At 40.1% G+C, this 72,089-nt stretch overlaps 1 pseudogene across 1 annotated transcript; it reads left to right on the top strand.

Moving 5' to 3' along the window:
- The first annotated feature begins 7,619 nt into the window (after positions 1-7,619).
- LOC149227237 (heat shock 70 kDa protein 17-like) lies at positions 7,620-53,262 on the top strand (annotated as a pseudogene). The gene is made up of 14 exons (XR_016247771.1): positions 7,620-8,882; positions 9,357-9,589; positions 25,094-25,253; positions 25,662-25,907; positions 26,051-26,187; positions 26,365-26,707; positions 26,876-27,037; positions 28,458-28,532; positions 28,737-28,837; positions 28,948-29,017; positions 51,372-51,428; positions 51,567-51,628; positions 52,492-52,564; positions 52,660-53,262. The product of XR_016247771.1 is annotated as a heat shock 70 kDa protein 17-like (transcript).
- Positions 53,263-72,089: the final 18,827 nt, after the last annotated feature.

Here is a 72,089-nt window from a genome sequence, read left to right on the forward strand (position 1 = left end):
TTTATAAACATCATTATACTTAACAATGCCTTTAACCTACTTTATGATCATTAATTAGACATAAATATAATTATCTTATCTTATTTTATTACAATCCATTTTATTATTATTATTAATTTGTTCATCTCACACAACAAAAACCCATAGAATTCACGCATAGTTCACGTGGTTGGAACGGTTGACTTTCCCGCTCCCCACCCATGTTCGAATATGCACTGCTCAGCAGCATATTCGGCCATTACACATCTGTACATATTGTTTTTTTTTCCCGTAGAAAAAGTCGTAACTTCTATTAGATAAAAGAAATTACATTTTGTAGATGCCTGGGCATATACATGATGAGGCTGGTCGCCTCCACCAGATAGTAGCAAAAAAAAGAAAACAGTTTTCCTCCACGCAGGGAGTTCAGTTTTGTGTCTTTTACCAAAATTAGTTCTGAAAAAACAAAAAGTACTCCACGCAGGGAGACATGCTGTTTGAAAAGCACAATAAGAAATTTATCATCTGCATTTCCTCAAAAAAGTCTGATGTACTGTAGTGAGATCAAAATATTTCCACTGATTACAGCAGCCGCTGTCTTCTAGTTTTGTCTGTGTGCCAAAAGAGTATCATAAACAAAAATAGTCTGTGTATAGTTCTGTAATTACATAGAAAAGAAAAAGAGCGTCCTCATGACTATGTCCTCCGGAGGGTGCGCTGGTCGACAAAAGGTCTGTGATAGTGTTGATGGAAAAGTCCATCCACCTCTTCCTGTATCAGCCAGTCTTCTTCTTGCCTTTGCGCTGCCTGTTTGGATAAGAGGTCCGCCCTTGAGTTGCGCTCCCTGTAAATATGGTGACAAGCAAAAAGTTCAAATAAGTCTGTGAGCCTGAGAGTCTCATCCAGAATGTGTCTCAACGAAAAAGCAGAGCATTGAGATGTTCTATTTATCCAGTTGCAGGCAAGTTTTGAGTCTCCAAATAGTTGTAGCTTTGTGCAGCCTTTCTCAAGAGCAAATTGTATAAGATGTTTGGCGGTGGTCAATTCGGCATAATTATTTGTGCCCCTTCCCAGGTGCATCTGAATATGGAAGCAGTGGCCCTCCCTGAGGTAGAGGAGGGCTCCTCCTCCGCAGCCTTCAGCTTGGGCCGAGCCATCAAAGTAGGCCCATGGATAGGATTTATCAATGAGCTCAGGGATAATGGTTCTGTGTGGGGGCTGAGAGAGGTCTTCCGGGAGCAATTCGTAATCGGCTAGGACCTGGGATCTGATGGTAGGCCAGATGGGGTCTCTGAGGTCAAATATAGCACGGTTCCTAGCCATCCAGATGGCCCAGCACATGAGGAGAGGTAGGTTCCTTTCTCTGCCCTTATGTTTCTCTAGCCAAGACAACCAGGCTTCTGATGTGTTCTGACCTTGCCAATTGTTGAAGGATGGAGAGGATGAGGTTATGAGGGACCATTGAGCAGAGACAACAGGGCAGGTTAGGAATAGGTGATCTGTGTCTTCCTCATTGCACCTGCATAGATGACACCAGAAGGGTCCGTGGAAAGATCTTTTCATAAGGTTAGCGCCCGTGGGAATTTTGTTGAACAGGATGGTCCACATTAGCATGCGCGTTCTGGGGGCCGCTTTGAGTTTCCACAGCGCATTCCACCAGGGCTGGATGATAGCAGGCTGTACAGAAAGTATGAGCTTTACGTAACCTTCCTTGGGGGTATAGGTTCCTTTTTTTGAGAGAGCCCATACAATCTCATCTTCTCCCTCGGTTATTCTTATGTGGGCTTGAGTAAGAGCGTCGATGTATATCTCCCAGTCATGCCTCCACTGATCCAGAATGTGAAGCTCGTCGGCTGTCTTCCAGGCTTGCTGGAAAGGGGTGGTGCTTGCTTGGTCTGCAATGTGGCCTATGTGGGTGACACCCATATCCTAGAGATAGGCAATTAATGGTGCAGGGAGGCGATGGGCGTTCCCACATCCGATCCAGGGATCCGATCCTAAGCGTACAGCTTGTCCCTGGTGGATTCTCCATGTTAGACCTTCCCGGATGAGTGGGAGTGAATTTAGGACCGCTTTCCAAATATTGGAATGCCTTCCGCTCCCTCTGTGTTCCCTGCGAAACCAGCTGAAAATGTTTTCCGGAGCAATGTATTTTTCATATACCACCTTTGTCCAGAGGCTGTGTGAGGTGATGAGCAGCCATCCCAATTTTGCTGCCAGAGCTTTTGCAAAGGACTCTAGTCTTTTGATTCCCCAACCTCCCCATTTCTTTGGTCTGGCAATAGTATCCCATTTAACCCATGCAAAGAGGTTTCCCTGTTTTTTCCCTTTCCATAAGAATCTGCAGCAGATCTTTTGTAGTCTATCAAGGATCCCTCTTGGAATCCAGGCCAAGGACATCCAGTAAACAGGGGTTGCTTCCAGAACAGCTTTGATGAGGGTGAGTCTTCCAGCCCTGGATAGGTATCTATTATACCAGATATTTAATCGCTTTTCCACCTTTGCAATAATCCAAGTCCAGTCAGCAATCTTGTATCCTCCATGTTTTATTCTGAATCCTAGGTATTTCAGCCCTTCCTCCATCAGGTGTGGTGGGAAGGGGAAACGATGTCGGATATAATGAACCTCATGTTGTGTGCAGCCTGTCTCTGTGAGGGAGGATTTGTGGATATTGATGATCATACCTGTAGCTTTCTGAAATAGATCAAAAACATACTGCATGGCAGAGGAGTCGGCCAGGCTGCCGTTTAAGAAGATGAGCACATCATCTACAAACAGTAGGTGGGTGAGAGCGCAATTATCCGCTATCTTTATGCCAGAGATCCTGCCTCTCCTGTGTTCTGTCCCGATCAGTCGACTTAGGCCTTCCATGATGAGTAGGAAGAGTAGGGGAGATAAAGGGCATCCCTGCCTGAGACCTCTTTCTGCAGTGAAGAAAGGCGTGGGGGAGCCATTTAGGAGGATGTTGTACGGCACATCGGTAATACAACTCATTATCCTTTTGATGTACAAGTAGGGAAATCCCAGGTGTGTGAGAAGCATTCGTATGTAGAGCAGGCTTGCCCTGTCGAAGGCTTTGGAGAGATCCACTTTTAGTATCATGCCCTTTAGTCTACAGCTGTGCATTGAGTGAAGGAGTTCTTGTGCCGTGCCTATAGCTTCATGGATCTGGCGATGCTGGAGGAATGCAAACTGTTCAGGGGAGATATGAGCCGAGAGGATGGGCTTTAGCCTATTCGCGAGAATTTTGGCCATGATCTTATAAAGGCAGTTACAGAGAGAGATGGGCCTGAAGTCATTGTAGGAGGCAGGCTTATCGGACTTGGGGATGAGGGCTATGAAAGTGGCTTTGATGGCTGAGGGGATCTTTCCTGATCGGCTGCAATGATTGATAACTCTGAGGAGGTCCTGACCTAGAAGATCAAAGAAGGCGAGGTAGAATTCAATGGTCCAACCGTCGGGTCCCGGGCTCTTCTCTTTTTGGAAACCTCGCATGGTGGCTTCTAGCTCCCCTAATGTGACCTCCTTGATGAGATCTTCAGCATCCTCTTCGTTCACAAACCTGGGAAAGAGCTCGGCAACCCGCATTATCTCTAACAGGTTGGCTTCCCTCGGGGCCTCATAGATGCTTCTGAAGTGTGAGGTGGCCATTGAGGCTAGTTCTCTGGAGTTGTTCACTAGGTGTCCCTGGTCATTTTGCAGTTCCCAGATAGTGTTGATCATTTTCCGTCCATTTGCAAAGCGGTGGAAGAATTTTGTGTTTTCATCTCCTTCCTTAATCCAGATTGCTCTGCTTCTTAATCTCCAGCTTGCCTCTCTGTCTCTGAGGATTTGGGTTCTCTGGTTGATCAGGGATCCATACCTGGCTTTCTGTTCTTGAGAGTTAAAAGTGCCATCCGACAACAATTCAAGGTCAGCAATTGCTTGTTCTGCCTGGGAGATAATTAAGTCTTCTTGTTCCCTTTTTTTGTGAGCCCAGTCTTTAGATAGTCCTTTAAGTTCAGAGAGATTTTTTATAAAGCATATTGTTGGATCCTCCTCCTCAGAGATAGGGTGAGTTCTCCAGTAATCGGATATTAGCTTGATGTAGGAGGGGTCCCGGAGCCATGTGGAGTTGAACTTGAAGGGAGCTTTTTGCTTCAGGAGTTTTTCCCCAATTTCCAGAAAGATAGGCCTGTGGTCCGACAATCCTCCGCTGCCAACCCATTGTCTTGATCTTGGGTGGCTGATGTGAAATGCCTCCTTGATGATGAAACGATCCAGTCTTCTGGCCAAGCTTTGATCGCCTGTCCGATTGTTCCTCCAGGTGTGTTGGATCTTAGCCGAGGGAATGTCGATCCATTGATGGGTCTCGAGCAGCTGCTCAAAGAAATCAGAGAGTGGGTCAATCTGAGCCATATGGCCCCAGGATTCTGAGAAGCCCATGGAAAAATTTAAGTCTCCCCCAAGAATTAAATTCCCATGTTGGAGAAGATGGGAGCTGAGGAGCTTTCTCCAGAAAAGTTCCCGATTTTGACATGGTCCATAAACGTTAAGGATTCTTAGCTCTTCCTCTAGTTCCTTGGAGTATATGTCCGCTCCCAGGAAGCCCTCACCACCCCAAATATTCTTCAGATTTATCGAACGGTTCTTGATGCCAATTGCAATGCCTCCAGATCGGCCCAAGACATCGATAGCATGGAAAGACCAGTTATGCAGCCAAGAGCTTAAGGTTGAAATGGCTGATACCGCATTACAGAGGGTTTCTTGCAGGAAGATGATATCAACCGTCTCGGAAAGGAGGAGTCGCTTCAGAGCCAGCTTTTTCTCGGGACTGGCCATCCCTCTACAGTTGAAGGACAAGAGCTTCATGGGGGGGATGGGGGAAGGGTGTCCTTTGCTCTAAGAACCCTTTCAATGGTATGTTGTTTACCCTGGATCACTTCGTCCCCAGCTTGATTTTTAGCCTTGTGAATATTGGAGGGTCTGCCTCTACCCTGCTTGGGCGAGAGTATGGAGGGGGCAGAATCCAAGCCAATGGCGTCCGACTCTTTCTGTTTAGCAGTGGAGCGGGTGGAGTATCTCGGAGTGGAATTTACCGAGGGGGAGGGCGAGGGGAGGGGACGGGATTGGATGGAGGAAAGGGGGCAGGAGGAGAGGAAAGTCGTCGGCTGCGGGAGAGGGCAGGTCACATAGAGGTGGGGAGGTTTGGTGGGGGGAAAGGGCGGGCGAGAGCCCATCACCAGGTCAAGTGCCGAAGGGGATGATGGGCCGGGGATCCAGACAGGAGGGGGCATATGGGAAGATAGCGATAAACAAGAAGAAACAAGATGCGAAGCAGAATTAACAGGGGGAAAAGACATACCCGATGAGAAAACGACGCCCTTTGCAGCCCTTGAGCGCGTCAGAGGAGGAGAAGGTGGCCTGATCGGGATTTTGCCCTGCTTTTTTGCCAAAGGGGCAAGCGGCGCCTCCACTGTGTCTGAGGTCCTGATGAGTTCCGCCCGAGGTGCTGCCGCGGCCTGAGGAGCTTGGGGTTCTGCTGAAGTCGGATGTTCCTGCAATATGGATTCCTGTTGGGCCTTTTTGAGGAGGGGGCAATCCTTGTAGAGGTGACCCACTTGATGACATCTTCTACATCGATAAGGAATCCCTTCATAGTCAAGTTTATGCTTCCTCGAAAAAGTTTTCCACTGGTGTCAAGGTGGACTAGAATTCTGGCATATGCCATCATCCCTGTCGCAATGTAGGATTTGTCTGATTCCATGTAGGCGCCCAACGAGTTTCCAATTCTCCGGAAAATGTCCTCGGACCAGTACTGAAGAGGTAAGCCCGGGAGTCTAACCCATACAGGCCCGACCCCAATTTGTTCTGTTTCCGGGTCGAAGAGGGGCGTCCATCTTTTAAGAAGTACTGGAGCTTTTTCAAAGTGCCAGAAGGATGACAGTACCCAGCTCGTGTGGTCAGCCCTCGCGAACCTCAACGCGAACCAGCCTCGCACGAACGTTTGGACCGTAGGGATTTCCGCCAGGTATTGTCCCCATATTTCTGATGCCCAGGTCTTCAGTTTCTCTGCTGAATAGTTCCTGCCCCTGATGCGTCCCACTAGAACTCTGTCCGCTAGGTCCATCGCGTCTCCCCACTGTATGTCTTCTTCGAGCCTCAGTATTATGTCTTCTGGTCTGGATTTAAAGCAGCGAAGTTTCTTCTTCGGGCGGGAGGACATACGGCTAGGGTTTGCTGGTGCCCTAGGTTCAGTAGGAGCATCCACCGGAGGAGGGGGGAGGGGGATCGAAAGGGGGGGGGGGAAGCCTCCGGGAGGGGGGGGATGGGGTTGTAGCTGCCCGATGTGGCAGGGGGCGCGGAGAGGGGGAGGGGAGCTGTAGGGGGAGGGGCAACCAGGGGAACGTCAGGATGCGGGGGGAGGGGATGAGGAGCCTGCAAATTCGAGGGACCAGCTTCAAAGGGGGAGGAGTGGAGGCACTCCGCTAGAAACCCTAGGGAGGCCGGCGAAGGAACAGAGAAAGGAGCCCAAGTGGAGGGATCGACAGACTGGAAAGCGGCAGTAAGAGTCGGATCCGACGACTGTGCAGGGTCTTCAAAACTAGCGGACAGGCTTTCACTGTACATACCTCCAGAAGCCGAGAACGTGGAGCGCCAGATGGAACCGTCTGCCAGCGGAGAGTCCGAGTAGTCCACCTCGTCAAGATCCATTGCCAGCTGCTTGAAACAGATAGTGTCCTCGGAACCAGGAAACCGTCGGGGACCGTCGCCGACAGTCAGGAAACCGTTGCCGATCAGGTGCGGGAATAGTGGACAACGGGTAACCGTCCGGGTGGAAAACGACAGGGGAAAACGACCTGCAGCTGTAGCAAAGGGTTTAGGCGCGGCGACGGAGAACTCTCTTCGAGCAGCAAAGAGGGGTGGCGGATCGGGGCAAAGGGAAACCCGAGCGGATGGGGAGTGCTTGCGGAGGTGGGAGGAGGGTAAAAACCAGAAGGAGAGATGTGAGGTAATTTTTTTTTTTTTTAAATCACCCTGGCTCAAAACTCGAAGGGAGGGGTACGGGGCAGGGCTGGCTGCAGGACCGATGTCGGCCTGCAGCCCCGAAACGCCAAAGAAAGAATCCCGTTTAGGCCATGTTACGACCTGGTTGTACCAGAGCCGGCGACCCTCGATCGAATCTCATCCAGTCGATTTAATGATCTGTTTCATCTCATGGGTATTGACATTTATCCTCTACATATTGTATATAATAAAAATTGTGAATTTTGGACTATATATAGCATCTAAATAAGGAACTCGCACCCCCTTATTTTTTGGACTATATATAGCATCTAAATAAGGAACTCGCACCCCCTTATTTTAAAAAAAACCCATAGAATTATATAATTTATATATAACAACGCAATCTTTCAATTTGTTAACAAATACATTGTTTCATACACAAATGTTAACAAATACATTGTTTCATACACAAAATCACACGTTACCACTCGTAGGTGTGGACCTAAAATCCCATTCGTCCATTTCACTTGCCTCGACGAACCATAGGTTTCCAGCGCTGTTGACATATCTCTTTTTGGCACGTGTAATTTTCGATGACGTGGCATAGCCTTATTGGTTTCTCAATTCACATGACGAGTCAAGAATCCTCCGCGCTCCTCTGCCAGCAGTCCAGGTCCCGGGGACCGATAAATCCTCGTCTTCGTAGTTTGTTCTCGCCTGTTCGATACGCAGATCGGCCGTTCTGCATTATATATAGTAAAATCCGTCATCTTCTGCCAGAAAGACCCAGATCCAAACGGTACCGAAACAATATTCATGAAATTGGGTTTAGGGTTTCCGGATCAGGCATTGAAGGCGCAAGCTTTGTTTTCGTGAAGTCCTTCAATTCCTTTTTTCATGGCTTTATTAAACCACGGACTTGCATTCTGCTGAAGAGATTGTTCAAACGGTCCCGATCGATCCAGAATTTGTAAATTAGGTTTTCGTATGAAGTTCTGGAATCCTCATCTTTCATTCTAAAAAGCATTCTTTTTTTTGTTATGTTTTGGCATCGTAATTGTTTGCTCTGCGTTAGCGGTTTAAATCGGTTCTGGATCGGTCAAAATCTCGAGTTTATCAAGATTCATGTCCTGAGCTTACTCAATCTCTGAAGATGGGGTCTAGCACGAGAATTCTTTTGGTGATATTTACATTGTTTATCGCCATATGCCCTGCATTGTGCTTCGGTGTGCAGCATAGATCTGGGGTCTGAATGGATGAAAGTTGCAGTGGTGCATCTAAAGCCCGGGCAGAGCCCAATTTCCATAGCAATAAATGAAATGTCGAAGCGGAAAAGCCCTGCCCTCGTGGCATTCAATGGAGGAGACCGCCTGGTCGCCGAAGAAGCCGCCGGGATCTCTGCCCGCTACCCTGATAAGGTCATCGTGCAGGTCAGAGACATGGTTGGTAAATCTTACAACCAGGTTAAAGCTCTTATAGATTCACTATATCTTCCATATGACATAGTTGAAGATTCTAGAGGTGCTGCTGGCATTAGGGTAGATAATGACGGTAAATCAGTTTATACTGTAGAGGAGTTGGTTTCCATGATTTTGAGTTATGGTAGGCATTTGGCGGAGTACCATACCAAAGTCCCTATCAAGGATGCTGTGATTAGCGTGCCACCTTTCTTCGGCCAAGCTGAGAGGAGTGGTATCATTCAAGCAGCTCAGCTTGCTGGCCTCAATGTATTATCTTTGATCAACGAGCATTCTGGTGCAGCTATTCAGTATGGGATTGATAAGGATTTCACAAATGCATCCTGACATGTTGTGTTTTATGACATGGGATCTAACAACACTTATGCCACTCTTGTTTATTTCTCTACATATACCACAAAGGAGTATGGGAAGAGTATTTCGGCTAACCAATTCCAGGTACACCGCAATTTTGACCACAAATGTTTTAGCAGTAATACAGGCAAATCCATACCGATTTATGAATATTAGGCGTGCATTTCAATTTGAGTTGCTTGTAGCTGGATCTTGGGATTGTCTGATTCTTCCATATTTACTATAAATTTTGATGTCGTGGGGATTATTTCCAAATTTGTATTTAAATACTATAACACGGCAAAAGGCTTCAGTGTGTTGTTTGTTTAGCTAAATGATTTCAGGGTGGCAGAGAGTAAATAGGTTATGGTACTATCTGTTAGGTATGTAAGTTGCAATTGCAACTGAATTTAGCTGTAGGCTCCTCAGATTTCCACTTTGAAACTGCCTATGAAATATACAATTTCATGTTTCATTGTAATGCTTTCATATTTGTATTGTTTTTTTACTAGTTGCCTCTGTTTTCATTTCATATCTGTTTTAGATGACGATGGCTGATTATTTGTTAGCCTGATGTAGGTCAAAGATGTAAGATGGAAGGCAAATCTTGGCGGGCAAACTATGGAAATGCGTCTTGTTGAGCATTTTGCAGATGAATTTAATAGGCAAGTTGGGAATGGTATAGATGTGCGGAAATCTCCTAAAGCAATGGCGAAGTTGAAGAAACAAATTAAGCGCACCAAAGAAATCCTTAGTGCTAATAATGAGGCCCCTCTATCAGTTGAATCAATTTATGAGGATCGTGATTTCAGGTTGGTTCTTGTTATAAGCTCTTGCATTTGTTATGTCTCACTTATATGCTTAGCTTTTGGATAAAATTGGTTCAAAGGAGCATGATTAATTAATATGAACCTCCCATTGGCTTAACCTGTTTCTATTTCTCAATCTTCTCATAAATCTGAAGATGTGTGTCACTCCACAATCTGACATAAGTTTTCAGTAGACACCACAATTGATATAAGTTTTAGTACATGCATGTTTTGTATTGAATCTATCGTAACTTTCAAGAGGAGTTGTACTACACCATTAGGAATAATTTTTCTTTTTTATATGGTAATACACGTTGTATGCATAGAAAGTATATGAACATTTTGTTGCATACCCATAACTATCTTAGTATTAGCATAGATTGGTTTTAACCTTGGTTTATTAAGCATTGAAAGCTAAGGTGCGTGAAATGTGGAAAGGGATATCAGTTTCTGAAATGGGTACACTTTGCCAATGTGAACCACACCACCCCACTCCCCACTCCCAAATGAAAATTGTTGCAGGTTCTAGAGATAGTAAAGAATTTCTATATGAATAAATGCTATGAATTCTTGAAATCAATCATCCAAGATGTTTTTTACGAGGATGAGAACCTTTCAAGTGAAATGAACTGGGGATAAATGGATAGAGAAAGTCTTGGCCTACTTTTAAGTCGCTTTAGCTTTCTGTAATATCATATAAGTTGTTTAAGCAATTGCAGGTTGCTTTGACAGTGTCTTCATGTAACTAGGGGAGTACGTGATGAGATGCGGATGGCTTGTGGTCCCTTAGCCTTTTTGTTGTATTTTGGCCGATTGGTGTTTGGAGAGCTTAGTGGGTGTATGCCTACTTTGGGATCAATGCCAGGGAGGCACATTTCTTGAGATGGTAGTTGGCGCACACAGTGGTGTGAAATCTTCAACAAGGGTGCACTTGTTGAAGAGGATTGGCTCATGAGACATGTGTAGTGTCCACCCCAGAGGAGGGCATTATGCATTTAGAGGTTGGGCATGGAACCTTCGGATCATTTGAGCGACCTTGTACATATGTTGAGGAGGAATGATTGAGTTGAAGAACAATCTTGCTTAGAAGAGCATTTGACATGTGGACACCTAGGCTTAGAGCGTGCACCACCTTGGGGCTTGTAGCCTTGTACAAACCTTATTGTGTGTTCATGTGGTATTCATTTTTTAGTGTAGTTCTTCACTTGGGGCTTTGTTGTTGACTTGTTTAGGGTTTACTCTTAGACTTGACCCATGAATTATTGTTGGCCTTTTTCACCTAATTAGATATCAAGAGAGGAGAGTGTCTTTGTTATGACTTGTATTGTGTTATTGAGATGTGATAGTCACCTTGGGGCTTGTAGCCTTGTACAAACCTTATTGTGTGTTCATGTGGTATTCATTTTTTAGTGTAGTTCTTCACTTGTGGCTTTGTTGTTGTGTTTAGGGTTTACTCTTAGACTTGACCCATGAATTATTGTTGGCCTTCTTCACCTAATTAGGTATGAAGAGAGGAGAGTGTCTTTGTATGACTTGTATTGTGTCATTGAGATGTGATAGTTGGTGTGATGCAAGCTATTGGATGATCTTGGAAGAACAATTATTTACTCTTTTAACAATGATAGTGCTTGTGAGAGGCATAGTGATGCCAGGTCTTGCCTAACCTGCAATACGATTAATGGCTGCAGTGCCCAAACAACATTAACTCATTTACACTTTCAAATTACATTTCCCATTCACAGAATCTCCAACAAATTTCTAACATATATTTTTTATTTTCTTCTGAATTGCAAAAACTGAGTACATACATTCATAGATAATCATATATCTAATTCCTCTTCTATCATTACTAAAATTTGGATGAGTTGGATTTTCCAAAAAGGAATCCAAGCTCCCTGTTTTTTCCACAAAGTCTTAGCTTTCTTCATATTTTTCCTCCTACAAATCTAGTCTATTTTACTAAACTTAATAAAAAAAACTACTTCCATCTATATCCACAAAATTGGATAAGATTTCTAATTTTTTTTTTCTAACATCATTCCCATCCAAATTTTCTGTTCTTTAAACTAAAACAAAACTAATTTACTAATAGAATAAAGGAATCTAATTGCTTCCACTTTTCATTTGTTTCTTTCCATTTTCAAGAGTAAGATGCTCCTGCATCACATAGGCTAGGGTTTGTTGGCTTCTGTCATGGTAGTTTGTTGTTGAGCTCTTGGAGGCTAGTATAGCTTGGTGGGATGCCTTGATAGGCTTTGTTATTGCTGGTTAGGATTTGTGGTAAATGTGGATGCCCTACTTAGGGTTTGGGAAACTTTAAAGAAGTCTATACTTGGGACAAAGCAGGACTTGATGTACCGCCTTTGGCAAAGCTGAGAGATGTTTACTTTATCTTCATCTTTTGATAATGAGTTGTACCATGGCTGTCTTAAACTTTTTAATTGCAGATCTGATTTTCGGATTTGTTTTTCATTTGTTTTGAGGAAGTTTCATGGCTGTTTTGATATGCTGATTATTGGGATAGGAAGGCTGAAATGCTGAGTGATTTGGCATGCCTTGTATGAAAATTTAGATTTAAAATGTGCTGTTATATTTCTGTTGTCAATGAACGTAATTTTCAGGTTTGAATATTTGATTAGTTCCATGACCTAAGGATTGATGCATTGATCTAGTTGAGTTGTTTATCTATTTGAACTTGCTTAAAGCAGTGGTGGGTAGATTTGAGGTCTTTGCAAGCGTATTTCTGGATATTATTTCAATTCAGCCCCAATGCTGAAAGTTCTATGTGATAACTCTATGTCCTCATTGAAGCGAGGTGGAAATTTCAGATTGGGCAGATTTCTGGAATTTTTACATGGTTTTACAGCTTGTAATGTTGAAATTGCTCTTTGTTGAAAGAGGGCGTTGGATATTTCTGCATGCTTGAAACCTTAGCTTCATGAATTGAAGTCAATTCGTGCTCAGGATAAGCACTTGTACCTCGGAAGGATTTGTAGGGTTGATGGCCTATTTTATCCAGGCATTGGAGTTATGATTTCACCTGGGATATTAGCTTCATAATTGAAGTTGATCTGTGTTTGGGATAAATTGTTGGGTTGATGGCCTATTTTATCCAGGCATTGGAGTTATGATTTCACCTGGGATATTAGCTTCATAATTGAAGTTGATCTGTGTTTGGGATAAACACTTGCACCCGGAAAGGATTTGTTGGGTTGATGCCCCATTTGCTCCAAGGATTGCAGTTGTTATCTCACCTGGGATAGGTGATTGATCTACCTGATTTTTTTTTGTTTGAGGTGTGCTTTATGATTTGTATGGATGACTACTCTCAGTCTTGACAGAGTGTCATAGGTTAGAAGGTGCTTTCAATGTTACACCTTAGAATTGTATACTGTAGACGTTGTCGGAGGAGGTTGAGCTTTGGGAGTTTGATGGGAGCAAGGTTATTGATCCTACCATTCTTGCTCAGTCAGTTAATTACGAGAAGAAAGAGGCCAAGACAAGGCAAATCTTCTTGATTTGGTGAAGGATTATATGATCTCTCACATTGCAAAGAATAAGACAGCTGAGGATATGTAGGATGCTTTGATAGAGTTGTACTAGAGTGTCAATATTTCTTGCAATACACAGTTGGGAAATAAGCTCTTTGCCATCCACCTAAATGATGTGGATTCCATGGCTAGTACTCGATGAAGATCACAAAGTTAAGAGATCAGTTGGCTACCATAAGGGCTATGGTTGAAGATAAGGAGTTGGTGCCCATTGTTTTGAATGGGATTTCTCCATCTTGAAAACCCTTTGTCCATGGAATTTGTGCTTGTGATAATTTGCCTTCATTTGGAAATCTGTGGGATGATTTTGGAATCTGTGTAGGGGCCTATGTCTCAGCACCACTTATGTATCCATTGATGATGTAGATTTTGAGTTAGGAAGTCATTTCTATATCTAGGCTGTGCTCTCTTTTTCTTCATTAGTAATTTTTCTGCGCTAGTTTTCTGTCTAACCTTTTTCAATAGCTAGTTAGTTTAATTTATGCTTTTGAAGTAGCTTTGGACTCCTGTTGGTGCATATTGTTGAATGTACTTTTGTTTCAATGACATTGACCTGTTTTCATCATTTATTGGACATTAATGTACTTGAATTATCTTGTCTTGTTTGTTTTTCTATAAGAAAGAAATTGTAACGGATCGGCAACCTGCCAACCTATCATAGTTCCACAATGCTATTCCCAAGCACAGGTCTCAGATATCTCATTCCTGAAACCCCTAGATGACTCCCTGTCACAGGTAGCGGCCCTACCATCCATGCATGGGTTTGCATAATGTTTCATCAAATAAGTTCTGATACCATGTCAAAAATCAGATGATGGTGAACAGATTCGGTACTCAGGAGTACTTAAGTTACAAACATGTACTGCTGATAAATAAAACAACAAACACTCTAATTGGACTAGTCAATACATAATCTGTAGTTTTATCCAATTTGAAACAGCTCCAGACACTGCTGTATGAACTGCTCTACTGAAGGAAAAAGTGCTGTAGCTGGAACAATGTCTAAGAAATTCAGGTAAGCTAACACCAATATGCACACTGAAATGTATGCTAAAGAGTGCCAGTACACATGGGTCTGAGAAAAATTCAACGAATTTTTACTTATTTATTATGTTAAACAATTTTTGTTTCCTTTGATTTGATTTGATTTGCAAGTTCATTTTTCTTGTAATGATAAAGCCTGTTATCATTTATGTCTCTAATCTTAGTCTTAGCTTTAACTTTTTTGGTGAATGAGTTGATTCAGAAACAATTTTCATCAATTTCACCTTGAAATGTACATGGGATCCACCAAGTCAAAACCAAACCTTTGCTCAGTCTAGTCCATTCAATGAAACTGAAGGAGGCATTTGATTTAGTTTGGACTCTGGAGTGATGAAAAGTGGAGAAACAGAAATGAACAATGGAATAAAGTTCCCATGTACATTTCTTGTGACATTTTGCTTCCTGGACCATCTGTCTTTTGTGTCTCCTTACTATCCATTGTTTATAATTCTTAATCTTCTGCAGCTCTGCATCTTCTGTGACTTGCCAAATCGTTAGGTTTAGTCAAATAGCTTGTGATGGGTATATGGTTAGATCCTTTGTAATTCTCTGAAAACAAACCCTAGATATTGGTGATGGAACAAGCATGCTAACCCTTTAGGCCTTCAGCCAAATAGCTATACGGCTTGAAGGGGTTGGAGATTTACTGTATACAGTAGAAATCTTGCTTCTTGTTGGGCAATTTGCAATGCATCGATTGTATATCTTGGTTCAAGTTTTCCAGACTTTTTCAGTTCCAAGATTATGCTTGCTGATATTTTCCAATATTTTCCCTGATGTTTGAATGTTTTTGAGAAGTTATATTTTTCCGAAACAATATTTGTAACATTGTAAGTATATTCCTAGGTTGGAGGCTTTTGGGGGATCTTTAGTATGTTGCTTTGTGTAGGGTGTGGCATTTTCAAATGCAAAAAGCTTCATCTCCAAAATGTTAAATATCCAGATTTTTTTCAGTTGTTGGAAGGATTCTTGGTATGATGGTCTATCATATTCATTAAAAGTACTTTCCCAATAGTGGCGATCATAAGTCTAGCATTCATATCTTTCCATGTTTATGCATTTATCAAAACTTGCAATTGGTGAAAACAACATCTATGTTCTAGATTAACTTGTGAGGTATATATTCAATAACTAGTGCAGGTCTTGCACGATTGCATTCCAGCATCCATGTTGCAAATGCATTTAGACTCTAATGAAGTTAGCATATTGTTTCAACTCATTGGGTCTAACATATTGAAGATTGGATGCTTTTTATTTTTATATTTTTTGACTCCTCTTACCTATAAGCTTGTAGCGACTGTTTCTACATGTAGGATCATTATATCTCCTATGGATAGCACAACACATCATTTTCTGAAATGTCCTCAATAGATTACCATGACCAAGAAATCCTTGGACTCAATAGATACATTACAATTCAGATTCGGTGCAATTTTGACTTACAACTGATATTTGGTGCAATTAAATCCTTAGTCACATGGTTTAAGTTCGTGTGTAGGTTTTTCTACATTTAGGTTCAACACGAATTCTAATTTTTCGATGAGGTTGAGATGAGGGTCACAATTAGGTTTGCCTATATACATTTTGTGTGTGTGTGTATCCACATCCTTGGCCATGGGGAAACCCTCTGAGCACTTCCTCTTATTTTGAGTATGGCACCGAGGTAAATCAGCTAGTTGTAGTTTCTGGCAGTGCTACGGCACATCGAGTGAGGCCTAATAATATTCACAGAGGAAGCCAACTTGGGGATTTGACCTTGTGACCTGCTTCTTGTAATTCACAACACTCAGTCGCTTGAGCTAACCAATTAGGCGACACTTGCAACAATTGATTATTGACTTCTCCACATTCCAAACAAAGATCTTAGACATCAAAAATATGTAGATTAGATGAGACCACAATAGGCCTTCCTTAAATAGGAGACGTAAATCCAATAGTAGAAACATAATTCTCGAGTTGAAGTGGTCCACAAAAGTGTGCAGCCCCCCTTGCACCCACTTACCATAGTTGAAGTGTGATGCAAGCAAAATTACATGAGGAATGCCTTCGTGGAGCCTGAGAGCTTAAGCTTAGAGTATGTGGGATCCCTCTTCTAGTAGCTCCTTTTGACCCCCTATAGATAGGCACCTCTTTCCTTCATGACACTCTGGATTTGAAGGACATCACTCTTGACTGGGCATATGGATGGGCCTTGATTCCACTTTCTTCCTTTGTTTTCGGTCACTAGAGGATCGACTTAGAGCCCTTTGAGCCAAGAGAAGACCAACCTCGCTCCCATCCTCGTAGAAGATCTCCCTCGATGTGGACCTCATCAAATCTCAAAAGGCGGAACTCAAGTTATCTAAGGACCATGTCATAGCTGCATGAAAGGAAGGGACATGGGTAGTAATATGAGATCTCAAAGCCATCATTTGCGATTCGACTCCTCTAGGATTCTCTCTCCATTGGAACAAATGATTGACTCTTATAGCTAGGGGACAAGAGACAAGATCCTCTAGGATACTCTCTCCCTTGGACCAAATGACAATATCTTTTAGTTAGCAGATAGGTTAGGGGGAGTTGGCCCACCATATCCATTGGTTGTTGGAATTGTAATGATGCACTTTGGTCTTCATCGGGTATGTTTTGTAATGCGATTGGGTCTCATGACCTCCTTTTCCTCACAGAGACATATCCGATTCCCATGTGCACACCACCCAATATCCATGGGTATCATTAGGTGTGGTCTTGTCGACATGAGGCAAGATTTGATAGCGCCAGAGGATCTAGGGGTGTTGCTTGTCTTGTATGGGATTCTATTTGGAAAAGGGTCACTTTGTTGTCATTGGATGAGTATGCTAGGTTTTTGTGGGTCCGGTTTCATCGGCACAACTCCCTTCTTCGTGACAACTACATTCTAGTTAGTTAATTTCCCCTAGCCTCATCACACTTTACATTTCACATGGATTCCAAGGGTGGCCCCTTTCCTTGACCTTTATAAAGATATCTCCCACCACACTCTTGGCGATGTTATTCTCCTAGATGACTTCATTGCTCATACCATTAACCTCCAGGTTGCCCTACATAACAAAGTAGAAGATGCCCTTTGTTTCCAAGATTTGGAACTAGAATCTGTGGGTTTGCATAGGAATTTGCAAGATAGTTATGGGCCTGTCACAAGCAATGAGAGACATATCTTACAGCTAGGTGAATCCCATGGCTTATTGATCCTGAATCGATTTCTTGGCTTTTGAGGACATTACTTGTACCCCTGTAGGGGGGGGGGGGGGGGGGTAGCGTTGTTGACTACGTCTTAGCCAACCAAGATCTTCTCCCACTCGTGCAACACTTCTCAGTCTCTTGGTTTTAAGTTTTTTGTTATTCATCTAAGTAGTTGTAAAGTTTCATGGGAATTTAACATGGTATCAAAGTAGAGATCAGTATAAAGACCAACACCAGATTGACTAGTTAGTGAACAACGTAGATTAAGCGGGAGGCTTGCACTAGTTTGAAGAGCAATATCTTTGGATAGCAGTATGGCGTTCCAAGGACTAAGGTTAGATCATAGTTTAGAGGGAGCCTCAAACTTATGCTCATGGAAGGAGTGGATTTCAATAGTGTTGGAAGATAATGGAGTGCTCAAGTATGTGAAGTAGGAAATAGCTCCACCTCAAGATGCCCAACAATTGATCCAACATAACGAGAATGACACCAAAGTGACGAGGATCATTCTTGAGGGGATCAGAGATCATATTATCCCTCATCTCCATTGAAGAAGACAATGTATGAGATGTTTAAAGCAATCTTAGATCTGTATCAGGGTTCTAGTGATGCCAGGAAGCTTGCTCTCAAGGAGAAGTTAAGGAGCATTTAGGTGAGAAAAGGAGAGCCCATCATCACGTATCTTTCAAAGTTCACTTAAGTTTGAGATGAGCCTAGGTTGTGTGGTCGTGACTGTAGTAGACAGTGACCTTGTGAGTCTTGCACTTCTGGAACTTCACAAGTCTTGGGAGACTTTTCAGGGTGTAGTAAGTGACAGAGAGAATATTCCCAGTTGGGAAAGACTATGGAGTGACTGTGTTCAAGAAGAGATTCAGAGAGGGACAAGAGCTGGGAGATCAACTTCGTAGGAGGACGATGAGAACTTTGCCCAGGCAGACAAAGGTAGCAAAGCCAAGGTCAAGAGGGGCCAAGGAGAGGTTGAGTCCAATCAGAAGGGCGAGAAGAAGAAGAAGGATCTGAGCAAGGTCAAGTGCTTCCATTGCCATGAGTTTTGACACTACACCACTAAGTGTCCTAATCAGGATTCGAAAGGAGTCGTAAGATTCATGTAGCTGCATCAGCTTGAGCTAGATGTGTTTTTTGCTCATTTCGAGAAAAATTCTCATTGATAGCTTGCATGGCAAGCTTGACAGACAATAGTGTATGGTATATTGATTTAGGAGCATCCTTCCACATGACCGTGAACAAGGAGTATTTCAGCCGCTTGAAGGAGAAAGACATGTAGTTTTAGATTGAGCTAGGATATGATGGCATGTACTCAACTAAGGGAGTTAGTACTGTCAGTTTTGAGAGGTAGTCAGGTAGCTCTCTCCATCTCAGAGATGTCCTCTATGTTCCAAGCTTGAAGCAAAACCTTGTTTTAGTAGCTAACCTTAAGCACAAGGGATATGCTGTCATCTTCAACAGAGGTAAGGCTTACTTCTATTTCTTAGCTTTTGGATGTAAGATGCAAATAGGTTTAAGGAAGAAGAATTTGTACCTGCTATAGGTTGAGTCAGGCACAACCTTGAGCAACAAGGCAGGAAGTGCACAAAGTAGAGACATGACGGTGGAGGAGAGTAGAGCTCTGGGGGAGTCCTTAGGGCGAGAGTAGGATAGAGCTTCCAAGAAGGAATCTCAACCAGTATGATAGTTTGAGTCTTGGCTAGTTGGCAAGTGGGTTGACCAGTAGGATGATGAGGATAAGAGACTAGGGCGAGTGGAGGCAGCCACTTAGTCAGTGACTCCCAGTACAAGGAGAGTTTGAGCCAGGTGGGCAGACTAGTTTAGGGGGATTAGGAGAGAGTTGGATCTTCCAGTACCATATTCAGGCAGAGTAAGTAGCCACAAAGATACACGAAGTACATGGCACTTACAATTGAGGTGATACACTTGGATAATAAGAGTATGGTTGGAAGGAATAAGTCTTCAGATCAGATTCCTCAACAGGGAAGTCTTCTAGTTCAGAGGGGGTAACAACGACAACGTATCACGTGGTGGTGTTGAAGGCATATATAGGTGGATGAGGTCTTCACTCGCTAAGAGGGAGTGTTGAAAATGTAGCAAGCAATGCCTTTTGGCTTGTGCCTTAGCTAGTGAAGACCTCGAATTGCCCTCATGAGTTAGACTTTAGTTAGGATGAGTTATTTTCAGTTTATTGGAATAATCATCAAGTTAGCATGCGTAATGTTGGAGCTTCAATTAAAGAGGAGTCTTCATTAGTTTGACTATAGAATGAGGTGGCAGTTAGCAGTTCAGTTAGAGCGAGTTAGTCTCCAATGTTGATTGGAGAGCGAACGAGTTAAGAGCTCCAATGTTGATTGGAAAAAGGACGAGAAGAACTCTAAGTTAACTCGTCAATTAAGAACTCGAGTTCTAAATTTGAACTGGGTCTCCTTGCATGTTCGAATTGGGCCTATAAAGAGGAGGACAAAGGCACAAAAAATCATAAGTTTTGTGCACAAAGGTTTGTGAGACAAGACAACTCACGAGTTTGTGAGAGGATCCTTGATTTGTGGAGAGTGCAAGAATTGTGTCCTAAGAAATAGGAGCAACTAGTGCGCAAGGGTTTAGGAGGTGATTGTGCACAGTGAAAAGGAGTTGGGTCTTAAAGAATATGAAGCAGAAAGTGCACTAAGAAATAGGGCACAAGTGTGCTAGAAAATAGGACCTGAAGTGTGCAAGAAAGTAGTAGAATTGAGCAAGGAAGTAGAGTTTGCAGAGCAACTCAAGAAGGCAACAGAGGATTGATTGCGAGCTAGAGGGCTGAGATCAACTAGTGATCAAGGCAAGTCAAGATTAACTATATCAACTGAGATTTGTGAGAGAAGCAAAACACTTTCTCAGAGAGACAAATTGCTTTGTAATAGATTCAATTGCTCCAAGACAATCAATAAAATTCCACATCAAGGAAGCAAGTTTTCCCTGTTGGGTTTCCTGAGAAAACAAGTGTGTCAATTTGTGTTTTTATACCGCTACTTATGAATTGTTAAGAAACTCTGTATCTTGGTGAAAGTAAACTAGTTTTTAGTTTTCAATTATTCATCTTAGTAGTTGCAGAGTTTCATGGAAATTTAACTGTTGTCTTCTACACCTTGTGTTGATTTTGTTCCTCCCTTTTGCCAATGACTTGATCTTGTTGGCTTCCACCCCTTATGCTTGTAGAGATAGATTGATGCACTATCTAGCTTTGTGACCTTTGCAGTTGATGGTCAACTCGAGTAAGACCGAGGTTTTGGGTATTAAAGAGATCTCTTATACACTTACATTTCTATTAACGAGGTGTTGAGATTGAGATCAATGTTTTAAAACTCCGACTCCGACTCTGAATCGGCTGAGGGTCGACTCCGACTCCGACTCCGTATCGACTTGGTTGGCTCGATTTCAATGACTCGGTGGTTGTAAAAAATACATTAACTATTTATTTTTTATTAAAAACATAATTTTAAAGATTTTCATTCATGTTTCGAAACGCACAAATTAGAATGTAGATAAAAGACAACATATGATCAAAGTAGGCTCATGAATATATCCATTATATCAAAATGGCACCTAGTGCACTGTCCAATACATACATGATGATGATATAGAGATCAAAACAAAAACACATAACCAAGGAGGCTAGAAATGGCATTATCCAAAATAGATTATAAGTCATCAAGGAACTAATACAAGGGTCCAAGAGTGTTCCTCACTCCAAGAAAGTCCCAAAGTGCATGTGTACATCTTCAAAAAGTGCATCCTCCACCATGATGTCATCTAGGAGAGACCCTATGTCACCTTTTTCAAGCATGTGAGTGACATGGCACCCCTAAGGGTAAGCATTGGCATCAAAGGGGGATGTGCTAGCCCTCCTAAGTCATCTCAATGATAACCATCCTCATCTGTGCTTTGGAAGAAGGCACCATCCACCAAAACAGGGCCAAGGCCAGCCAGGGGGCATCTTCAGTCCATTTGGGCATATCATCAAATAGTCCAACGTCCAAGCTTTTAAGTTTAGTGTTTTAACATTTGGAGGCTCATTAAGGGGTGTAGCATCACATGGAATCAACTCAAGGCTCGATGCTTATCTTTGGAGGGCCAAGGTTGGGGCCACAAAGTTAGGTTTGCTTTAAGAAAGGGGCAAAGAACCTATTGGAAGGTTTTGAAGAAGAATGAAACTATCCTTTTAAGGAATCTCTACTACATATGTGATACCACCTAAACAAACCTCTCAATATCAAGCGAGATAAACTTATTAAGGGACAAAAAACCATTAAAGTATCATAGTGAAAACTTTGGAGTCCCCCAAAAGAAAAAAAAAAAAAAAATCGATGTTTTTTAGTTCACTGGTTGCTGTCATCCAACCCGGCCGAGTAGGCTTGGACTCGGCTGGGTTATTACCGAGCCGGTTGAGTTGTTAGACAACTTGACCGGCTCGGTAATAACCCGATCGGTCAAACCGGTTCACTGGCCGAGTTGACCTAGTGAGGCCTTGACTCGGACCAACTTGGCAGAGTCTGTTCCGAGCCGGTCGAATCTTAAAACACTGATTGAGATCACCACAACTTACACCTACATAGGGCCATAGTTTATGGGGTTTCTTTCTTTTTGATTTGTGGTAGGGTCCCTCAATTTAGTAAAAGATATGTTCCCCGAGCCTCATTAATAGACAATGTTTCCAAAGTCAATTTCAAGACATATTGTCCAAACTTCACCTCATGGAGGCGATTATTAGACCCACAACTCTTTATGGTTTTGAAGTTTGGGAGTTGAGCTTAGATAGATTAGGCCAACTTGGAGAGAGTACAAACTTTTCTTCTCATATGCATCATCTGCTATAAGCGGATAGTTCCACAACCCTTTATTTAGGCAGAGTTTGGTATCCACTCATTCCACCTCAAGGTCATTTTCTGTTTGGTTTCATTCTTTCATAGATATAAATCTTTAGAATACTCTTCCTCTGGGCGAGAAAGGTACCCTATCTTGCTTTTTTGTCCTTAGAGCCTTCCCCCCTCATTGCTGTACTTGAGTTTGGTTCTCAAAGGCACAACTTCTTTAGTAGTTGTGTGTCTCTCCAGAACGCCTTCCCCCATTCAGATCCTTCCTTGACGTGTTGAACCTTATCTTGTTGACTCGACAGGTATTTCATTAGACCATTAGGGAGGATATTTACATATTGTATATTCAGGTCACTTGTACTTCACCTTCGACGAGCTTGAGCTTGAAGTTGTCCTACCTAGAGCACTTTTTGGAGTTGTAGAATGGCATCATAGTTCGCCCCCTTACACATGCAAACATTGGATGCATTCTCTCAGGATAATATTGGGACAATTTGAGTTGGTTCTCATAGACTTTGGATATAGACAAACCTCCATATACCAAGGCCCGATTGTGAAATGTGGCACCTATAGGAGCTAAAGACAATGACACTTGATTTTTAGGTGCTCCATATACTATGAGATCATAGGACATTATCCTTGGACCTTGCCTATATTGGGATTCCAGAGGCTCCCTCTCTACCTTCTTTAGGTACCAGGACCTACGATGCTTAGCCCTCCTCATTAGGGATATTTTCAGCCATAGATCTTAGTTCCTGCACACCATGCCTCGCCTTAGGATGACCAGGATGATTTATACTTTCATATGTATCTATTAGATTAGAATCACAAGCGATGGGTAGAAGTTCATGGTGTGCTAGGCAATAGAAGGGTGAGATCTCGTGTCTCTTTTTCAACCTCCCCCTTTGGGGATCAATATATACCATCAAGGCCAATTTGACCATGTTGAATCATATATTAGTTCACAAGACCTTAGAGCACCAAAGGGACAAGTTCCTACAGTGTGCCTTTGACCCGCTTGACTAACTCCTAGTTGCATAGGAGTGACCATAGATGTATTCAGAGTTCTTTCTTTCAACCTCAGATGCTAGGACGCCACTACATCCCCCCAGGATCATACGGTTGGACCCACCATTGTTTCCAAGAGGCTTCGACAACGAGCAAGTGCCCAATTCACCTCCCTTGCCATCAACCATCAAACTCAAGAGCCCTTGACATCTTTAGCTCCATCGTCAGATCTTCCTACCACAGCGCCCAATTCACCTCCCTTGCCATCAACCATCAAACTCAAGAGCCGTTGACATCTTTAGCTCCATTGTCAGATCTTCCTACCCCACTCATTCTTTCTTGTCAGGCTATTGATTATTTTGTATTGTGCCATGGTCTTTTATATGCATGTTGTGACAACACTACAATTTCTTTCTTTCAATCTTTATGTTATTTTCAGCATGATCTAGGAGCTGCACTTGCATTGCCACATTGGATTCATTCTTATTGTACACTTCTTCAGTGCCATTCACCTACTTTTGTGGTCATTTGTTGGACATTAATAAATTTAGCTTATCTTATCCCCCTCCCTCTCTCTCTATCTATATATATTGATTATTTTGTATTGTGCCATGGTCTTTTATATGCATGTTGTGACAACACTGCAGTTTCTTTCTTTCAATCTTTATGTTATTTTCAGCATGATCTAGGAGCTGCACTTGCATTGCCACATTGGATTCATTCTTATTGTACACTTCTTCAGTGCCATTCACCTACTTTTGTGGTCATTTGTTGGACATTAATAAATTTAGCTTATCTTAACCCCCCCCCTCTCCCTATATATATATGAACTTTAAAATGAGATATAACATAAAATAGTAAGAAATGAACATCCATGAACATAAAAATGTTATAATGGACATAGAACCTGCAAAGATAGATTACGAGCTTAAGTTGTGACATGAGGTAACGAGCTTGGGCCGTGGACTTAGTCAATGGCCATGAAGTTTGATGAACCTCACAATTTTTTTAGGTTTGTCAAATTTTGAATCACAAGGTTGAAGTTCGGCAAACCCTGTGGCATGGATTATCATTAAATCTAGGGAAGTGAATGCATGATGGATTTCTTATGGCAACATGTTTGTGTATGTATCAGCTATATCAGTTCTCTTAACCTCTTTACTAAGGTTACCACTTGGCATCAATTAATGGATATTTTGCTTGGCTCTTTGAAACCACGCTCCTGTGGCTTAATTAATCTTATATATGTAGTTAAGGTTGTAATTCCTTTTCAATATACAGAGATATAATTGCACCAAGAGAAACATGGTTCTCGTACTGCCTGTGATGGAACATATGTTCAACTCTTCAATGGTGCAATGCTAATAAAATAAATGGAAATTTTTTTGAACTCCGATGTCTGTTGTCAAAAAAACAATAAAGGGAAAGAGCTATTCTCTTGTTAAATACTGTCACTTATAAAAATAACTAAAAAATGAAAACTAGCATATATCAACTTTACCCTGGGTCTTCTAAGCAGCAAGCTATCACTGCTTAATAGATCTGGGGTTAAGATGGATGTATGATTTTAAATTGTATTATTGATCTCATTAGTCAACAGTCCAACTAATTTTGCATATGAGATTGTCTACTTTATGTCTAGTCATTTTATTTACATGTTTACTTTGTTTATGTTTCAGTAATGCCATGAAGACTTTATAATTTAGTTTAGCAATTCGAGAAGGTCAATTGCAGATAATAACAGAAATACCTGTGATTTTACATCTCTGTTTTGAACTATTGCTTTGTTTTCTAATGAAAATATTATGTGTGTTTGTAACATCCCTTGCAACCATATGTTTTAGGAGTACCATAACGCGGCAGAAATTTGAAGAGCTTTGTGGGGATCTGTTTGAGGAGGCGCTTTTGCCTGTAAAGGAAATTCTTAAGCATTCTGGCTTGAAGGTGGAAGACCTTTATGCTGTAGAGTTGATAGGTGGAGCGACTCGCATGCCAAAATTGCAGGTTAAGTGCTATAGCCATCAATATTTACAGCATTTATATAAAGTTTTTGAGAATTTCAATCACTTTGTGGATGCTCTTTGAAGATAGTTATTAAAAATTGCATTTGTTTATGAGCAAATGAAGTGGTGCTTGAAATTGCGATTGGTGACTTGTCAATCTGGATAAAATAATTTTTCAACTTCTGAATGAATTTCTTTTCTGGTTGTCATGCCAAAGAAGCAATATTTTTGAAGAGCTAATGTTGAGAAAAGAAATAAATCTTTAGCAATAGAAAATTAAATAACTAAAAGTTCTTAATTGGCATTTTATAGAAATAATGTGTTTTTGAACAAGTTTAGAAAGTGCATTTTGCTGTAGCAGTGTCCATAATATGCAAAATAACTGATAGTAATATCAATTCTCTTCCAGGCATTGCTCCAAGAATTTCTTGGCAGAAAAGAATTAGATAAGCATCTTGATGCTGATGAAGCTGTAGTGCTCGGATCAGCACTTCATGCTGCAAATTTGAGTGATGGAATCAAGCTAACCCGCAAGCTAGGAATGATTGATGGTGCAACATATGGTATCATACTCGAATTGAATAGTCCTGATCTAGATAATGAAGAAAGTAATCAACAAGTACTTATCCCACGGATGAAGAAGCTTCCGAGCAAGGTAGGCATGCTATTTGTTTTAGCTTGTGGTTTTATGGAAAAATGAATTGTATAGTACCCAGTCCAAGTTTAGCTTTGGTGCTGGATATTCCTTTTATTGATTCAGTGCTAACATGGATATGCTGACGAAGTTCACAATGTCAGGCATTCAAGTCTGTAAAGTATAGCAAGGACTTTGAAGTTTCACTTCAATATGATCCTTCTGATATACTACCACCAGGGATTTCCTCTGGCAAAATTGCAACTTACCATGTTTCAGGCTTAACTGATACCTACACAAAGTAAGATAAAGGTCCCTGATATGATGCTTTGTTTAGTAGAGTTTCTGCATCAACATTATCCTTGTGTTTCTACGAAAGAACTGACATTTTCTTTTATATTTTCCACAATCTGCCTTATTTTTTTGTACAACTGGCACAAATCAAGATTATTACTAATACTTTGTAAAATCTTCTCAGGTATGCAACACGAAACCTCTCTGCACCGATAAAGACAAACTTACACTTTTCCCTGAGCAGAAGTGGTGTGGTATCATTTGATCGTGCTGAGACTGTAATAGAAGTTTCAGAATGGGTTGATGTTCCAGTGAAGAATTTAACAGCTGAAAATTCAACCTCAACTTTGTCAAATGCATCATCTGAATCAAGTACAAGTCCAACCAGCTCTAGTGAAAAGGAAGAAGGCAACTTAAGTGGCGAGGGATTTGAGAATAATGCTACAACTCCTGAAAATGTAACTCAAGATTCAAAGCCCATAACTGAAAAGAAGTTGAGAAAAAGAACTTTTAGAGTTCCTCTCAAGGTTGGTGATTGGGCAATCCAGTTTTTACGTTAGTTTCTTCCCTTTGAATATAACTTAGCAAGTTGTTCTGACATTATTGATCCAAGCCCAGATATTTGCTGTGATGGCTGTTTTAAATGTGTATTGAACATTTAACAGCTCTTGATTAGTTTGAGTTTCTGAATGCAGGTAATGGATGTTACTGATGGTCCTGGAAGAGCCCTCTCTAAAGAATCACTTGCAGAAGCTGGAGTTAGGCTTTCAGATCTGAATCGGAAAGATGCAGAGAGGAAAAGGACAGCTGAACTTAAAAATAGCCTCGAGGAATACATCTATTCTACTAAAGAAAAGGTTTTTATCAGGGGATGTGTGATTATCTTTGAATTTCTTTTTTTAATAAATGTTCTTTACCAGTTTTCAAATACTACACAGTAAATTAACACATTTGGTTGATTATTAGTTCTGGTAGATATTTCCTGTTGATAAGAATTCTGTGCTCTGTAGTTTGATCCAGGGTTGCGGGGGAGCGCCCTCTCCCCTCAAATCCACTCCCTAAGTGCGTTCCCTAAAAAAATATTCGCTCCCTAACTTTTTCACAATTTTTTTTTGCAAACACATTCCAAACTCATTTTTTTTTTCAAAGAAACAAGATTTTTTGAGTGGGGCAGCCTAATTATCAAGCCTATGGCCCTAGTTTTGATGTGCAATTTATGGTAATGATTGTTCATGTATTTTTGGTTCAGAGATGGATTGCACTCGATGCTATTTTGGTTATGTGCACCCTTGCTGCATAAATGAAAACTTGTAACTTGTGGACCTGTGGTTGATGAAGATTTTAACTACTAGATGATCCATGTTTTTTATAACTAATTCATCATTCTACATGCTTTTGTTGACATATATGCATCAAAATATATATTATATAAAATTCGCTCCCAATTCGCTCCTGACCTGGGAGCTTTTAAAAATGTCGCTCCTGCTTGCCGCTTCTTGCTTCCACTCCCACTCCCAAGCAACCTTGGTTTGATCAGGTGTAACTGTGATGATTAATAGCTCTAATTTTATTATAGATTTTAACATCAGCCTTTTCAAATGCCAAATTTGGGTTTTTCTAGCTCTTGAGTGCTTTATGCCATGTATCTTTGCCTCATGGATGCTCACATTCATGTTTTAAGAGTGTGTGCTATCATCTTTATAATTCAATTCTGATGGATCAGATTTATAAGATTCATTATTCCCTTTCAACCAAGCCTTTACAACTGACATAATGGATGGTACAAGGAAACATTTTGTGTGCGTGTATGTCTGTGTGTTACCAGACTTATGAGTATCTTAGTTGGATTCTACTCGCAAGCCAAATGAGTCAAAAATGACTTGGGTCATGCATTGACTGAGTTTGATTCTGGCTGTGGATGAGATTGACCCATGTCTGTATTTGTGACACAAACTCCCTGAGTATGATTTTTCAACCAGCCTATAAAATTTAAATGCTGTGCCTTAAATTTTTGTACTTGTCTAGTTTTTTCCTGATAAGTCAAACTCTCAACTCTTATGTCTTGATATTTTCCAAGCCGAGTCCGGTAAATTGGTTTAGATAGATAGAGGGAGAGACAGGATTTTCTTCTTGCATGAACTCCTAGGATTGCATTATTTTGTTGTTTTCTTATATGAATGTTCTTCAGGGTTTCTTAAACCTTACACATTTTTCTTTGAACTAGCCAGGTGTCTTGAGCTTTTAATTTTTATATTATAGTGTATTTTCTTGTCACAGTTGGACTCATCTGAGGACATTGAGAAAGTCTCAACTCAAGAACAGCATAGCTCCTTCAAAGACAAACTTGACGAGGCAAGTTCTGTTATATGAGGTTCTTGGTCTATAGCTGTACATTGAATAGAACAAGTTTATATGATCTTTGTTAGGGCTTCAGGATATGGCAGAACAAGTTTATGTTTTCTTTGTTGGGTCTTTAGGATATGGCACAGCAAGTTTATGCCTTCTTTGTTGTAGCTTTAATATATGGCAGATTTACGTAGCTATTCCATTCTGCAGGCTCAAGAATGGTTGTACATGGATGGAGAGGATGCTTCTGCAGATGAATTTGAAAAACACCTTGATTCACTGAAAACAACTGGAGAGGAAATATTTTTCAGGTCAGTTCCTAAGCTCATTAGCATTCAAGTTCATAATAGATGTTCTTGTTAATTTGCATTGTAATTAATTTGAAATAAAAAAATACAACTGACATGACAGCTTTCCACAGATTGAAGGAACTGAGTGCTCGACCTGTAGCGGGTAAATATGTTCGGGAATATCTTGATGGATTGCATAAGGTAGGATCATAGATACTTTTTCTGTTTTAGTTTTGTGATATGAAGTGCTATACACAGATGTGAATTAGCTGAAAAGTTGTTATCTTCATGTCTATATGCAGTGTTCTTCTGCCTTCAATGTCTATTATAGTCACATTGAATCTCATTTTATGGAACTTCAGAACAATTTCCTTCAATATATTTCTTGAAAGCATTTCTTTAAAGAGATGATTGTAAATTATTTCTTGGTAAAAGCATTTTTTGATGGAGAATATTTTTTGAATATATTTTCCAAATGCTCTGATTACTTTGTTTTAACATTACAAATTTCTAGCTTCTTGTTGCTAATATTTGATCTTTTCAAAAGTATTTCTTCGATATTGCATGGCCTTTATACTGATGATCCTCAAAGAATATACATGGATGGTATATAGCTATCCACAATAATGTTTACCAAAATTTTAAAAACATTGTTACATTTTGAAAATAACATTTTGAAAATAACTTTTTCAAAAAATATATCAAACTACTTCTCTCATGTGCACACTGAACATGTGCAGAAGTTCCTATCCGAGCTATAATTCTCAACATACTCCCTCTTAAGTTTGTCTCTGAATGCCTCAAACTTCCCTTTTGCCAAGGGCTTGGTCAGAATATCAACAACCTACTAATTTGTGAATACATACTGGAGCTTCAGTGCTCTTTTTTGAATTGTGTCTCGAATGAAGTAATACCTGATCTCTATGTGCTTGGACTTGTCACGAAACTATGTTTTTTCAGAGAGTTTGATACGACTTTGATTATCATAGTAGATCATTGTTGGATCTATCTCTTGATCAAAAAAGTCCTCAGGTAACTTACAAATCCAAATGCCCAAATAACTTGCTGTACTAGCTGCCATGGACTTTGCCTCTACTGAGTTAAGTGTCACGGAAGTTTGCATCCTGAAGAATCGGGATACTATTGCTAATTCAAAATTAAAACAAGACCTTGAGATGCTATTCTTGCCTGCTGCATTGCTGGCTCAATCTGAGTTTGTATACCCTTGTAACTTTACCTCACCATCTCCAAGATACCTCAGGCCATACTCCACTTTGCTCCTTAAATACCTGAGCACATATTTTGCTGCTACCCAATGCTGCTGCGTTGTCTCCACCATGAACTGACTCAAGGTGTTCACTGCAAAACATATATGTGGTCTGGTATTGACAAAATACATCAAAGAACCTATTAGATGCCTATACAATGTGGGATCAATGTTGTCAGCTCCTTTAGATTGGTGATCATGTGTGTAGCCGTAGGTTTACAATCCCCATCTGAAATCCCTTTTGGATCTCAACTTTATACTTACCTTGCCTAATGAATATCTCCCTTGGTTTCTGCCAAACCTCCAAACCCAAGAAGTATTGCATCATGCCAATGTTGTTCATCTCGAACGCAGTTGCCATATTTGCTTTGCACCCTGCAATGAGCTTCTCGGCACCTATAAGAAACAAGTCATCTGCATACATCACCAAAATAAGTAGATGAGTCCCAACAAATATAAAGCATAAATTTGGATCTGCTTCACTTTTGGGGATGTGCATATTATCAAGTATGCACCTATCCTAGAATAACATGCTCTCGGTGCTTGCTTGAGTCCATGTAAGGCCTTCTTATGCTTGCAAACACGGGACTCCTTCCCATGTACCTCAAAGCCTTGAGGTTGTTCTATATACACTTCTTTCTCATTGATCCCATTAAGGAAGGTTGTCTTCACGTCCCTAAAGGTGTTGTTTTAGTTTCAGATCCCATGATTGTGACACTAGACATAATAACTCTAATGGAAGTGTACTTGGCGATTGGAGCAAAAGTCTCATCATAGATCAGTCCCTCTTTTTGGGATAACCTCTTGCCACAAACCTGGCCTTGACTTCTCAATGTTGCCATTTGTGGTGTGCATGATCTCGTAACTCAACTGATTTTCCCTTTGGTCTTGGCACTATGCCCCAAAACAATATTCTTCATGATGGAGGTGTACTCTTCCATGATGGCATCCCCATAAAACCTGTTGGTTTGATGCCTCCAGAAAACTAGGGTGCTCGGAATCGATGTTTTTGCCCATCAATGCCATGTGGCTGGGAAACTTCTTTGAAGGCCTGTTTTATGTGAATGTGCTCTTAGGATCCTCAACGTACTCTTGAGCATCCCTCTGTGTGAACCATCAAGGTCTCCTGACAGAATCTTCTTGCTGGCCTTTGACTCCATCCAAGTCTCCTGCTAGATACAATCATCCCAGTCTTTCAAAATTGGGAAGTTTCTTGTGAGTGCAAGCACATTGGACAAATGGTTCTCATGAAATTGGGAATCCCATAAATGCCATGCTCACCAACTTGGCATCTTCCTCCTCAACAGCTGCAAGTTTATCACGAATTTGTGTGATCTTCATTACGTTAGGATAATGATATCTATGTCAGATTTGGTAGAGGCTTACAAGTGCATAGAACATCTCCATAGGAGTGTTCTTCTCGGATATGTGAGGGATCAAGTGATCTTTCTTGGCATTCATGATCATCCGCTTGGCTTTTACCTCCTCCCTGTTGTGGGTTTCCAACTGCTGTGGTTTTGTTGGATCATTCTCCTCCAACAAGAGAGTAACCTTGACCTTCCAAGGTAGAAAATAGAGGCACCATCCAATTTGTGCTAAGACATGAGGTTAGCTGATGCCTTCTTTAATTTGGACACAAATTGCTATTCTTTGATCTTTTCATTAGAGTAGCTTTGATACCATGTGAAATTTTGAAACCCTAGGTGACTGCTGTCCTATACTTTTATATTTTCTTTTTTTGAAGGGACGGTTAGGAACTTTCTATTAAAAATAAATGTTAATTTTTGGGCCAGAGCCTTTACATACTTCATCCAAATCCATGATAATTTACCTTCAGAAGTCCAAAACAAATGGAGCCTATTCTTGTGGCATTTTTTGTCTGCCATACTAAAAATATGCCTATTATATTCTCTATAGAAGACTCCATGAAACTAACAAAATTTACACTGCATTAGACACAATTAAACAGAATTCAGCTAACTGAAGATGGGACTGTTGTTCCATATTTTTGTTGAAATTTGGTACCGGAGGACAGGTGGTTCCCTTAGGCTTTGATCTTTGGCCTAGGGAAAAGTGTCCAAAAGAATTTAATTTTTCTCCTAAAGTGACTATAATTTTATAAAGTTAAATTTAATTTAAAAGTGACTTTAAGTGATAAAGTTACTAAGTCTAATTTTAAAGTGACTTTTATAAAGTCAATGAAAAATTAGAAAGGAAAAGTGACTTTGGAAATAAATGACTAAGTGGGTCTTTATTAAAGTGGGGTGAATTAAAAAATAGAAAGTGAGATTTAAATGAGCATTTAATCTCAACCATTGATCTAAATCTATTTCAGCCATTGGATTTAGAGATCACCCAAAAGTCACTTAGATCACCCAAAAGTCACTTGGAGTTATATTAAAGGAGGAAAAGGAGGAAAAGGTCATTCATTCTTTCATGAGCAGATTGGGAGAAGGAGAGCAAGAGAGCAAGAGAGATTTCTGAGCAGGAAGGAGAAGGAGACAGCAGCTTGGCACACATTCCAAGGCAGCAGTTGAGCATATTTGTACAGCTGATTCAGCACATAGTGAAAGGCAGATTTTTGCACAAAAATCGAGGAGCAGTTTGCTGATTTTTTTGCACACAAAACGGAGGTCGTACAGCATTTATTGCTGTCCTGTTTGCTGTAATTTCCAGATTGCTGTGAGGCACGGGAAAGGAGATAAGTTGTAAATTTGCTTGCTGATTTTTTGCTGAATAATTCTCACTGTAAAAAGACAATTTTCAGAAATAAAGAAGAGCTCTCAAACTGGTTTTCCCCAAGAGTTGTAGGGGGTTTTTCCAGGGTCAAGTTGACCAAAAATATCAGTGTTTTAATGTGTTTTAATGGCTGTTTTTAATTGCTGATTTTTAATTCTGCAATTTCCAGCATTCTGAAAAATTTCCAGAATTTGTGTTTTCAGCAATATTTATTTTTTTCAGTCTGTTAAATGTATGGTTATGGGAATGGGCATTTAACTACATGGGAGAAATAAGCAAAAACTGAAAACCGGGGTGGGAAAACAGAAATTTTTACATGGTATCAGAGCTTGAGTGCTGAAGGGCAGTTTGGGACAGCAAAAGGAAAAATTACAGTTGCTGATTTTTCACTCAGAAAATTCCAGCAAGCTGATTTTTTCATAAACAGCAGTTTTATCTTTACTACAGCAGTGCTATTTTTCAGTTTTAGGACAGCAGGATGTCATTGGGATTGAGGGTGGAGGATAGGCTGGATGGGCATATAAATTACAGCGTTTGGAAGGATGAGGATGTAGCACTGGTGGCAGGAGGCAAGAAAGGCAAAGGGAAGAAGCAGGCTTCCACAAGCAGTGGTGGGGGCAAAGGCAAAGGTAAAGGTAAACCGGGGAACACACAGAAGGACTATTCCAAGGTGAAGTGTTGGAATTGTCAAAAGATGGGACACTATGCAGTTGTGTGTCCGGAGAAGAAGAAGAAGAAGGGAAAGAACCAGGACGTGGCAGCTTCAGCTGAGATTGAGGACTTTGCAGGTCGTTTTGACCGGGAGTTTGCGTTCACTACATGTGAGTCCTCTAGTGCAGGATCACCTGCCACACAGGTTCAGAGGGAGCATGCTTTTCCCTCGATTAGCGGAGCATCTACAGGTATTTGGTATGTGGACAGTGGGGCTTCACGTCACATGACAGGAGTCCGTGAGTACTTCTCAGAGCTTTCAGAGAGTGGCACTGATATTGAGGTAGTACTCGGTGATGACAGAGTTGTTAGAGCAGTCGGGGTGGGGACAGTGACATTTCAGAGGGAGTCCAAACCTCCCTTGAAGGTGTCAGAGGTTTTTTATGTGCCAGGGATGAGGAAGAACCTCATATCCGTCTCAGCTTTGGAGGACAGAGGATATGACGTACTGTTCAGGGGAGGACAGGTGTTGATGTATCCCAGGGACACTCCAGCTGATTCAGCTAGAGTGATAGGTGTACGCCATGCAAAGGTGTACAAGTTTGCATTTCAGCCCCTTTTGGCATTGAGCAGTAGTACCGACAGCAGAGCTAGCAGTTCTGAGCTGTGTGAGATTTGGCACCGCAGGATGGGACATATGTATCATGGAGCCTTGAGGACATTGCGGGAGATCACTACAGGTGTGCCAGATTTCAGTACTGATCACTTTGATACTTGCAGAGGTTGTGCGATGGGCAAGTTTGCCAAATCCCCTTTTCCCAGCAGTGACAGCAGAGCGACGGGGATACTTGATTTGATTCATTCCGATGTGAGCGGTCGGATGTCTCATGTTTCCTTGAGTGGGTATGAGTACTATGTTTTATTCATTGATGATCACTCCAGGAGGACCTGGATTTATTTCTTGAAGACCAAGAGTGAGGTCTTCAAGCGGTTTCAGGAGTTCAGAGCTCTTGTGGAGACTCAGACAGGCCGAAAGATCAAGTCCTTGAGGTCGGACAATGGAGGAGAGTACACCCTTGGAGAGTTTGTTGACTATTGTGCGGAGGCAGGCATTAGGAGGGAGTTCACTGTTCCTTACAACCCCCAGCAGAACGGGGTTGCGGAGAGGAAGAACAGATCCATCATAGAGGCTGCCAAAGCTATGTTACATGATCAGGGGTTGCCATTGTTCTTGTGGGCAGAGGCCTGCAACACAGCTGTTTACTTGCAGAACAGGAGTCTGCATCGTGCCTTGGGGCACATGACTCCGGAGGAGGCTTTCTCTGGGAAGAAGCCTGATCTTGGTCATCTTCATATCTTTGGATGCATTACATACTCCTATATACCCAAGGAGAAGAGGACCAAACTAGAGCCCACCGCAGAGAAGGGTATCTTTGTGGGCTACAGTGAGACCTCAAAGGCCTTTCGGATTTACATTCCTGCACAGAGGAGAGTTGTTGTCAGACGGGATGTGAAGTTCGAGGAGGACAGGGCCTTTAGGAGGTCACGGGAGTTAGAGTATCTGGATCAGCCAGACCCTCAGCAGCAGTTGAGTCAGTCGCAGGGATCCAGTGGGCAGGGATCAGGAGGATCCAGAGGTACATCTATGAGGATGTCAGGTCCGTCAGTGAGCAGTGGCTCATCGAGCCAGAGGGGTGGTGCTCCGGGCAGCATGCAGAGCAGTTCACAGAGCAGTTCACTAGGGAGTCCACTGATGGACAGTTCACACGGTACCTCAGCTTCTACAGGTTCAGGTGCAGGCAGGAGGACAGCAGACAGACAGTCAGGAGTTCAGGCTACTGATGATGATGAGGAGGAGGAGTTTCATTCTCCGGTGGAAGAAGTGCGCTCAGGGAAGAGGAAGCCCAAGTGGCTTCAGGACACCTTGAGAGATGCCACATCTGTTGTTGAGCCGAAGAGGCCGGTCAGAGAGAGTAGACCACCTGAGAGGTTTTGTAGTTATATGGCGATGGTTACCAGCATCCTTGACTCTGAGCCTTCTAGCTATGAGGAGGCAGCTAGCCAGCAGGTCTGGAGAGAGAGGCCATGCAGGAGGAGTATTCTTCTATCATGAAGAATGATGTTTGGGAGGTGGTGCCGAGGCCTGAGGGAAAATCCGTGGTTACTTCCAGATGGCCTTACAAGGTAAAGCATGCTGCAGATGGCAGCATTGAGAAATTCAAAGCGAGGTTTGTGGCTAGAGGGTTCTCCCAGGTAGAGGGAGTTGATTATGAGGAGACCTTCGCTCCCGTGGCTCGATATACTTCGATCCGCTCCATTATATCGATAGCAGCAGAGATAGGTTGGAAGATCCACCAGATGGATGTGAAGACCGCATTTCTCAATGGCTTCATACAGGAGGAGGTGTACATTGAGCAGCCACGGGGCTTTGAGGTGCATGGGAAGGAGTCCCATGTGTGCAGATTGAAGAAGGCCCTTTATGGCCTGAAGCAAGCTCCCAGAGCTTGGTACTCCAGGATAGATGCATACTTGCAGGGGATGGGTTTCACAAAGAGTGAGGCAGATCCGAACCTTTACTTTATTGTGATTGGTGAGGAGCCTCTCATTCTGGTGCTGTATGTGGATGACTTGATCATTACAGGTGCAGAGAGACTCATAGAGCACTGCAAGAGAGATCTTGCGGCGGAGTTTGAGATGAAGGACATCGGCTTGATGCATTACTTTTTGGGTTTGGAGGTGTGGCAGGAGGAGGGGCATTTCTTCCTGGGGCAGGGGAAGTATATTGTGGACATCCTTAGCAGATTCCACATGGAGGATTGTAGACCCATGTCGACACCGATGATCACCAACTGGAAGAAGCTTCATGCTTCGGATTCCGAGTTGGTGGATCCCACATTGTACAGGCAGCTGATTGGTTCCTTGATGTATTTGGTCAACACTAGACCAGATATCTGTTTTGCAGTCAACACGATGAGTCAGTTTATGTGTGAGCCTAGGAAGGTTCACTAGGTGGCTGCAAAACACATTTTGCGGTACTTGCAGGGGACAGTGGATTATGGTCTGGACTACAGGCAGGGAGATGGAGTGAGATTGGCAGGATACACTGATTCTGATTGGGCAGGTTGTGCTTCTGATAGGAAGAGCACTTCAGGGTGTTGTTTTGGGTTGGGTTCAGAAGTAGTGTCATGGTTCAGCCGGAAGCAGCAGTCAGTAGCACTGAGTTCAGCGGAAGCAGAGTATATGGCAGCGAGTCTAGCTAGTTGTGAGGCTATCTGGCTTCGCAAGATGTTGTTTGGCTTATTTGGTCAGCCGTTGAGACCTTCAGTGATTTACTGTGATAATCAGAGTTGCATTAAACTCACGGAGAATCCAGTATTTCATGACAGGTCAAAGCATATCGGGATCAGATATCATTTCATCAGAGACTATGTTCAGAGGGGAGCTGTGAAGCTTGAGTATATTTCCACTGATGAGCAGGTTGCAGATATTCTTACCAAAGCCTTACCATGGGGCAAGCATGTCTACTTCAGAGACAAGATGGGTGTGGTGAGGAACACCTTCCTCGGTAAGAGGGAGTGTTGAAATTTGGTACCGGAGGACAAGTGGTTCCCTTAGGCTTTGATCTTTGGCCTAGGGAAAAGTGTCCAAAAGAATTTAATTTTTCTCCTAAAGTGACTTTATAATTTTATAAAGTTAAATCTAATTTAAAAGTGACTTTAAGTGATAAAGTTACTAAGTCTAATTTTAAAGTGATTTTTATAAAGTCAATGAAAAATTAGAAAGGAAAAGTGACTTTGGAAATAAATGACTAAGTGGGTCTTTATTAAAGTGGGGTGAATTAAAAAATAGAAAGTGAGATTTAAATGAGCATTTAATCTCAACCATTGATCTAAATCTATTTCAGCCATTGGATTTAGAGATCACCCAAAAGTCACTTAGATCACCCAAAAGTCACTTGGAGTTATATTAAAGGAGGAAAAGGAGGAAAAGGTCATTCATTCTTTCATGAGCAGATTGGGAGAAGGAGAGCAAGAGAGCAAGAGAGATTTCTGAGCAGGAAGGAGAAGGAGACAGCAGCTTGGCACACATTCCAAGGCAGCAGTTGAGCATATTTGTACAGCTGATTCAGCACATAGTGAAAGGCAGATTTTTGCACAAAAATCGAGGAGCAGTTTGCTGATTTTTCTGCACACAAAACGGAGGTCGTACAGCATTTATTGCTGTCCTGTTTGCTGTAATTTCCAGATTGCTGTGAGGCACGGGAAAGGAGATAAGTTGTAAATTTGCTTGCTGATTTTTTGCTAATAATTCTCACTGTAAAAAGACAATTTTCAGAAATAAAGAAGAGCTCTCAAACTGGTTTTCCCCAAGAGTTGTAGGGGGTTTTTCCAGGGTCAAGTTGACCAAAAATATCAGTGTTTTAATGTGTTTTAATGGCTGTTTTTAATTGCTGATTTTTAATTCTGCAATTTCCAGCATTCTGAAAAATTTCCAGAATTTGTGTTTTCAGCAATATTTATTTTTTTCAGTCTGTTAAATGTATGGTTATGGGAATGGGCATTTAACTACATGGGAGAAATAAGGAAAAACTGAAAACCGGGGTGGGAAAACAGAAATTTTTACAATTTTTTCCAAACATTTTTGTTAGTTAAAGCATGCTCTGCTTGGGCCTGGGACCTGCTTCATTTATTTCCGTGTGGAGCATTCCCTGGTTTCGACCTCTGCTATTGCCAAGTGGACTCCTGTCTCATAATATTCTTCCAATTCAACCATTTTGCAATTCATTAGTGCAAGTTCAGTTCGAATTTCATGTTGGGAGCGGTCCATTTTCATTTGATTAACTCCAGCTTGATATTGATAACAGCCTGTAAAGATTTCTGAGCTTTCTCATCTCTGCCTCATTCTGCTGATTGAAAGCGCTCGAAAGGCCTGCCATGGCTTCAAGAATCCTGTCCAAGAAAGAATCCACATCCACCTGTACAAAATCATGGGAAGAAGAACCAATATTCCCCATGGGAAGACTGCACCTTCAGAAAACTTGACTCGTTCCACTCAACGCGCAGAAGGTAGCTCTAATTGCCAAATTATCTCTGGTACTACACCCTCCCTTACTCATTTTCCTTGATATGATTGAGAAGTGCTTGCTTATCAATATATAAGCCTTTGGAAGCATGGAGCCGGGCTTGTCATGTCCTCCTTGACCGAGGTGCATTCTTGCTGTGATTAATTGCATAATTGATTCGCCCAGACCCGAATTGCATCGAAATGCTTGCAGGAAGTGCAAGTGGATACAGAGATGGAGGAATTAATGACCATGCAAGGCGTATTGAATGAAGTTGCAGAGGTGATAGTATCAGTCCTTTAAAGGCACAAATTCTGGTGTTGTTTAAGTGATTTTTGGACACATATATATGCCATCTGCGTATGCAATTGGAGCAGGAGCACAGAGGGGGTGCCATGCGGGACGGAGGATTAAATGCTAGTCGCTGAACCTTGAAAACCTCTGACAGACGGCGGCCAAAATTATTTATTCTCCACAAATGCTCCCGGATTCTAGTTGCCTCATATATTCTTATGTCGAAAAGGCCAATGGGGCTCTCAAATTTTTTGTGTTTGCTAAATGGACGGGTCATGGCAATGGAGTGTGATGTAGTAGCATGAGGCTTGAAGACAAAAGGCATCGAATTTTATTCCAAAAATACAAAAAAAGTTTACAAGCAAAGGAGTGGGATCCTTTAACTGTCACTTTACAAAGCTTTCTAGATAGGATTTTAGCTAGAATTCAGGGATTTGGATTATCTTGTAATTAATTCAAGTAGTTAGGTTTAGTTAAGATTCTCGAGGATAATATCTTGCAGATTAGATAGGATTAGGCAGTTTCGATCCTTTGATTTAGGATCTGGTTGTTGTATGTACAAGTATTTATGTAAGTTTTGAATTAATGTAAAGGGATTTAGCTGTGGAGGATTAGACGATTAAATTTGAAGTCTCTCTGTATTTCTGTGTATTCTGTGCATGAATGGTCAATCCCGGAGGTTTTAAATTTCCTTTGAAATATTGCTGAATGTTGTTGATTTCCAGTTTGGGCCCTTTAAACTAGATTTTATATAATCTTGTGTTATCACATTTAAATCTTCGTTCATTGTGTATTGAGTTAATTCGAATGTATTTCGAACCCACAGAGTTTAGTTAGCGATATCCTAAATATAACTTAGACATATTTTAAACTTGGCAGAAGCGCTAAAACCTTGGCGGAATGAGGAAAACCTGATAAATTCGCAAGAAACCCAGGAAAAAGTCTGAACCGTCCAATCGACAGATCCAATAGATCTAACAGTTATCGTGTGCTAACAAGCACAGAAGTTAAATAAAATAGAAAGATAGTCTTTGTAGGCGAAAGTTGTTTCTTGCGCGGTCTCAAGGTGGTAAGTTGTATTTTGAAAATTCACGTGATTCCACTTAGCGGCCGACACATAGCACTGGAAAACTGCTTTTCTCACGTGCTCTCGGCTTGTTAAACATCGCGCAGGACTCCATGTGAGATTACGCGTCAACCGTTGGATCAAGCAGGATTGATCAACGGTGGAGATCATCCGACTAGTTTGCAAGCGGGGAAAGTGATAACCGTCGGATTGAGTGTTGAGATCGACGGCGGAGAATTAACGCAATAAAGGTTTGTGGAATGACGGACGCAACAAGGTTATAAACCAAAGTTTTAATTCTTTTTGATTCCGTGGGAAAAGTGAAGGTTTGCCTTATTTCGGGTAAATTCAACAGTTCTGCTGTTTTAGCAGAATATCTAAAATTAGAGGTTGATGACTGATATTCCAAAGGAAACCCGAGAAGAAGTCCCGCCTGAACTAGAAGAGATCGTTTCTGGTTTTGAACGATTATCCTTAACACCTGCAACTAGCCCACCATTAGTGGTATCAGAGCAGCTTATTGACACTGATCAGGATCTCAAAGATCAGAGAAAGAAGTCCAACATGGCTTTCAGAGTTGGAGGAAGACGTGGTCAAAGAAGAGGAAGACCAGTTGAAAATGCTAAAGTGTTGGAAGCTATGCAACAGATGCAAGCTAGATTAGAAGCAGTGGAAATGGGAAATCAAGGAGATGTAGATGCTGGAGATGTCAGTGAGCTTGAAGTTGAAGTTGCAGAAGCAGAGGAACCTGCAGAAATTACTCTTGAAATGAGATTCTTTAAATCAGTGTTAGGATCCACATCTAAACCCAGAGTTGAGGGTACAGTTTACACAAGAGGTTTAAACCTTGAGGAGTTGATAGACTGGATTAATGATATGGATAAATTCTTTGATTATGAAGAAATGGAAGAAGGAAAGAGAGGAAAATTTGTTGTCACAAAATTGAAAGGACATGCAGCACTTTGGTGGGATGGGGTGCAGGCAGAAAGAAAAAGACTTGGTAAGCAGCCAATTAAAAATTGGAACAGGATGGTGGCAAAGTTGAGAGGTAAGTTTTTGCCAAGTGATTATCAACAGACATTATTTAGACAGAGGTCTTTGACAGTGAAAGAATACATAGAGGAATTTTACAAAGTGAGCATAAGAGCTGCACAAATTCAAGATACAGATGAGAAGGTTGCAAGATACATAAATGGTCTCAGAATGGAGATCCAAGATGAGATAAGTGTGCTGTCTCCTAAAACAGTAGAAGAGGCTTATCAGATGGTATTGAAGGCTGAAGAAAAACTCATGAGGAAGCAACCTGCCAGAAGTAGAGGTACTTTCCGAGGAAGAGGAAGTCAAGGTGGTACAGGAAGATCTACAACACCTAGAGATGGAGCTAGCAGTAGATCGATTCAGCATACATCCACAGAAAGTGATGCAAGTGGCAGAAGGAGTTTTTTCCGAGAAAGAGGAGGCAAAGGTAGAGGAAGTGAAATCAGATGTTACAGATGTAATAAACTGGGACATAGAGCCTATGAGTGCCCAGAAAACACAGGAACAAATCAGAGAAATGTAATTGTTGCTAAGACTGAAGAGGAAGCAGCAAAGGTGCCAAAAGAAGAAAATGTACCAGAGAAAGGGGAATCTTTGGTAGTTAACAAAGTTTTGTTAAAGCCAGCAAAGGAAGTTGTTGAGCCAGCACAGAGAAAGACTTTGTTCAGGATTGTGTGCAAGGTTCAAGGAAAATGTTGTCAAATGGTAATTGATAGTGGCAACACTGATAATTTGGTCTCTACAGAAGTGGTGGAGAAGTTGAAATTAAAGACAAAGAAACATCCAACACCTTATAAGGTGTCATGGCTTCGAAAAGGACATCAGTTGTTAGCTAGATAACCAGATTCTTCCTATAGGCCCCACGAATCCCGAATCCAACGTGTCCGATGCGATTCTGCCCTGATTCGTGTCTAAAAACCATGACACGTCATGTCCTTTCCTGACTCGTCGAATTTGAGGTCGTGTCACAATTTTGGCAGAGTGTCCTCCAGATCTTATGTTAATGCTTCAGATTTTTCAGGATTTCAGGATTTTATAGATCAGTTTTTCATGATTTTAGGATTGGGGGATTGCAATGTTTTCATTGAATTTTGTCGTGTATTAGGGTATGGAACTCGTATTTAATCAAGATCACCAATCCCTCTATGTACCTTGATGTTAGTGACATTGGTTGTCAAACTCATGTATCATGACCCTCCTAAAAATGTAGGCATCACTCAAACAAAATCTTGACTTGACGTGTTATGCTTGTTCTATCTTATGTTAATGCTTAAAGGGTGATATTAATGACAAAGATCCCTATACAGATACAGAGGTAATGACAAAAATACCTCTGGATATTAATGCTTAGAGGGTGATATTAATGACAAAGATCCTGATTTTCCAACAAGACTAAAAAATTAGACATTTCTTGTGGTGGCGAGAGGGCCAAGCATAAGAAATAGATAATAGATTGACATGTATTTGAATTTTGTATGTACTATGCATGCTAATAGCTATAGATGAAGATCTATATTTGAAATCAATAAATTTGTATCATAATTAAAAATTTTGTAAGAAATATCTAATTTTTAATATATATATATATATATATATATATATATATATAAAATAATATATAACGAATCCTACGTGTCCTGTTCCGGGGGGTCAACGTGTCTGAATCCGACACCACGAATCTCGAATCCTACGTGTCCCGAATCCCCGTGTCAGGTGACTTAGGTTGTTAGTGAATGAACAGTGTGAAGTGGAGTTGCAATTGGGCAAGTACAAAGACAAAATTCTGTGTGATGTGATGCCTATGGATGTGTGTCACATATTGCTGGGGAGACCTTGGCAGTATGACAAAAGAGCTATGCATGATGGTAAAAATAACACATACAAATTCAGTAAAGATGGTGTTATTCATACAGTGCTGCTTATGGAAGAGGAGGATGCATCAAGAAAATCTGATCCAAAGACTCTATTGTTGAGTGGAAAAGAATACTTGCAGTAGATTGAAGAGAATGAGGTAAATTTTGCATTGATTTCTAAACCCAAGGTAATAATTACTTCCACTAAAATTTCTGATTTGCCAATTGAAATTCAAGAGATGCTGGAGAATTATTGCGATATCATTGTAAATGATTTGCTTAATGAGTTACCACCCATCAGAAAAATCAATCATATAGATTTGATTCTAGGGGCAAATCTACCAAATAAAGTTGCTTACAGGATGACTCCCATAGAAAATGAAGAAATCAGGAAACAGGTTCAGGAATTGTTAGATAAAGGACTGGTTAGAGAGAGTTTGAGTCCTTGTGCAGTGCCAACAATGTTGAGTCCAAAGAAAGATGGAGGCTGGAGAATGTGCACTGATTCAAGAGCCATCAACAAAATAACAATCAGGTACAGATTTCCTTTACCTAGAATTGAAGATTTGATGGATTCTTTAAGTGGAGCAAGATATTTTACAAAGCTGGATTTAAAAAGTGGTTATCATCAAATAAGGATTAGAGAAGGTGATGAATGGAAAACTGCTTTTAAAACAAATGAAAGATTGTATGAATGGATGGTAATGCCTTTTGGGTTATCAAATGCTCCGAGTACATTTATGAGGCTTATGAATGAAGTGTTGAAATAACTTATTGGTAAATTTGTAATAGTATATCTGGATGATATATTAGTTCACAACAGATCTAAAGAGGAACATGAGACATTTGAGTTATGTCTTACAGAAGCTGCAACAAGAAAAGTTGCTGCTAAATCTAAAGAAATGTTCATTCATGAAGGAAGAGTTGGTATATTCGGGCTTTGTTGTTTTTGCTGATGGATTAAAGATGGACCCGAGAAGATAAAGGCAATCACAAAGTGGCCTTCATTGAAAAGTTTTTTTGAGGTAATAAGTTTTCATGGTCTTGCTAGTTTTTATAGAAAATTCATAAGAAATTTTAGTAAGATCAATGCTTCTATTATTGACACTATAAAGAAGGGTAAACAACCATTTAAATGGACTGTTGAAGCAGAAAGGAACTTTCAGCTGTTGAAAAGCAAGATCACTGAGAAACCTATTTTAATTTTGCCTAATTTTAATAAATCTTTTCAAGTGAAATGTGATGCTAGTGGAGAAGCTATTGGCAGTGTTTTAAGTTAGGAGGACAAACTTGTAGCTTATTTCAGTGAAAAGCTGAATGAATAAAAGAAGAAATATTCATCTTATGATAAGGAATTTTATGCAGTTGTACAATGATTGAAGAAGCGGAGACATTACTTGATGTCTAAGGAGTTTATACTTTATTCAGACAACCATGCATTACAATATATTATGCAACAACCAAAGCTTAGTCAGAAACATGCAAAATGGGTAGAATATCTTCAAAGTTTTAATTTTGTATTAAAACATATAACTAGCCAATCAAACAAGGTAGCAGATGCCTTAAGCAAAAAAAGTATTTTAGTTCAGGAAAGTCAAATTCAAGTATTGGGTTTTGATTTAGATTTTAAAGAGGCATTTGAAGTTTGTAAAAATCCTGTTTTGTTAGACAGAAGTAAGTGGCTGGATTTTTTCTTGCAAGAAGGATTGTTGTTTAAAATAAATCAACTGTGCGTACCAAATTGTTCTATGAGAGAAAATTTAATCAAGGAGAAACATAGTGGTGGACTTGGAGGACATTTTGGTGCTGTCAAAACTTATAAGCAGTTGAACAGGTTTTATTTCTGGCCTAAGATGAGATCTGAAGTGGAGAAGTATGTGAAAAATTGTAAAGTCTGTCAGTATGCAAAGGTAAGGAGCCAAAACACAGGTTTGTATGTTCCATTACCTATTCCAGATAGACCTTCGGATATGGTAAGTATGGATTTTGTTTTGGGTTTACCAAAAACTCAAAGAGGAAATGATTCAATTTATGTTGTGGTCGATAGATTTTCCAAAATGGCACATTTTATTCCATGTTATAAAACCAGTGATGCTACTCACTTTGCTAATCTGTTTTTTAAGGAGATTATAAGATTGCATGGGTTGCCTAAGAGCATTGTTTCAGACAGGGACACAAGATTTATTGGTCATTTCTGGAGGACGTTGTGGAAGAAGCTTGGTACTAAATTGAGTTTCAGTTCAGCTTATCATCCTCAGACTGATGGACAGACTGAAGTTGTAAACAGAAGCTTGGGTAATCTTCTGAGAAGTCCAAAACAGTGGGATCAAATTTTGGCACAGGCTGGATATGCTTATAATGATTCTCCTAACAGGAGTATAGGGTAGTGTCCATTCCATATAGTTTATGGAATGCACCCAAGAGGAGTGTCTGAATTAAGAGACTTGGGCAAAGCTGAAATGAAAAGTGCTAAAGGAGAGGAGTTTGCTTCAGAGGTTCAAGCAATACATGAACAGGTAAAACAACAGTTACAGGATAGCAACATAAAGTACAAGAGCAGAGCAGACTTGAAGAAGAGAGAAGTTAATTTTGAGGTTGGAGATTTGGTTTTAGCACACCTGAGGAAGGAAAGATTTCCAAAAAGGGAGTATAACAAGTTAAAATTTAAGAAAATTGGACCATGCAGAGTCTTGAGGAAATTTTCTGCAAATGCTTATAAAATTGAATTACCCCTTGATATTGGAATATCTCCAATTTTCAATGTTGCTGATTTGTACAGGTATGAACGTGGAAATGCAGATGATACATCAGAGGACAAGAATAGGAGGTTGATTGGGTAAAATAGTTACCTACAACAAAGGCATTGTAGCTAGAAAATATTTTGGATAAGAGATTGATTAAGAAGACAAGGGGATAGGAGTATTTTCAGCAATGTTGCCTTAATTGTTATCGGGATAATATCATCGCGAGGGAAAAATCGTAATTATTGGGAAATAATCGGGAAAAAATCGTTTGGTACAAAAATATTCATTTTTTTCAATTTTTTAATATCTAAACCATCTACAACATAAAATAAATACATTGACACATAAATATGATAAAAGAACTAATATATAAGATGTTTAATATCATTTCTAGTGCTAAAATCACACATAACATTGAATCATGTCCTAAATAGCAAGTCCTGACTCCTGAGTCCCAACTCAGCGTCAAAATATCAACCAAAACTATAATAATGTATCTCATCATATCATAATGTCATATACAATAAAATGAAGAAAATAACTAACATCTAATCCTATTGATTTCCTCTGCCCCTCTTGCGAGAAAATGCCACAGCTTTCCCTTTCCCTCTAGATGTAGATACTGGTGCTGGTGGAGTTGGCAGTGGAGTCTGCTACGCTCTAGAAGCTGAAGAACTAGAAGTAGGAACTATAGGAGGTAGACCACGTCCTCTACTGGTGGTAGGGGTAGCCTGGGCAGGTGGTGTCACCTGGAAACATTACAATCTCCCAATCCTGAAATCCTGAAAAAATGATAAGTCTGCTGGATTTTGAATGAAATTTAAAATTCTACTTTCTCCATATGAAATCCTATGAGGCCGGAACCACTCAAACATCCTGAGTCATTTCATGGTAATCTTAAAAATTTAAGTAAAAGGATGAAACTGAAGATTAAGGAGAATGTCACTTTTACTTTAAGAATTTAACATTACCATGAATAACATATCAATACTAGGGCCTAGACTTGATCATTAAGCTGCCCCACTCAAAAATTATTTGTTTCTTTCAAAAAAGTTTGCATTTCAAATATTTAGCATCCCTTATAAAACCTCGCTGCCCTGATTGCCCGCGATAATTTCCGATTTTATCGCGAAAAACTCGCGATAATTTCCAAAAAATCGGGCAAAAAAAAAATACCAGCGATAATTTCGAATAAAACTCGTGATATTATCGTTCTGCTGAAAAACTCGCGATAAAAAGATAAAATCGCGATTTTCACAACACTGATTTTCAGTGTTTGGTCAAATGGAAGGATCAACCAATTGCTGATGCTACCTGGATGACAAATACCATGCTATAGAAGTTGGGCAATTTTGTAGAAGAGCTCATGGACAAGAGCCCATGAAGAATTTTGTCCTCAGGAGTCTGATGTAGGAGCGTGAGGCTTGAAGACAAAAGGCTTTGAATTTTATTCCAAAAATACAAAGAAAGTTTACAAGCAAAGGAGTGGGATCCTTTAGCTGTAACTTTACAAAGCTTTCTAGATAGGATTTGAGCTAGAATTCAGGGATTTGGATTATCTTGTAATTAATTTAAGTAGTTAGGCTTAATTGAGATTCTCGAGGAGAATATCCTGCAGATTAGATAGGATTAGGCAATTTCGATCCTTTGATTTAGGTTCTGGTTGTTGTATGTACAAGTATTTATGTAATTTTTGAATTAATGTAAAGGGATTTGGCTGTGGAGGATTAGACAGTAAAATTTGAAGTCTGTATATTTTTGTGTATTCTGCGCATGAATGGTCAATCCCGGAGGTTTTAAATTTCCTTAGAAATATCGCTAAATGTTGTTGATTTTCAGTTTGGGCCCTTTAAACTAGATTTTATATAATCTTGTGTTATCGCGTTTAAATATTCGTTCACTGTGTATTGAGTTAATTCGGATGTATTTCGAACCCACAAAGTTTAGTTAGCAATATCTTGAATATAGCTTAGACATAGTTTAAACTTGGCGGAAGCGCTAAATCCTTGGCAGAATGAGGAAAACCTGATAAATTCACAAGAAACCTAGGAAAAGGTCTGAACCGTCCAATTGACGGATCCAATAGATCTAATGGTTATCGCGTGCTAACAAGCGCAGAAGTTAAATAGAATAGAAAGGCGATCTTCGTAGGCGAAAGCTGTTTCTTGCGTGGTCTCAAGGTGGTAAGTTGTATTTTGAAAATTCACGTGATTCCACTTAGCGGTCGACACGTAGCACAGGAAAATTGCTTTTCTCACGTGCTCTCGACTGTTTTGGGATCCTTTCACTTGCCATAGTTGCCTGATTATAATTTTGAATTAGAGAATCACCAAAAATCATAAGATTTAATATTTTCTTCAGTCACTAGCTCCAATCCTTTCCAGAGAGCCAAAAACTCTAGCTTGATCGTTGGTGAACACTCAAGCCCCAAGCGTATTGAATCTCATTTTTTTCCTCGGGGCTAAGTCCAATGCTCCTCTATTAAATAAATGAAATCTTGAAAATATTCAATAACAAAAATAAAAATGTGAGCATGCGTCAATCACATAGATGGCTGAAAAATACAGTGGAAGCATAAAAATTATTTTCTCACACGAATAGGTAATTACTCTTTTAAATCAACTTTTCATTCTATAAAAAAACATACAAGGAAACCTTCACACACTGCCCAAAATTAAGATATGCACAGATACCAAAAATTGCCTTGAACTGAGCTTGTATAACTTGTTTAAAAATCCAGAAACAACAAAAATGCCGTTGTACAACCTGCAGGACAACTTGTATGGTCTGTCCATACAATTGTACAGACATGTCTGTATGAATGTACAAACATGTTCGTACGATTGTATGGAACTATACGGACTACTGTTTATTACTATGTATTGCTCGAGATTGCCTTTTCTCCATCGCTCAACTACTCGTGTGTAATAATCCTGTACCTTACCCTGCCTTATAGTTTTAGTGGAGAATCTATTTTTAGGCTTTCTTGTTTCAAGTCATGCATGAAATATGATTTTAGACTCAACTGCTAAATATAATACCTCGATTTTTTTTAAAACTAGATTGAATTAAAAAATATAATTACTTTTCAAAATTAACCTTTTTCAAATCATGTCTCAAATGTCTTCTAGCATGTGCATACCAAACATGTGCAGAAGATCCTGTCTGAGCTATAATTGTCAACACTATCTTCTCACATTTGATCATCTACAACAATGACTACACACTCTTTGTGAGCCCAATCAATAATCAATAGACTAGGATCCTAAATTTCATCCCCAATAGAGAATAAGCGACTTGATGGCCATGTTGAAAAGATGCATCTTAGCCAAAATGCCTTGAAAACTTGAGTGGAAGATCTCAAGCATGGAAAGAGATTACCATCCCTTGCTAAGTCAACGTTTGGGCAACCGGCCTCAAATTGAAGTTGGGAGCAACTTGGAACCAATGAATTAGACCCATAGTTTAATCTAAGATTTGGTAATCTTGATCTTGCTCTCTTTGCAAAAGAACTCAAATAACATTTTTAGGTGCATTGAATACCATGACTTCAATCTTGCTATGATTCACAATCAATTGCCGATGGCTACAGAAATTAGCAAGTTTGTTTGATTGCCTTTATAAGCCCTTAATGATAGGATGCTAGGAGGACCTAATGTACAAGGTAACTATTGCCTCAAAATCTAGCAGGCCTTGTGAGAGGCCTCACGAAGCAAAGGCCAGACCTTGTCGCAACAATGAGGTGGATTGCTACTGTCACCTCAGTAATCCTCCTATTTCTCTTTAGTGGAATAACACCACTAGGAAGGCTTCTCAGTATTCACCTAAAGGATATTCTAAGCTAGATGGCTCAAGGTGATGTAAATAAAAGGCTAAGTAAAGATACTTCTTAAGTGGACAAGGACACAATTCTTTTGTGTAGGAGCAACGTATCATATACTAAGCCCTAAAGGAGGTACGTGTCAGCTAGGGTTTCAAGTTATAGATCAACAATGGAATACCTAGGCATACAAGCACCAAGGAAAAGGATTGCAAATGATTTAATCAACAAAAAGAGTAGGAAAACCTTCAATTTAAGCCCTAAGTTGAAGCTCTAGCTAAGGTTAGAGTTTTTCTGGTGCTCAAACTACTTAGGGAGGATGATGTCAACCCTACTAGGGCAAATTCAACCATGGAAAATGCTAGATTGTGAGTGAAAACGATCAACTAAGAAGAATTCAAGCCAAACAAGCTCCAATGTTCATCCAAAGGATGCCCTGATTCAATTCAACCTTGTCAACTAGCCCTAGCGGCTTGCCTTAAGACAAAAAATGATTGCCTCCAAAACCTCCCTGCTCCAGATATGCACCAAAAAATTATGAAGTCTTGACACTTAACCACTCTGCGGTTGTGGAGACTTAGTCAATATAACGAAAAGCTGGAAACTATCATTTCCAGAAAACTCCAGCTCTGCCCGAAAACCGTTGGCCTTCTTCCAAAACTTAAGTTCTGTCCTCCAGATTCTTGTAGTAAACAATTAATGTCTACATTTTCTTCCTTTCAAAAATTGCTCCTGTTGCAGCATAGGAGAGGCAAAGATGAAGTGGCCTGCTTCTTGACAAAACCTGCATCTAAAATCTGTGTTTTCATATTATAGAGGTTGGTCTTGATGCACTCTAGAATTATTCTATCTGAGAGACCTTTGCTTAGATCCACTATCACAAAAAACTTGGCATAGAGCATTATGATGTCATGGATCTAACTATTATACAAAGTTTGAACAGTTGAACTTTCTCAGAGAATTATTAATTGCCTCCAAGACCTCCCTGTTCCAGATATGCACCGGCAAATTCTGAAATCTTGACTTTTAACCACATAGGGGTCATGGAGATTGACTTGGTTTAGGATTAAAAGCTGGAAACTATCATTTCTAGAAAACTTCATCTCCGCCCAAAAACCATGGGCCTTCTTCCAGAACTCAAGATCGATCCTTCAGATTTTTGAAGTAAACAATGAAAAGCCCTTTGCACAGAAGGATACTGCTAACTTATTAGCCCAGTGCTGAGAGCCAGGCTGTAACTGTTAAATAACTTGGCTGGAAGCCATTGAAGTAGCAGATCTGGGCTTTTTCCTAAAATATTCACAGCTTTCTCAAGAAAGATCAGGAGAAATCTGTGCTGTTTGTAGGGATTCTAGTTTTTTTACAGCCAGAAAGCTACCTGGAGTTTTGATCTGAGATCAAACAAAAAGACTGGACCCTTTCACCACATTCCTTATGGAAGGTGGGGATGTGCTGGGTGTAGAACGACCTGGTAACAAACTGCTGTTGCAGCTCTTGCAGTCGCAGGACTGGATCCCTTCACCACATTCCTTAACGAAGGCGGGGATGAGCGGGGTGAAGAACAACCCGATAACATTATATAAGGGCATGGTTATAGGTAATATGAGTAGATTTAGGACTGCTAGAACAGTTATGATTGGCTGTCACATAACATTTTGTATATCCATGTAGATTGTAATATAGATCTTTCTTCCCTTCCAAAAAAGTGAATATCGGAATTCTTATGTATTTATTGAGAGATATGCTTGGTTCCTTTAGATTCAATCGTTAAATTATTCAAAAGAAAAAAATGTACACTCTGGAGTCTGAACCATTTTACTCGGTATGTTTTGGGATATTTAAATATCAGAACTCTTAGTTGAGTGTGTAAATATAAACTCTGATTTGTCTCTATTAAAATATCCATGTGTTCCTTCGAGTTGCTATTACGATAGACCGTAAATTTAATGCACATATTATGAATCTAGTCATGCCATGTATAATATGCAGACACAATGTTGATTAGCTTATAAATTTTGCAGACATTAGGTGAATGGGAGAAAACCAAACCTTGGATTGCCCCATCGTATAAAAATGAGGTACGCTTAATAGCTTTGTATATACTTTATTTTTCCTTAGAAATGTTTCTCAAGATGGGCAATGTTTTTTAAGTACTGTCTTGGAGGTCTGACCTGAGATTATAAAAACATTGACAAAAAATTGGGCATTTGTTTCAGATTTTGGATGAAGTGCATAAGATAAAGAAATGGCTTGATGAGAATGAAGCTAAACAGGCCAAGTAAGGTCCCTAACCGTCATATCAGGGGAATTTATAATTTTCACTTTGAGTTATTAGTGGTATTTGTTTCCAATTTAGTTTTAACTGTTCTTTCTTTATAACCAGTTGGCTAGAAGGCTTCAGCTTTTGGGCATTTATATAGTTGCAGTTGCATTTTGAGGGAATAATCTTTATGAAGGAATACAATATTATTGCTGACCAAAACTTGCATTGTTTGCAAGGCCAGTACATGCTCCTCGAACATCAGTGGTAGTTGTTTCCAATTTAGTTTCAACTGTTTATTTTTTCAATTAGTTGGCCAAGGGGCTTCAACTTCTGGGCATGTGTATATGGTCGCAGTTGCTTTTGGAGGAAATAATTTCTAAGAAGTAATACTATATTATTGTTGAGCAAAGCTTGCGCTGTTTGCAAGGCCAGTAGATGCCCGAAGGACACGAGTGGTTATTTCAAACATACTGTTACATTCTTAGCGTATTAGGCCACCAAATACTTTTCTTGGTGACGGTGAATGAGGGGATCTAGGATCAAGGGCGTAAATATTCCAGATGCTCTCTTGCAGCTTGTTTATTTACGTAGTATATGCCATCGTCTCTACACTGCATTCTATTTTGTGCAGCCTCTAGATAAAATTAGGTTTGCTTTTTTGGAACGTTTCTGTTTTTGCGTCTTTTTAGAGAGTTTCAAGCTTGATGTGCTTAATTATTCTATTGGCTTGACCTACACTTATTGTCCTACAAATTTTCCAGATGAAGCTGCTTTGGTTCTGTGTGGATGTTAATGCAATCTCTTTCCTTCGATCCTAGGTGATCTGTACATATAGATAATGTGACACTCTGTATTTTAAAATATGGTTTCTGTTGCAGAACTCCAGGATACATGGTTCCCATCTTCACATCTGATGAAGTATATGGAAAAGTTGGAAAGCTTCAAGAGAAGGTAAATGCTGTGTAATTCATTTCCCAAGTGTCCTGTTACAGCAGCATTGACCAATATAATGATTAAATCGATTCACTTTACTCCTTGTGGCATAGGTGCTTAAGACCAGCAATATCCCTAGGCCAAAGCCAAAGGTTGAAAAACCTCCAAAAAATGACTCTGTCAAGGCTGACAACCAAGATGATGGCAGATCCACTTCCAGCAACAGCACAGATAACGAAGCTGCTGGAGAAACGACACGTGAACCAAGTGAATCTGAAGGACACTCACAGGGAGAAAAGATACATGAACCAAGTGAATCTGAAGGACACTCAGAGGGATCAAATGGCGAACAAGATGCCAACGAGGAACCTTTTGATGAACTATGAAAGGAGCAAGAAATTTCAAAAATATGCAAGACCTACATACAATTAGGGTGCAGAAATTGTTAGTGAATGTACAGAAAGTGTTTGGCAGGGCTCATGTCACCGTCGATTTTGATAAACATCATTTTTTCCTGTCTTACATTCCGGCAGTAGGCAGTGGGATGCATCCTATGTAACCCACAAATGGTCTCTTTTGTAAACGTACAATATTCGAAAGCAAGACCAGTCTTTTGGTCACTAGTACTGGTCAAACATTTATAACATTTCTGATTATATTTTCAGGGAAAAAAAATCTCCCCCCTGCATTTCAAAAAAACAGTTAGATTTGCAGCATTGAAATCGTAGTTTCATTTTATCAATAGTGAGACATAACTTTTTTTTGCCAAAAAAGTAGAGAACAAATGACACCTGCTAATCATTATCAGCGAATAAATGGTTGACGACCTCACTATAATATCCTTTCTTGCAGCTTTCATTTAAGAACACTGCATTTTTACTCTAATAAATCATAATTGGATATTTATTTTTCGAATAAATGGTGACGACCTCACTATAATATCCTTTCTTGCAGCTTTCATTTAAGAACACTGCATTTTTACTCTAATAAATCATAATTGGATATTTATTTTTGAACTTAATTGCCGGGATGTAGAATAATACCTTTCGTTTTCTTTATTACATTTCATTACTTCTATTCGATTGTTTAAAGTCATAAGCTCTTTATCTTCTATTCGATTGTTTAAAGTCAGATGGAGTGAGGCTCTTTATTCGAAGGTTTCTGTATTTAACACTTTAGTTGGTATCTCACTCTTAAAGTCATAAGCTCTTTATTCGAAGGGTTCTGTATTTAACACTTTAATAGAGTTGCCCAAGGCCAATTCACCCTACAGTGAGGTGACCTCAGGTAGAGGTGAGATTTTCGGTATCTCACTCTTCAAGGGAGGAAGGCTTCTTTGTGAGTGTATTGCCCAATTATCCTATCTAATTTGATTGAATTCCTAGACCTTCCAATGCAATGTAGGGCTTTCTTAGATTGCATTAATATGCTTTCTTGATGTTTGTATCTTCCACAAGCTGTACATAAAGAGGTTTTCCTTCATTTCAACCTTATCAAAGGATCTTAACGAATTTAGCCCTCGTTAAGGTGAAGGCCAAGATTATGAAATTACCAATTATGTATATAAACTTGCCAAACCCTTGCTCTCAAAGTCCAGAGCACAAAATCCATCACTCTCCACTTGGAGGAAGTGGGGTGAAATATCCCCAACAAAATCCATCACTCTCCACTTGGAGGAAGTGGGGTGAAATATCCCCAAGTCGAGAGCACAAAATCCATCACTCTCCAGTTGGAGGAAGTGGGGTGAAATATCCCCATCTTCATTAAGATAAGCAAGTTATTTTTGATGCAAATAAACTTGCCAAACCCTTGCTCTCAAAGTCGAGAGCACAAAATCCATCACTATCCACTTGGAGGAAGTGGGGAGAAATATCCCCATCTTCATTAAGATAAGCAAGTTATTTTTGATGCCAAATTTTTTCCAAATGGGGAGGCCTATATTTTAAAAGAACAAGTTAAAGAATACTTAATCATAAATGGTTAAGTATTGTGAAGTGGAAAAACAACCAGCTTTTTGAATTAATGAAGGAAATCTAATTTGGAGACTGGAAACAAGTCCTACCTTATGCACGCACCTTAGTTGTTACATCTAAATATAATAGAATTGCACATGGGATGTGGGCACATATTGTGCTAATTTATTTTGTAGAGTTATCTATCTGCTCACTCTGTAGTGACACTTTTGTATGTTGTAGTTAATATGTGTTGTGCTATATTTGTAAGTATCAAATAGAATTACTTAGAAACACATGGAAACACCACATATTATAGTGTAATAAGTGTGGGTTCTCGTTAAAACGAAATAATGGGGGAGCACATCTTTGTGGATGAGAACTTCATATTGATTGTTATATTGATGGAATTTAATGATGTAACCTAAGATGCTTGAGAAACCGCTATTCTTAAGAAGAAGATACAAAAACCTTGATCGTGAACTTAAGTCACTTGTATAGGCTTTATCATATAAAAATGGATGTTGTGCACCTGCTTAACCTTATAATGATATTACTTGCTAAAAATGTTGAGGTATAAAACACATAATGTCTTTTAAAACAATCTAATACTAATATGCAAGTGCAATAAAATTTATCCATGAAGCACACAAGAATTTAATCAATTTTCATTCAATTAGTTGGGTGAATTGTCGACTTTTTAATCATGGGAGCCTTGTAAATTTTGTCGTAGGTACTTTTATTGACTTTACCGATTGTGTTGTCATGCTTATCAATTGTTTTGTTGTCATAATTGGATCACAAGACAAAACATGACGGATGTTATAATAAGACATATCCATTGAAAAAGATGGTAAAGTTAACATTCATTTAAGGGTTGCAGTGATGGATTTAGGGACAAATTATCTGGGAACCTCACGTACTAAATTACTTAAATCATCAATTTAAGGGATCAAATTCATTTGGTATTGTCATTTGTTGTGGGTGTGTGGGAACAACCATCAACTTAGTCATGTGGAATGATATTGAGACAATTTAGGTTAGTATTAAGGACCTAGGGTTAAAATATCTCATTTTAGATGATTTAGGAGGATCCTCAAAATGTTCAGAATTTTACGTACTAAATTACTTAAATCATCAATTTAAGGGATCAAATTCATTTGGTATTGTCATTTGTTGTGGGTGTGTGGGAACAACCATCCACTTAGTCATGTGGAATGATATTGAGACTAAATTTAGGTTAGTATTAAGGACCTAGGGTTAAAATATCTCATTTTAGATAATTTAGGAGGATCCTCAAAATGTTCAGAATTTTACAGTTTTAGATGATTTCGAAACCAACACCAAGTCGAAGAGCTTGTCGCGCTGATTTCGACAGTATATTTGGTTTCGAAAATGGTCTCAATATGAAAGAGAAAACACACTCTGAAGTTTATGGTAAACAAGTAAATAAAGAAGGTGGGAAAGAGAAAACACACTTTGAAGTTTATGGTAAACAAGTAAATAAAAAAAGTGGGAGTCTCTTAGTGTGACATGTGGCAGTCAACGCAGGGACAGGTCAAGTTTGGTCAGATGGGCAGGGTCAGGGTCGAATGCTCGATCTCTGCCAACACTGTGCAAAACCTTACCAACATGTTATGATAATATGAATGATAATATGATAAGTAGGTGCAGGGTGGTGGAGCCTGCCACATATGGGGTCCCGCCAATCCAAAGAGCGATGGTTTAAATGACGCTAACAACATTATACATATAGCAGAGTATGGCAACATAATATGGCTATGGTTATCCAAACGATGCGGAAGTATTAATCACACGGCACGTCACAACCACGGTTTCCACCGTAGAATATGGTTACAAGACATGCCACATATATATATATATATATATATATATATCTCGCCAACCATATATATATATATATCTCGCCAACCATAGTATTTAAACCATAACACATGCATTCATTTAAATGCGCATATTTAAACTCTGTTAACGTATTGCCATAAATATATTTCAATGCGCCTAAGTAAACTATGTTATAACATTTTGCACCATGTATTACAACTAATTGCCATGTGTTCCATTCAAAGCCCGAGAGGTTTGCGGGTTTGACCTCGGGACTTGCCCGTGGCCTTATAAAATGATTTACCATTGATTTACCATTGCGCCATCAAGCAGGAAGTCATATAGGGAGGTTGAAGATTATGTAATATTTGTGCCTGCAAATGCCTTTTTGGGCATAATTTGGCTATCCTTGGGCCTTTTTGAGAACAAAGAGTTGTGTTGGAGAGAAGAAGCTGATGCCTTCATTCTGATAGTAACCAACAGTGCTTGCGTGCGGTCTAGATTGGTGAAATTTAATGTAAAGAGCATTTTTGAGCATTCCTAATATAACAGACGCCCATTAGAAGCAAACTTGGAGACGTAGTCCAGGAGGGACGAACTCCGTCATCAATGTTTGTTGTGTTTGCTTCTTTTTTTGCTGTCGCTCATGTTTATTTTTAGTTCTCAAGTTTAAGTTTAAGGCACTTAAAAACTCAATTTTCGCTTATTCATTCACATAAAAACAACCTTAGTTAATATTTGGTGAAATTGAGCAAATAGTCAATCTTGTGTTCTCGGATAATATTTTGATATCAGAGTAAGGTTGATCATGTCTAAGAAAGATATTTGTCAATGTGAATGTTGACTAGGTCTAGGTCGCAATGTGGAGAAGGGAAACTTGAAGAGTTAAATCCAGAGATTGGAAAGAGGAAAGTCTCGCAAAACATGGCAGGTTCAAATGAGGGAGAAGCTCTTGAGACAAAGCAAGGGGCAATTTCAGTTGATGTTCCTTAATATACAAAGGATGATTGCAAAACTTTATGAAGACAATAAGACTAGAGATGCAGCTTCGCCTTGTAAAGATACGAAAGTGAAAAAGGGCAAGGAAAAAGATGATGGTAATGAACCTCCGTCTCCTCCATCTTCGTCTTCTTATTCTTCTTCATCTTCTTCTCATTGCAATTCAGATTCAGACTCACAAAAGAAACCAAAGAAATCTCCTTTTTTGAAGCTTGATGTTAAGTTTGAATTGCCAATATATGATGGTGAAATGAATCATGAAAGTTAGATAACTGGATAAAGCAACTTGAGGTGTATTGTAGAATTCAAAATATTGTTGATGAATCTTCACAAATTCAATTAGCTACACTTAGAATGGAGGGAACAACTTTGATTTGGTGGGAAAGGAAAACTCAAATAAGATTTGATGCATAAAGATAAAATTATTTCTTCATGGTCTAAGTTTGTTAAAGCTCTTAGAAAACATTTCTATGCTTTAGGATATATGCAACATGCTGTAATAGATTGGTAGCATATAAGGGAAGGTAAAGGACAGAGTGTGCAAGAGTTTACACATCAATTCAGGAAAAAGGCATTAGCACTTAATGTTCCATTAAACACACAAGATACTTTGTTAAAGTATATTGGAAGTTTGCATTCTTATTTGCGACACACATTGCTTATGTTTAATCTAATTGACTTTGATGAAGTGTGTGTACAAGCCATTCATATTGAATCAGGTGGCAAACCTTTTCAGTGAAACTTTTCAAAGAAACCATTCAAGCATCCAGAAAACAAAGACTCCAAAGACAACAAAGGGAAGAGAAAATCAAAGGGGAAGAAATCGTCAACAACTAAGAAAGGAGAAAGGCCTACTTATACTCATTGTTAGAGGGCTGGACATGATGAGTCTAAGAGTTGGAAGCTTCATCCAAAACTTAAGCCAAAGAAGTTCCTTAAGAATAAGGGTGAGATGAAAGCTAATGCTACAGTCCAACAAAATTTGGGATTTGACTCTGGTGATGAAAAGAAGATAACCACTATGGCTCTGACAGGTAATCTTTCTGAATCTAGCTCTAGTTCTAATTGTTTTGCATCTTCTTCAAACTCTGATGATTAAAGAAAAGAAGAGAGATGAATTGTTTCACATAAGGATTATCTCCAAGCACACTAAGATAGATACATTATTCGATAATGGATCACAGGCAAATCTAATATTTGAGAAACTAGTAAGGAAATTGGGATTGGGAACTAAAAATCATCCAAAACCATACCCTTTAGGATGGTTGAAAGAAAACACTCAGATTGAAGTCACAAAACAATGTTGTTTAAGGTTTGCAATTACAACTAATTTTGTTGATGAAGTTGATTTAGATGTGATTCCTTTGGATATATGTGGGGTTGTGTTGGTTAGTCCTTATCTTTATGATCGAGATGCCATATTTCATAGAAAGGAGAATAAGTATCATCTCTTTAAAAATGGAATTGAATACATTGTCAGGGCACACATAATGAAGACAAGCTTGGATTTAATCAATGTAAATCAAATGAAAAGACTCATAAGTTCAAGTAAAAAGTATGTTCTCATGTTTATTAAAGAACAACCTAAAGATAAGTATGATGCTTTTCAAGGGTGTGATTCTCAGTTTAAGGACAAATTGGTTGAAATAGTAGATTCTTATAAAGAATGGTTTAAATAACCAAAAATTCTATCTCCAAAATGAGAAATAAAACATGAGATTCTATTACAATATGATGCCCCTCTTCTGAATATTGGTATGTATCGTATGTCGGTCGTAGAAAATGAAGAAACTAAGAAACAAATTCAGGAGTTGGTTGATAAAGGCTTCATTCAACCTAGTTCTTCTCCATGTGGATCACCGATCATATTTGTCCCTAAGACGGACAAAACTTGGAGAATGTGTGTTGATTTTAGAACCTTAAATAAAATCACCATTAAGAAGAGGTATCCTCTTTTGAGAATAGATGATTTGCTTGATCAGTTAAAGAACACTGTATACTTTACAAAACTGGATTTAAGAAGTGGTTATCATCATATTCGTATGGCAGAGAATGATATATGGAAAATTGCATTTAAGACTAGACACACGCTTTATGAATGGTTGGTTATGCCATTTGATTTATGCAATGCTCCAACAACTTTTATGAGAGTGATGAATGATGAGTTTCGTCTTTTTCATGATAAGTTTGTCATAGTCTATTTGGATGATATTTTTATTTTCAGTTCAAGTTTGGACGAACATGTAAAGCATGTTAAACAAGTTTTTGATGTGTTGCAAATAGAAACTATAGCTCAAACTTTCTAAGTGTGAATTTGGGAAAAATTCCTTAGTTTATCTTGGTTACATAGTTGTAGGAGGTCATTTTAAAATAGATCCAGCTAAAATTGATGTAATCATTAAGTGGTCAAGACCTCAAAATGTGACGAAGGTTAGAAGTTTCTTGGGTGCAATTCAATATTGGAGGAAATTTATTTCTCATTTCTCTTTTATTGCATCACCACTTCATGCTTTAAGAAGTTCTAAAGTTTCTTTCAAGTGGGGAGGAAAACAACAAAAAACATTTGATACTTTAAAGCAGAAAATTGTGACAGCTCCAATCTTAACGTTACCATAACTTCAATAGCCATTTGAAATAGAAATTGATGCTAGTGGGTATGCAATGAGTGTAATGTTATTGCAAAAAGGAAAGCCTATTTGTTTTCATTCATAAACATTTTCTAAAGCAGTTGCTAACTATCCAACGTATGATAAAGAATTGTATGCATTAGTGGAAAGTGTTAAAAAATAGAAACATTATTTAATGGGTAAAGAAACAGTGATTCATACAAATCATCAGCCACTTTAGTAACTTCAATTTCAAACTAAGTTGCACCACTCTCGACATTATAGATAGACGGGGTTTTTGCAGCAATTCCACTTAATAATCAAATATAAGAAAGCTACCACTAATAAAGTAGTTGATATGTTATCAAGACCTTCTTTGAATGCTTCAGTTATTATGCAAAATAGTCCCTTAGCACATGAAAGCTACATTGAACAATATGCTGGAGATATTGATTTCAAAGTTGTTTATGAATCACTAACTCATGGTGCTCAGGTGGAAGAAGTGAATTATCATGTTCATGATAGGTTACTGTACCATCTTGGCAAGTTGTGGATACCATAGGGAGAAAGAGTGCATGTGATCAATGAAGCACATTCTTCTTGCGTTTCAGGGCATTTTGGTGTAGGTAAGACAATGACACAGTTGTAAAGGTATTGTTATTGGCCTTGAATGAATGAAATAGTTTCTAAGTACATCAAAGGTTGTGTTGTGTTCAACAAGAAAACTAAGCAACAAAAAGTTAGGTTTGTATATGCCACTTCTAGTTCCTTCTAGACAATGGGAAAATATATCTATGGATTTTGTAGGACTTCCTATGTCTAGAAAAGGGCATGATTATTTGTATGTTGTGGTTGATAGATCTAGCAAAATATGTATTCTTGTTCCATGTAGAAAGCAAGTTACTGCTAAACAGATTGCACAATTGTTCTTTCAAGTTGTATGGGTTCATTTTAGGTTGCCTACTTCTATCATTTCAGATCGGGACTCTTGTTTCATGGGAGAGTTTTGGTCCACTTTGTGGGGACTTATGGACACTAAGTTGAAAAAGAGCACAACTTTTCATCCACAAACTGATGGAAAAACATGTGAAAAAAGGCCTTGCAAGCCAAGTGGCAGTCTCTTAGTGTGACACGTGGCAGTCAACAAAGGTGGTCAAACGTCAACACAGGGACATGTCAAGGTTGGTCGGATGGGCAGGTCATGGTCGAACCCATGGCCTCTTCCAGTTCTAGTTCCTTCTTGGCCTTGAATGAATGAAATAGTTTCTAAGTACATCAAAGGTTGTGTTGTGTTCAACAAGAAAACTAAGCAACAAAAAGTTAGGTTTGTATATGCCACTTCTAGTTCCTTCTAGACAATGGGAAAATATATCTATGGATTTTGTAGGACTTCCTATGTCTAGAAAAGGGCATGATTATTTGTATGTTGTGGTTGATAGATCTAGCAAAATATGTATTCTTGTTCCATGTAGAAAGCAAGTTACTGCTAAACAGATTGCACAATTGTTCTTTCAAGTTGTATGGGTTCATTTTAGGTTGCCTACTTCTATCATTTCAGATTGGGACTCTTGTTTCATGGGAGAGTTTTGGTCCACTTTGTGGGGACTTATGGACACTAAGTTGAAAAAGAGCACAACTTTTCATCCACAAACTGATGGAAAAACATGTGAAAAAAGGCCTTGCAAGCCAAGTGGCAGTCTCTTAGTGTGACACGTGGCAGTCAACAAAGGTGGTCAAACGTCAACACAGGGACATGTCAAGGTTGGTCGGATGGGCAGGTCGTGGTCGAACCCATGGCCTCTTCCAATACAATGCAAAACCTTACCAACACACTCTGTATTTCATTTATTAAAGTTTGGGTGCAAAACTATATTAATGTTATGATAATATGGTAAGTGGGGGTAGGGTGGTAGAGCCCGCCACATCCGGTGGCCTCTCCAAGCCAAAGAGCGATGGTTTAAACGACGCTAACAACATTCTACATATAGCAGAGTATGGTTATGGTTATCCAAACGACACGAAAGTATTAATCACATGGCACGTCACAATCACGGGTTCCACTGTGGATATGGTTGAAATACATGCCATCCATATATATAGATATAGATATCGCCAACCATAGTATTTAAACCATAGCACATATGCATTAATTTAAATGCGCATATTTAAACTCTGTTATAACATATTACCATAAATATATTTCAATGCGCCTAAATAAAATTATGTTATAACGTTTTGCGCCATGTATTACAACTAATTGCCATGTTTTCCATAAAAATCTCGGGAGGTCCGCGGGTTTGATCTCGGGACCTGCCCGTGGCCCTATAGATTGATTTACCATTGCACCATCAAGGATGGATGGGGTTGTACAATGAGGCTGAAGAATATGTAATATTTGTGCTTGCAAATGCCTTTTTGGGCATAACTTGGCCATTCTTGGGCCTTTTTGAGAATGAAGAGTTGCGTTGGAGAGTAGAGATCGAGGCCTTCATTCTAATAGTAACCAATAGTGACTATGTGCACAGTCTAGATTGGTGAAATTTTATGTAAAGAGCCTTTTTGAGCATTCCTAATATAACAAACGCCCATTGGAAGCGAACCCGGAGATGTAGTCCAAGAGGGACGAACTTCGTCATCATTGTTTGCTATGTTTTCTTCTTTTCTTGCTACTGCTCATGTTTATTTCCAGTTCTCAAGTTTATGTTTAAGGCACTTGAAAACTCAATTTTCACTCATTCATTCTCATAAAAGCAACCTTAGTTAATATTTGGTGAAATTGAGCAAATAATCAATCCTGTGTTTTCAGATCATTAGGCAAATTTGGATGTCACTAGGCTAAATACAGAAGCTTAGGACCTTAAGCATACACATACATGGACCAAACCATGTGTTTAATACCAAGACCATTCTCTAAGTGGTTATATTTACAGGATGAATCCATGTACTCCAAGGATAAAATCATGCATTTAGGGAAAAAAATTATGCCCTAATGGCTTCAATGCTATGTTCAAACCAAATTTCCATCCATTTTCTCAATTGAAATGTTCTTAGAGATAAATGTTAACTTGCAATAAGGGATTGAAAGAGTACTTGCACATTGGGATGCAAAGAGAGGTTCCAAGCAAAAGCCAATGTTACTCACTTTAGAAAGTGGGAAGAAATACCTTCATCCACTTTCAAACTAAGCAAGTTCTTGTGGGACCAAAAGCTTCCTAAATGGGGAGGTCTATTTTGTAAAGGATCAAAATGGACATGAGAACTCTTTTGGCATGTGGAAACAACTCCTACCCTATACACTCTAGATGTCACATCCAGATTCAATAAAATTGAACATGGGATGTGAGTGCATGTTTGGTGTATTTATTTTGCAATGTAATCTATTTGCCTGCTCCATGGTGAAGCCTTATACATTATAGCTTTTGCATTGTGTTGTGTTCCTATATATTTACAATTAGTACAAACAAATGAAAATACGAGAGCATTAACAATATTGTGGGAGCCTCTCTTAGAATAAAATAATGGAGGAATACATCTCCATGGAACAAATTCACGCTTAATGTTTTGTTGATAAAAAGACAATGAAATACACAAGATAGTTGTAAAACCCTCAACTTTTAATTAGAATAATCATACACAACCTAAGTGGCGACAATTTTTTTTTTTACAATCAATAGTATCACAAGGATTAACATTTATTAAAACCTGTAACACTCAAATTTACTTACTACAAATTATAACAAGAATAGGTGTAGAAGCCTCTTTGTAATCATATTTTTGTTTAACAATAATAGAATAGCTTTACTATCAGAATTTTGGAGAGCATCCTGAGAGCTCTGCAACGGCGATGGCGGAACCCTAGCTCGGGATCTACAGGCCCCGTTCTGCTGGCGCGCTAGTCGACAATGGATGCTGACAGTTGGGCCCTCCAAGGTTTTACAGATGGGGCCACTGCCATAGGGCAGGGCTGACCGCCTGCCGCTCGACAGTTTAACTTTGCTCGTGATTTGCGGCTTGGGTTTTGGCGTTTTACTGCCTTCTCCCCCGTGGTTTCCTCCCTGCTCGCCAACACCTGCCGCCGACCTCCGATTTCTGGTGCCGCTGACCCGGTATCGAACCCACCAAGCGCCGACTTCCGTTTCCCGCATCCGACGGCCCCGGTCTCGAACCCTTCTGTGCTCCCACCGACAGTTAATATGGTTGAGGAGGACCTGTTAGATTATGGGGAGGACCCCATGCCCAACCAAGAAATATGGGCACATTCCTCCAGTCAGTTGATGATACCGCGAAGCGTTGCTCTTGGGGTAACGGCTGGCACTTCCTCACGACCTCAGCAACAGCTGCCGACTGGGAAAGGCAAGGGACCGGAATATCCTCCCCTGGACGTCGCTCTTGATTGCCCACCCCTCTCTCCGGCGACTCTTCAGCTCTTGGGTTCATGTTTCCCAGCTTCGCCATCTCTGGACGCTCCTCTCCATCAACCCATACGACCTCCCCTCCCTCCACCCCCGCCCCCTCCCCCTCCATCTAGCTCTCACTCACTCTCGGTCTCATTTATGCCGCTGAATCAGCGTATGCCCCCCCTTACTTCCGGCCCGAACCTGCAGGGTATCGGTTCCTCGGCCCCTCGCTCCCCTATTCGTTCTGGATGCTTTACTACGCCTACCCCTGCACAGTCGGTACATTCAGCTCAACAAAGTTCCTTGGACCCGTGCCGCAAGTTACTCCGAGAGACCCTCTCGGGTAAACGCTCGGAGAAGTTTACAAAAGGAAGATGCCTTAAAGCTAATAATTCTGGTTTCAAGGTAAACTTGGGGCCTGAAGCTCCGCTGCCGGACATTATGGATGCCGCGCGAAAGGTTCTTGTTGGCCGTGTACGTGGACGAAATTACACGGCGGAGAGGCTTAAGTCGTGGGTGGAGGAGATATGGGGACCGCTGCTTAAAGAGTTACCAGAGGTGATGGTTCTTACCAAAGGATGGTTCGCCCTGCACTTCTGCCACCATCAATTCGCTGAATGGATTCTGGGCAAATATTGGCACATTGAGCTTATGCCTGTATTCCTTAAACGCTGGGATCCCTTATTTGATCCTGAGCGCGAACAACTTGGAGCTGGCCCTATCTGGGTGCGCTTACCAGGCTTGCCATGGCAATTTTGGAGTCCCTATGTATTCAAGAAGATAGGCGACACCCTAGGCACCTACCTGGAGCATGATCGCTCATACGAGAAGTCGGGTAAACGCTCCATGGCTCGAATTTTGGTTCACATGGATACTAGACCGGGACTGGAGGAGATTATCGAAATCTATCACAACCATGTCACCAGGAAGCAGATACTGGACTATGAAGGAGTACCCTTTCGTTGCCGCAGATGCCACAAGACTGGACATCTCTATAAGGACTGCCCAATGGTTACAGGGGGGGTCAGGGAGAGCATGCATGGTCCCAGAAATCAACCTCCTGTCACTCCAAAGGTAGATGTCAATTCTACGGAGAATGACCCGAGGCAGCAGGAGACGCCAACAAAGGGGCCGGGCGAAGGGGGGAAAAAGAGAACATCCAGGAAATTTGCTGTGCCTTCAACTGAGCCGCCGCGTACCAGATCCAAGACAGCTGAAGTCGCTGCAAAGCCGATGGAGACGGCATCTTCACATTCAGGTGATAACTCCACTCCTATTGGTCAACCTTCTATTTTGAATGAATTGCAATCCATTATGCACTCTGCATTCAGAACCTCCCTTTCTGAAAGTGTCTCCTTACCCACCATCCATTGCCCCATCGATCCCCCCCTCCCTACTTTCTCAACTACCCCCCCTTCCTATATCCCAGAGACTGGTGACCCGGATTCCCCTCCCTCCCCGATGGTATCTGGTGGGCACCATTATCTTTTGCGTTCCAGAACTCGGCCTAAAATACTAGGACTGGGATCCTCCCCAGGTAGGCATCGTAAACAAAAGTGAGGCCGGCCATCCCAAATTTCTTCTGCAAAATTATCTGCGGTGGCAGATGTGGCTTCGGGTCGACAGATCACTATTGAAAGGGCACTTAGAGCGAATGAGCCCCAGAACTGGGTGACCCCATGATCTGCCTCTCCTTCAACTGTAGGGGTTTAGCCAGCACTAAAAAATGATTGGCTCTCAAGAGACTGGTACTTGAATCCAGATGTGATATCATTTTTCTTCAGGAAACCCTATGCTCCTCTGAACTAGCAGTTCGATGTCTACACTCTTTTCTCCCTGGATGGTTCCTTCATGGGGTGGATGCCTGTGGTAGATCTGGTGGTCTACTCATTGGTATCAATCCTAGAATACACAGACCTCTTTCGGTATGGGGAGGAAGAGGATTCCTTGGCATGGACATCACTATGGGTGAGTTGGGCTTACCCATCAGAATTCTCAACATCTATGGACCCAATCAGAACAGGCTCGACTTTTGGCAAAACTTTCTTTCAGAAGGACATATTACACAGAACACTATTATTGGGGGTGATTTTAATTTCTCGTTGGGATCTGGGGAGACATGGGGGATATCTTCACAAGGGGATCCTATCGCGGAACAAATGTCCATGCTCCTCGATGCCCAGCATCTTGTGGACATCCCCATGAATAAAAAACTTCCTACTTGGCACAATCAGCGTACTGGAGAGGTTGCTCTAGGAAGGAGGCTGGACAGGTACATGATGCATGAGGCGCTGATACAGAAATTCCCATTATATAGACAGTGGGTCAGCAACGGGGGTCTGTCTGATCATCACCCCATCCTACTTCAAATTAGTGGCAACACACCAAAACCGCGCTCCCCCTACAAATTCTTTGCTGGCCATCTTCAAGACCCAGAATACAACAAGTTGGTCATGGACTTCTGGGCCACATAGCCCCAGTTGAGAGAAGGGAGGAAAGCTTCGGACTTCTGTGACAGGCTTAAAAAGCTCAACAAATTGTCAGAAACCTGGGCTCGTCTGAAGCGAAGCAGAGAGGAACAGTACCTGAAGGATAAGGAAGTTAGAATAGGCCAATTAACAGACGAAAGGGGAATAGGTTATCAATCGGATGAAACAAAAGCGGAACTCTGCCATCTGATTGAGGAAAAATCGAAGATCTTAAAGGAAAGAGAAGAACTCTGGTGTCTAAAGAGCCGAGCCATCTGGCTTAAAGCAGGGGACAACAATACTAAATTTTTTCATAATATTGCCAATGGCAGAAAGGCCGCTAACAATATTTGGCAGCTTCCAATGGAGCCTGATGGTTGGGCAACCACTCATCAACAACTGGCTAGACTGGGGATCACTCACTTCAAGGGACTCTATACGGCCCCAAATTCAGTTAACCTTTCAGAGATTATCAGACTTGCTGGCAAGTTTCCAAGGTTCGTGTTACAGGAGGACATTGAGGATCTCTGCCAACCAGTCAGTGAACAAGAGATTGAAAGCACGCTTAAGTGGTTCAAAAAGGATAAGAGCCCAGGACCAGACGGATGGCCTGTGGAATTCTACCTGGCTTTCTATGAGATGATGAAGGATGACCTATTGGCGGTGGTGGAGGAAAGCAGGATCACGGGTCACATTCACCCACCCATGAACCAGACCTTTATAGCCTTGATCCCCAAATCTGACGAGCCCTCATCCTTCAATGACTTTCGGCCTATTTCCCTCTGCAACTGTCTCTATAAAATCATAGCCAAAATCATTTCCAACCGCATAAAGCCAATCCTATCCACACATATCTCGGCTGAGCAATTTGCCTTCCTCAGGAACCGACATATTCAAGAGGCTATTGGCACTGCCCAAGAAGCTTTACACTCTATCAAGCTAAAGAACCTGAAAGGCATCTCCTTAAAAATTGACCTTGCCAAGGCTTTTGATAAAGTTAATTGGTTATACTTGAAGATGATACTTACTCATCTAGGTTTCCCTCATATCCTCATTAATTGGATCATGGGCTGTGTTACTTCGGTATCATTTGCTATACTTATCAATGGTGCGGCTTCGGAACGCTTTCATATCTCCAGGGGGATCAGGCAAGGATGTCCACTATCCCCATTACTTTTCCTCATTGTTATGGAAGGATTGAGCAGGCTTATAGCGGAAGCTAGAAGGACGGGAGACATAAGTGGTCTCAAAATTACGGAGCAGTTTGTCCTTACCCACCTATTGTTTGTGGATGATATATTAATCTTCCTGAATGGCAGTATCAGGGACATCGTCGCCCTTAATGACATCCTACTCCTCTTTTGTAAAGCCACGGGCATGGAAATAAACAAGCAGAAGTCCACCAGGTCCATGATGCATTGCTCACAGCAGGAAGCTCTACTAGCTGGCCAGTTCTTCCCATTCTTAGAATGCCAGTTGATGGATGGTATCAAATATCTGGGATTTAGATTGAAGCCGGATGGGTATAAAATTACTCACTGGTTTTGGCTTATTAACAAAATTGAAAGAAGGATAACAGGTTGGCAGCACCGTCTATTGTCTAAAGCTGGCAGACTCCTACTGATCAAGACAGTCCTAGAGGCCACCCCTGTTTATTGGATGTCTCTGACTTGGATCCCTAAAGGCATTTTGAACAGGATTCAACAAATATGCTCCCGCTTTCTTTGGAATGGAAACAAAAAAGGAAGGGTATTTGCCTGGACCAGATGGTCCACCGTTGCACTGCCAAAGCAATGGGGTGGTTGGGGTATAAAGTCCCTACAGGAATTTGCACTTGCCCTCACGGCCAAGCAGGGCTGGTCTCTCACCAAGATGGACAGTCTATGGGCTAAGGTTATTCATCACAAATACATATGGCCATCCTGCTTCACGGAGTGGCTTCGCAGACCTTCTTGGAATCAACAGGGTATATCAGCGATCTGGCGTGCCACTCTCAAGGCGATGCCCCTTATTAGAGATAACCTACTCTGGAGGGTGGGCAATGGGGCCCAGGTTCGTATTGGACTTGACCCTTGGCCTGGATCGGGGAATGCTCACATACTGCCCAGAGATCTGATTCAACACCTCAATCACAGGGGCATCAAATTTTTAGCACAGATTGGAGATCGGGAGCGCTCCACTATATTTTCCCAAGCTTGGATTAATGACGGGCATGGACAGATCCCGGAGGCATGGACAGAACAGTGGAATGGATATATACGAGCTCTAATTGAATCTCATATCAAACTTCGGGAAGATGAAGATCAGCTTATATGGGCCCCTGCTAAATCTGGGACATACTCACCCAAACTGGGATATATCAGGCTTATGGAAGCCAGAAAACCTGCAAACCTGCTAGGCTGGTGGAAAATTGTGTGGAAGCTCCAAGTGCAGCCCAGAAACAGGCTTCTCCTGTGGAACATAATCGCAAATAAATTACCTACAGGGGATGCCCTCAAGAAGCGGGCCATCGCAGGACCATCTTGGTGCGTACTTTGCCAAAGTAATGAAGAATCCTCGAACCACCTTTTCCTCCACTGTGAGACAACTAAAGGAATATGGCATCAGGTCACACAGGTACTGAATATCAGAACGAATTGGCAGGGCGAGGACATACCGACTGCCTGGACAAATTGGTGGGAAGCGGTTGCCACAGAAAAGGCCTTAAATCTCCCAGCAGTGATTTCGAGTTTCATATGGCAGAGCAGGAACGCCTTTATTTTTGAGAACTGTAGAGTCAACAATAAGCTTCTCTCGGCATCCATTCGTGCTGCCTACAATGAAATTCCTTTTGAGAGCACACCTAACCGACCTAGACTTATTCAGCCTGAAAACATAAATAAGGATATGCCTTGGGCATACTTTGACGGGGCAGCTCCGCCACAAGGATGTGGTGGGGGGATTGTTTTTTTCCTATCTGATACTCATTTTTTTCACCTGAGACTGGGTCTGGGGTCGGGTTCGAATAATTTTGCGGAGCTTATCACTTTGAGACACCTTCTCTATTTTGCCCTCACTAAACATTGCAGACAAATTCAAATTTTTGGGGACTCAAAGATTGTGATTGATTGGACAAACAATAAATCTATCTGTCATGCATATTCTTTGAAACATATCTTGGAAGAAATTGTTTTTCTAAAAACACATTTTGACCAGATCACTGTTTCTCATATCTACAGGGAAAGAAATGCGATTGCTGACCAGCTTTCGAAAGAGGCGGCGGATCGGCCTCTAGGAGACTGGCAGATTGATGAACACACACCAGCTGGGATACACAGGTTCTATCATCGTCCCTACATCGACGGCCTACTGATAGGGGGTTCTCCCCCTCACTAGTTTTTTTGTAGCTGCTACTTGGGAGCTTCTTTTTGTATAGCAGGAATCTTCTTAATCGGGTATATATTGTATGGACATATGGATGTACTATTTCCTGTATGGCCTTGGGGCTTTATTTTTGAAAATTTTGGGGACTCTGTATTACTGGTGATATACAGCTCATGTATTCACCTAGACTCACTCTGGATATTTATATCTAGTTTCTACTTTGTAACGTGGCTCTGGCCACCCTTCAGCATATGCCTCGGCATCTACAACATGTAATATCTATTAACAACTTTTTAATAGAAATTACGAACTCTATTTTCCACGGAAAAAAAGAATAGGTGTAACATCCATCTAATATATAGCCTCGAGGGTTAGCTCAATTGGTCGAGTCCCTGTTGTTAAAGAACCTTTCCTATTGAGAGGTCACAGGTTCAATTTTATCGACACTCTTGGGGTTAGGCTTCATGGTTGAGCTGAAAGGAAATGCTCCCTTCGGGTGGATCTGCCTGGTACAAATATTCCATGGATATAGCAGTCACTAATCTTCGGGGTCAATGAACCACATAGAAAAGAAAACATCCATCTAATACACACACACCCATATCTCTTGTAGCACCTAGCTTATCTAATCGATTTCTTGTCATCAATGTAAAACATAACTTCTCTAATTCATTTCTTGTCATATTGTTCACAATTTTCTCTATCTTATACTGCATATTATACATTATTCTGTAATTAATTCTTTAATTGCATTGAGAGGCGCTCTCTAGCCCAATTTGGTAGAGATGTTGTAATGTAAAGTAATGTCCTTTTAACATTTAACTCGGTCAAAATAAAATGAAAAAAAAAATAATATATGGTATTATAACCATGATATTCATGTGGAATATAGCCTATTTAAAAGAGAGAATTAAACTAACCTAGATCCATCTTTTAACTCTAAATCTACCAAATAACGAAAAATCAAATTATCAAAATTATTTACTTCATAACTACAATAACACATATTAACACAATATAATTATATAAATAATACATATATACATTATTTAATATAAAAACACACCACCACATTTTCTATTATCCCAACATAATTATTATTTAATATAAAACACACCACCACATTTTCTATTATCCCAACATAATTATTCTTAAATAACATGCTGCATGATTCCTTTATGTAACATAAGACTTGATTGACACGTTATATATGAAAGTTTTGTAACCCAATACAAGAGCTATTTAACTTCCAACTACTATTAAAATATGTATGTTCTTTTTATGTCTAATCACAAATAGCTTACTTATCCAACGTAGGTAAATATATGTAATATACAATTCACTGGCTCCATGTATACGTATATATTATATTTTTATATATATTCCCCTTCTTAAAATTATATTTGCTTTGATGAAAAGTGGTTCACCGCAAGCATTCATTTTAGGAAATAAAATTTTAGGACATAGTCAAGGCTGATAAGATGATTGATATGCAATAGACATTTAAGATTGAGATGCAGGAAGTTCTACACCTCATTCGAAGGTATTCATAATCAAGGATGTACTACCTTCCACTCATAATCACAAACAATTATTTACAAATGGAATGGGTTACATGAGTATTTCCTTAATCGATCATAATATCAGTGAAATATTAATTACTATTCAATTCATATGGGTTGGAGTTCAAGAGTGTTTTGTTTTAAATTATACATAAATAAATCACAAAATTGCAATTGCTTATTTAATGTAAATCATAATTATTGATCCGAGAGGAATTATATCTCTCATAATGAATACATATATATGATATTAATATAAGGTACTGTTCATTCAAGAAATAGAAATTGAGTTTTGATGGTTGGGTTTTCCAAATTTTTTGAGGCGATTTTCTTAAATTTGATAAATTTTAT

The sequence above is a fragment of the Pinus tabuliformis genome, chromosome J (assembly GCF_031772625.1).
Source record: "Pinus tabuliformis cultivar Carrire ecotype Pingquan chromosome J, CPIR1, whole genome shotgun sequence".
NCBI lineage: Eukaryota > Viridiplantae > Streptophyta > Pinopsida > Pinales > Pinaceae > Pinus > Pinus tabuliformis.